Genomic DNA, 72089 nt, shown 5'->3' with positions numbered 1-72089 from the left:
CATGGCGAGGAACTCGGTCGGATAAAACCCTTTTTAAGCAACTCTTGGGTTTGATTTAACAATTCTTGCATTTCCATCGGTGCTAAACGATAAGGAGTTTTAGCAATGGGAGTAGCCCCCGGAACCAACTCAATGCGAAATTCAACTTGTCTTTCCGCCGGAACACCCGGAAAAATGTCTTCAAATTCGTTAACCACCAGAATTTCACGAATGGGTGGCGGCTCATCACGAGTATCAACTACATGGGCAAGAAAAGTCATGCCACCACTAATAAGGAAATGACGTGTCCGTGCATAAATGCATATCGACACAAGTGTTCTTCGCTTATCACCATGAATAATTAACTCTCCCCCACTTGGGGTCTTCACACGAATGAATTTATCATGGCATGCAATATCGGCTCTATAACGATCGAGCCAATCCATACCAACAACAATATCAAAATCACCCAAAGTCATCGGAATGAGATCGATCTTAAACGTTTCGGTACCAAACACAACATTACAATCATTACAAACATCAACCCCTAGCACTGTCTTACCATCCACTATTTTGACTTCTACTGGATGACTTAACTTAGCTAGCGGTTTATTTAACTTAGGCACAAATCTTGGAGACACAAACGACAAGTTAGCACCACTATCAAAAAGTATCCATGCCGGATTAGAGTTAACCATGAAAGTACCTGAGACAACTTTATTGGAATGCTTGGCCTCATCATTGGTCATCAAATAATTTTGACCCTTTGCCGTGCCCGCCGCCTTCTCTAACCTCTTAACATGATCACCCCGTAAATTGGGACACTCCGGCTTCTTATGCCCTTTTTTACCGCAATTAAAACAAGTGAGCTTGGTTGTGGATAATGGTTTCGGGCACTCATGAGCCATGTGCCCCCTTTGCCCACAATTGTAGCAAGCATAAGTAAAATCACCGGAAGCACCTTTCCTCACACTACCAACACTCTCGGAGCCCTTCTTGTGCTTCTTGTTAGAAAAGTTTGAATGACTAGTGGCTTCAAACTTCTTTTTGCCTAAGGTAAAGCCACTCTTTCTCAAGATGAGCGACTCGAAACCTTTGGCCATATCAAAAAACTCATCAAAACTCTTCACCACGTTCACACTAATCTTTTCTTGATAATTGTCATTCAAGATTCGGTAAAAGTCTTCCTTCAACATTTTATCATTCCCGACATACTCCGGGCAAAATTGGGTTTTTGACAAGAAAACGAATTTAAGAGTGTTCAAATCGATCGACCCTTGCCTCAAGGAACGCAACTCGTCCTTAAGTCTAGTAAGATCGGCCGAAGTTCGATACTCTTGGAAAAACTCCGCCTTAAACTCGTCCCAAGTAAAATCCATGCATTGCTCTTCACCATAAACTTGAATTTTCGTATCCCACCATAACTTAGCATCACCTCTTAACATGCTACTACCATACCTCGCCTTTTTATCAAGAGGGCATTCACAAGTTCAAAAAGCCCCCTCCATATCAGAGATCCACCGGGCACTCTTTAACGGGTCTCTTTCGCCCTCAAAAGTAGGAGGTTGAGCATCTTTAAAATTCTTATAGAAAAAGTCTCGTCTCCCGAGATTGTCCCCTTGAAGGACAACTTTAATTTGCTCCTTTACGACGTTGACTAATTGCTCGTCAATCGTATCTAGAAACATTTTCTTAACATCTTCGAGGAAAGACGCATGATGACTTTTCAAAATGGTCTCAACTTTGGCCGTGAATTCGGGGTCCTCGCTCGTGCCCCCATTGTCGGTGTCGTGTCCGTTTCTCATCTTCATTCTATAAAATGGAAGAAATTAAACAACGGACAAAAGACATGACACAAGCATATACATATATACATCATACCGCTCCATCTTGCTCAACAATCGTCGTACATCGCTCGTTTGACACGATTTGCACCCGTAACAATGGTCGCTAGTCGTTGCTACGCGAGCACGTCGCATTAACTCGTTAGTACAACGTCTATCTCGCTTGATGATTTTAACTGCAACACAAAATGATTAGTGCAAGGTTAGATCACATGAACCTAAGCACTAACAATTCCCGATCCGACCCGAAGTCCTACAAGTCCCGCATAAAAGCGCATACACAATAAAGTCTAAGTCTAGGCACCTATCTCAAGTCGCCTAAATCCCTTAGACCATGCTCTGATACCACTTGAAACAACCTAACCCATATTCCATACGATAAAATATATATATTTTTTTATACACATTTACGCGCCAATTAAATATGTAACCATACCACACGTTCCATTAGAACATACTACAAGTTTAATGTTTTACAAAAGGCACAAAGGCCATTAACAAATGTGATACAAGTTTGACCTATCCAAAAATGATAGTTTTAATCCACACAACACATCGAGCATGGTTTGGGGCTAAACTACCCAAAACGCTAGGCCAACTTCAAAAGCTCCAACAAATATCATCAAAGGACACCTAGTGTCCAACAACCCCTTTACCCTTATCCGCACATGCATCTAAAAAGATAAACAACGAGAGGGGTAAGCTAATGCTTAGTGAGTACAACAATTATACGATTACATATACCACCTACTTAATTGCAATCACTTACGCATTTACCGTATACATGCTAGCAATATAATTAATCATACCATCACAAGTATAATACTAAGCCTTCCACCATACGAGCTAGCATAACAATAGCATATAGTATAAACAATATAATATGCTACAATCCACACACAACCATGGTTAACCAATCGAACGAGGGAAACGGTATTTAAAGGACCGTCGGAGTTCATAACAACCATTAGTGCACTTAACACTTCGCACACTAACCCCACGGGTAGCATCTTAACACTTTGATACTTCACCCCGGGTGGTGCCTTAACACTTCGGCACTTCACCCCGAGTGGTGTCTTAGCACATCGACACTTCACTCGTTACATCTCCCGAAGTGGCATCTTAACACATCGATGCTTCACTCCCGAGTGGTGTCTTAACACATCGACACTTCACTCGCCACGTGAGAAGCCGTGTCTTAACACTTCGACACTTCACAACTCATACTACACAAATAAATACGTCATATATGCACGCATATAATTATTCCACTCACCTTAACGCCTCTGGTGATCTAGTGAATCAAGCTCGCAACCTTCAATGAAATGCACCTATCACATTATGCATTTAATTAACATACAACCTAGTGGAATTAACCACTATCATTCAATTCTTGAGCATTTAATGTCCTAACCGCATTAAATGACTCACACCCACCAAACCGCCCATTAATGGCCATGACTCAACTTTAATCACTAAAGCTAGTGAATTAAAGTCTACTAATTCAACTAACACAAACTTGGGGTATTTCATACCCATTTCACCCAATTAGGTCAACTAGTACTCTTTTGACCCATTTTAATACTTAGACTCGCAATCAAGTCAAACTTACCCATTAACAATTCTTTCATCAATTTAAAAGTGTATTAGTGACCAACAACACCATTTAACACTTATAACCTCAAATCGTAAGACCAAACCCTAGGTTATGGCTATTTGGGTTTACTTTTAACAATTTACCCCAAAATCCACCCATTTAGCCCTCAAATGGGTCATACAAGTTCCAAATGAACAAAACCCTAGCATAAACCAATTAAAACTCAAAACATAGAGTTAGAACTTATTAACACTATCCACTTGTAGCTAAGAATGAGGAAAACAACTTTAATTCTTGCTCTAAGGTTTAATTCACAAATCTCCACTCTCAAATCTCACTTGGAATCAAATGGGTTTTTAAGTTTTGTGAGAAATTAGAGAAAGAAAATGGAAAATAAATGGATAATAGAGGATAAGTGGCTGAGACTTAAAGTCTCCATCAGATCTATACGCGAAAAGACGATTATACCCTCGATTTTACCTTTTTAATAATAGAATTCGGAGTCAGCAACCCAGGAAGGTTGCGGCGCGACCCCCATTATCGCGGCGCGACATTACAAGTAAATTTTGATCTAACTATCGGGCCTCCTGACTTTGTTTTGAGTTCAATGTCGCGGCGCGACAAAGGCTTCCGCGGCGCGGCAATGGCCTTCAACTGACCCATTCGACAACTTTACACAACTTAACGATTTATTCAACTTGTACACCTTGTTCACGCTTCATATGCACGTCTAAACTTCATATTTTAGTCTCACAAGACTTAACATCAACAAAGACCCATGCATATACTTATACATGCATATATTCTAAACACATATATATACACATACATATTCGTATATATATATTTACACAATAACTAGCACTTAGGTCTTTTAATCACATAAACGCACAAGTTATAAGTGTACTAATAATTAAGTTTGTACCTTTAAATATGTACGGGAAAAACGGGATGTTACAGAGTTAATATCCATACTGATTTTAAAAATGTCAATACCAATTTGGATAATATTACTCCACACCGAGTTACGAGTAACAGATAAATCAGAGGTACATTGTCCCAACCCCCCGTCCCGCCCGTAGATGCTTTTAATAACATTGACCCATAGTGAGTCGGGTTCCTTACGAAACCGCCACCACCATTTACCCAATAAAGCCTATTTTTTTTTTTGCTTTTAATGACCCAACATTCTAGCCCCCCTCCCCATAAGAGATTAAAATGTCATCCCATTTAACCCATGATACGTATGATTCCTCACCCGACCCTCCCCAAAAGAACTTACGGCGTAATTTTTTGAGAAGGTTGACGACGCAGGAGGGAGCACGAAACAACAAGAAGAAATATAGGGGTAAACTACTAAGAACCGATTTAATGAGTGTTAGCCGTCCCCCGAATGACATCGAGCGTGCCTTCCAATCCGCTAACCATTTATTGAACTTTTCGATTACCGGGTCCCATGCTTTCTTTTTATGAGCTTTCTGACCGATGGGCATTCCTAGATAGGTGAATGGGAATTTACCTACATCGCAACCAATTCTAAGTGCCATGGTTTCCACATCAGCTTGCTGCACCCCGATTCCAAACAATTGACTTTTATTCATATTGATTTTTAACCCGGAAACTTTCTCAAAACATGCAAGAGTATTATGAACATTTGACACATTTAGCTTGCTCCATTCTCCAAAAAAAATTGTGTCGTTCGCAAATTGAAGATGAGACACTCTAATTCTATTATCTCCGATACACACACCTCTTATTAATCCATCTCTAGCTGTAATGTTCGCGAGGATATTTAAGCCCTCGCTGGCGATAATGAAGAGATAAGGAGATAACGGATCCCCCTGGCGTACCCCCTTATGTAATTTAAACTCTTTGGTGGGTGAGCCGTTAACTAGGATAGAGATAGATGCAGATTTGAAGCACGACCCTATCCATTTTCTCCACTTCTCACCAAACCCCATGTTTCCCATGATATCAAGTAAAAACCTCCACCACACACTATCGAACGCCTTCTCAAAATCAGCCTTGAAAATGAAACACTTCGATTTCCTTTTTTTGACGTCATCCACCAGTTCGTTTGCCACCAGAATGGACTGACCTTCCTCTAATAAACGCACTTTGTTCCACACCTATCAGTTTCTCAACAATACCTCGAATTCGATTCGAAAGAATTTTGGCAATTATTTTGTAATAGCTATTGATAAGGCTAATCGGTCGGTAATCACGAAGCGAGGTGGGGTCTTTTATCTTAGGGATAAGAGTAATGAATGAGGCGTTACATCCATGACTGATTTCCCCGTGTTCCCAGAACCAATGCAAAGCTAACATTAAATCATCTTTAATCAACCACCAGAATTTCCTGTAAAATTTAAAATTGAAACCGTCTGGACCCGGTGCTTTAGATGTACCGCAACCCTTAATCGCTTCCCATACCTCTTCTTGACTAAATGGACGTTCGAGTTCAGCAGCTTCCTCAATGGAGATTTTACAGGTTTCGAAACCTCCAAAACAGAATCCTCTATTATCGTGGTCTTCATAAAACGATTTAAAATGTCGAAATATCTCATCTTTTACCTCCACTGGATCCTCGTTCCAATACCCGTTAACAAACAGCCCTCTAATATTGTTTTTGTTGTTTCTACGCTTGATTACCGAGTGAAAGTAGCTTGTGTTTTCATCTCCTTCAATCGACCATTTGATCCTTGACTTTTGTCGTAGCATATTACATTTGATCCTATCCTTTTCAATCCACGTACCCCTAGATGATAACCATTCCTTCCTTTCATTATCGTTAAGAGTTCTCACTTCTGCTTCTCGTTCCCAGCCATTACATATGTTTGCCAATTGTTTAATTTCTTCATCCAATTGTTTAATCTTATTTTTACATACTAGTAGTGATGATAAAACATACGTTCTATTTTCTAACTAATCAGTAAAAAAAATTATCTATTTTTTATGGGAATTAATTTGTACACAACATAGGCGAAGCGATGTTAAGTTTATTGGGGTCAATTGACCCATTCAAATTTTAGCTCATTGGTCAATTGAATGTTGAATTTGCAGTGATATTATCATCCCCCATTCACACATTTAGTGAAATTTTGATAGAAGACCATCAACCTTTAGCCCAATTGGACTTTGTTATGTACATTTTTAACATTTGTTTGCTTAAAAAAATAGTTGTATATAAGTTAAGTATTTAAAAATTAACTGTACCTCATTCAAACGTTTGTTTATTTATCGTCTAATCTAATCTGCAAATGCTTAATACAAATTCTACACAACTTTAAATGTAATTTTCTTTTTATAAACAAATTTTTAGAATCCCAATGATTAAAAAAATATCAAGCTTTTAATCTAATCAAATAAATAAAACTATAAAACTTTATTTACAACATACCGTTGTCAATCACGTGTTTATTTATTTTCAAAAAAATAAGATTCAAAGATAAACGTCTTAAGACACCATTGATTTAAAATCCTAGCTTCGTCACTGGTACACAATATATTTTATATTCATACACAATCAAACATGTATTAAAGTGTTGTACCATATAAATTAATTGTGTACATATATATCATCATTCAATTTTTATTTCAATTATGAAAATTAAAATATTATTTTATTTTTCATTTATTATTATTATTATTATTATTATTATTATTATTATTATTATATTATTATTATTATTATTATTATTATTATTATTATTATTATTATTATTATTATTATTATTATTATAAGTACTAGTTAACACTCTCAGATAGTTATATTAGAGACCTGGTTAGTATATATTCGTGCGTGCTATGCAAAGTCGTCTTCCGGTTAGGCATGAATTTGACAAACGTGGTATTGATCTCCATTCTATACACTGTCTTTTGTGCGATAAAGAAATCGAGACGGTTGAGCATTTTTTATTTAATTGCAATAAAGTGAGGAGTGTTTGGGACTTGCTTCTAAAATGGTGGAATTTTCTTAGCGGTAGCATTCATTCTTTGCAGTCGGTTTTTGATGTAACTCCTGCGGCATCATCAACAAAATTAGGGGAATCAATGTGGGAAGCTTCTAAATGGGTGTGTAGTTATGTAATGTGGAAAGCTAGAAATGATTGTGTATTCCAAAATAAAGTTTGGGAGTCGGCATCCATCCTATCGAGCATTCATACTCTAAGTTTCGGTTGGATTTCAAAACGTCTAAAGAAAGCTTCTTTAGAGTGGCATCAATGGATGATCAATCCGGTTTCCTACTTAACAAATAGGTCCGGAATTGGTTGATCCTCTTATTGTTCATTTCATAGTTCTTTGTTTTTATTTGTCGTTTGTATATTCCTATAGATTTCTTATATAGCCGTTGCTTTATTCCTTCCTCAATTTTCTTCTCGTTCGGGATCATTTGTAAATTGTTTTGCGGTTGATATTATATTTTGCTTGATTAAAAAAAAATAATAAAAAAAATAAACTATTTGGTTGAGAAGCTAGAAAACAAAACAAAGTACAAAAATTTCAATAATGAAATGCTTTAAACTTGGAATAAACTAAATGTACATATAGTTTCACATCTGGAACACCACCGATAGCGATGCATGCATATGTTCTCCAAGCATGCTGCAAATTTGAGGAGCTTATTGCAATTTTGGAATATGTATTATAAAAAACAGACAGTTTCATCAAAGCGATGAATGCAGGGTCGTCTCAACGATTTTTAGGGCCCTGATCGAGACATAAAATTGAGCCCCATTATAGGCATTAAATCTTTTAATCTTTTAAATTCATAAAAAAGTTAATACTATAAAAACTTATCAATACAAAATAAATCTAAAAAAACGTAATAATCTATTTTATTCACAAATAATTGCCATTTTATTATATTTAAACTACTATTTTTCAAAATTTTGGGTCCTAAATTTTTTTTGGCCATGTTCGGTTGCACACTCTGCACATGTACCGAAGACACCCCTGGATGAATGCTACCGATTAGGATTACAAGGAAAGAAAAATACAATTGTAAACAATTGGAGGAATACAACAAAACAATCCTATTGACAAAGTAAATAAGGATTTTGCTCCCATACGTAAGCTTGTAAACCATGAACGAGTTTGAGATTAGACGCCCAAAGAAAAACTTTAAGTTTGATGTTCCGAACCACAATGGACCGACACGTGAATTTGTTATTGAAGATGATGTCGTTTCTTGCCATCCAAATTGTCCAAATAGTAGCGGGCCAAATCATCTTCCAAAAACTAGAAGCCTTAATACCCATACCATAATACCAATCAAAAGAAAAGTCAACAATTGATCTCGGAATAACCCAACGAATGTTCCACCACCGAAATAAATCAGACCATATAGACGAAGGCCACTTGTAATGAAGTAACAAATGATCGATGGTTTCAGTGTCAACCATACACCAAACACATAACGTAGATTGATTAAGTGGTAAAATATGTCTTCTTGCTAAAACGTCTCTCACGGGAATACTCTTTTTGATGGCAAGTCAATGAAAAACCATAATCTTTGAAGGAACATTATTGCCCCCACAGTCTTTGGGCCACACGGGTGGACTACCGTTATAGGATTGAACGATGATGCGAATAGAGTCCGCCACGGAAAAAGAATCAAATGGGCCTGTGGCCCATGTAAGGCGGTCAGCTTCTCTTGCATTTAGACAGTAGCGAGATAACAGGGAGCAAAGTTGTTGCACTTTAATAACAATGAAGGATGACAGAGGAAGCGATAAATGGAAATCCCAACCCACTTGAGGCACATCATCCTCATAAGGAAAGCAAAATTTCCTTATACATTGATACTTTTGATCACATATAAAGAACAAGGAAGGAAAAGCATCTTTTAAGATAAGCCCATCGGCCCACGAATTATACCAAAATAAAATACTCGCTCCATTCCCTAACTTCCACGTCCAATTATTCGGACCAACAATGCCTTGCGCGGATTCAATCTTTTGAAGATTTACCAAATCTTTCTAAATCGGGGAAAGTGAGAAGTATGTAACGAAGACACGTTGTTCATTAATTTACCTCGAAAAGGACCAAAGGAGGTAAAAACGATAGATTTCCATAAACATTGTGTTGGATGGTGGTTGAATACCAACCACAATATATTTGACATGTTTTTTTTTTGTGGCTCAATTCCATAGATTCAATGTCAAAGGTAGCCTACAATTTTGGTGTATGAAACCAAAATATGAAGTTGGAAAAGGAATTGTATGGCTATGTATTGTAGTATTGTTTTCATACATGGTGTTCACATGTACCTAATACATGTGTAAGATGCAATATAAATACATGGCTATGGAGAAAGTGAAGATCATCCACACAAAAAAATCACAAAGGGAAAACACAGTTGATCGATAATATCAACGGAGAGTGTGTATTTGTGAGGTCGAGAGTTTTATTCTTGTAAGGAGTGTAAAAGAGTGTACGGGAAACTTAGATTTTATACTAAAATCTAAGGGGCTTGAGTTTGAGTTTAACTCATAGTGTACTTTTTCTTGTACCGGGTTCTTTTATATTATAAGAATAAAGGAGACTCTTGGGGTGGACGTAGGCAGGGTTTGCCGAACCACGTTAAATCGCCGTGTTATCAGTTACTTTATTTGTTTTCTATTATTTCTCGCACGTTTGTCTCAAACAAATTATATCCTCGCCTCCACTGGTGTGGGTGCGCTAGGCAAATTGTCATAACAAGTGGTATCAGAGCGTATCCAGGTTTATCAGATAGTTTTTTGGTTTGAGATGGCGGGAAATAGCGGTATGCAGTTTAAGGTGGAGCCATTTGATGGAACTGGGAATTTCACCTTGTGGCAAGCAAGGGTGAAGGATGTCCTGGTTCAGCAGGGCTTGGCAAAGCCGTTAAAGGGTAAAAAGGACGGCAAGCCAGAAAAGATGACGGATGACGATTGGAATGACATCGAGGAAAGATGTGTCAGTACCATTCGCCTTTCCATCAGTGATAAGATCATTAATAATGTCAGTAGCGAGACAACCGCGACAGGGTTGTGGGTGGCCCTCGAGAAGTTATATCTCGGAAAGAATATGACCACAAAGCTAAACTTGAAGCGTGATCTTTATCGGTTGAAGATGGAGGATGGCGGGAATATCATTGAACACATGAACGTGTTTAATGGTCTGGTGGATCAACTTGCAAAAGTTGAGGTTAATATTGAGGAAGAAGATAAGGCCCTTATTCTTCTTACCTCTCTTCCCAGTTCGTATGATACTTTGGTTACTACTGTTCTTTACGGAAAGGCTACTGTAAAGATGGAGGAGGTAGTACCGGCACTTTTGTCTCAGGATAAGCGACAAAGATCTGATGGCCGTTATGGGCATGAGTTTGCTATGGTTGGTCATGGAAAGGGAAGGTTTGCCGAAAAGAGATCTGGTAATAAAAGTAGGTTCAGATCAAGAGACGGTGTGAAGGGTGTCCAGTGCTTCAAATGTCAAGAGTGGGGTCATTACAAGAAGGATTGTCCACTCTGGAAGAATGGTGAAGATAAATCTGGGGGTTCATCAGCTGCAGTAGCAGTTAATGAGTCGGTTAATTTAGGAGATGTTCTCACAGTCTACAAAGGTTCTACTTCTGCTCAAGATGAATGGATTTTAGATTCTGGTTGTACGATGCATGTGTGTTCCAAGAAAGCTTATTTTGATAAGTTAATATTAAAGAAAGCGGGGGTGCTGACTTTAGGTGATGGTTCAACATGTGATGTTGAGGGTGTTGGCATTGTGAAAATAAAATTGTTTCACGGAGCTGCTTACACTTTTGGTGATGTGGCGTACGCACCAAAGATGTGCAAGAATCTAATTTCCTTAAGTCAGTTGGATTCTCAAGGATACGGCTATTCGACCGTAGGTGGAGTTATGAAAATCACACGTGGCAGGAAGGTCCTGATGAAGGGAGAGAAGTATGAGGGTTTATATCGTCTGGTGGCGAGTACCAAATGTACTCGTGTCTCGAAGGTTTGGAAAGTGTGCACACGGGAAATTGATCGGGAACATGTGGCGACATGTTTGATCAAGTTAGACGATGGTGAGAAGGGAAATCCCACCGAGGGAGAGGTGATTCGAGACTCCTCTCCGGAGTTAACTATGTAAGTTGACAGGGTTAGCTGCACACGATTATTGGCCGTTTTATTTGAATCAGGGTTCAGGACTGAGGTGATTCAAGGTGTGTGCAGCGGGGATAATGGAGGCCAATGGTGAAAATACTTGGTATTAGTATTTTCGGTGACGAAGAAGATGGAATGTTCGCCAAGGTGGAGATTGTTGGATGGTGGTTGAATACCAACCACAATATATTTGACATGTTTTTTTGGTGGCTCAATTCCATAGATTCAATGTCAAAGGTAGCCTACAATTTTGGTGTATGAAACTAAAATATGAAGTTGGAAAAGGAATTGTATGGCTATGTATTGTAGTATTGTTTTCATACATGGTGTTCACATGTACCTAATACATGTGTAAGATGCAATATAAATACATGGCTATGGAGAAAGTGAAGATCATCCACAAAATAAGATCACAAAGGGAAAACACAGTTGATCGATAATATCAACGGAGAGTATGTATTTGTGAGGTCGAGAGTTTTATTCTTGTAAGGAGTGTAAAAGAGTGTACAGGAAACTTAGATTTTATACTAAAATCTAAGGGGCTTGGGTTTGAGTTTAACTCATAGTGTACTTTTTCTTGTACCGGGTTCTTTTATATTATAAGAATAAAGGAGACTCTTGGGGTGGACGTAGGCAGGGTTTGCCGAACCACGTTAAATCGCCGTGTTATCAGTTACTTTATTTGTTTTCTATTATTTCTCGCACGTTTGTCTCAAACAAATTATATCCTCGCTTCCACTGGTGTGAGTGCGCTAGGCAAATTGTCATAACAAGTGGTATCAGAGCGTATCCAGGTTTATCAGATAGTTTTTTGGTTTGAGATGGCGGGAAATAGCGGTATGCAGTTTAAGGTGGAGCCATTTGATGGAACTGGGAATTTCACCTTGTGGCAAGCAAGGGTGAAGGATGTCCTGGTTCAGCAGGGCTTGGCAAAGCCGTTAAAGGGTAAAAAGGACGGCAAGCCAGAAAAGATGACGGATGACGATTGGAATGACATCGAGGAAAGATGTGTCAGTACCATTCGCCTTTCCATCAGTGATAAGATCATTAATAATGTCAGTAGCGAGACAACCGCGACAGGGTTGTGGGTGGCCCTCGAGAAGTTATATCTCGGAAAGAATATGACCACAAAGCTAAACTTGAAGCGTGATCTTTATCGGTTGAAGATGGAGGATGGCGGGAATATCATTGAACACATGAACGTGTTTAATGGTCTGGTGGATCGACTTGCAAAAGTTGAGGTTAATATTGAGGAAGAAGATAAGGCCCTTATTCTTCTTACCTCTCTTCCCAGTTCGTATGATACTTTGGTTACTACTGTTCTTTACGGAAAGGCTACTGTAAAGATGGAGGAGGTAGTACCGGCACTTTTGTCTCAGGATAAGCGACAAAGATCTGATGGCCGTTATGGGCATGAGTTTGCTATGGTTGGTCATGGAAAGGGAAGGTTTGCCGAAAAGAGATCTGGTAATAAAAGTAGGTTCAGATCAAGAGACGGTGTGAAGGGTGTCCAGTGCTTCAAATGTCAAGAGTGGGTTCATTACAAGAAGGATTGTCCACTCTGGAAGAATGGTGAAGATAAATCTGGGGGTTCATCAGCTGCAGTAGCAGTTAATGAGTCGGTTAATTTAGGAGATGTTCTCACAGTCTACAAAGGTTCTACTTCTGCTCAAGATGAATGGATTTTAGATTCTGGTTGTACGATGCATGTGTGTTCCAAGAAAGCTTATTTTGATAAGTTAATATTAAAGAAAGCGGGGGTGCTGACTTTAGGTGATGGTTCAACATGTGATGTTGAGGGTGTTGGCATTGTGAAAATAAAATTGTTTCACGGAGCTGCTTACACTTTTGGTGATGTGGCATACGCACCAAAGATGTGCAAGAATCTAATTTCCTTAAGTCAGCTGGATTCTCAAGGATACGGCTATTCGACCGTAGGTGGAGTTATGAAAATCACACGTGGCAGGAAGGTCCTGATGAAGGGAGAGAAGTACGAGGGTTTATATCGTCTGGTGGCGAGTACCAAATGTACTCGTGTCTCGAAGGTTTGGAAAGTGTGCACACGGGAAATTGATCGGGAACATGTGGCGACATGTTTGATCAAGTTAGACGATGGTGAGAAGGGAAATCCCACCGAGGGAGAGGTGATTCGAGACTCCTCTCCGGAGTTAACTATGTAAGTTGACAGGGTTAGCTGCACACGATTATTGGCCGTTTTATTTGAATCAGGGTTCAGGACTGAGGTGATTCAAGGTGTGTGCAGCGGGGATAATGGAGGCCAATGGTGAAAATACTTGGTATTAGTATTTTCGGTGACGAAGAAGATGGAATGTTCGCCAAGGTGGAGATTGTTGGATGGTGGTTGAATACCAGCCACAATATATTTGATATGTTTTTTTGGTGGCTCAATTCCATAGATTCAATGTCAAAGGTAGCCTACAATTTTGGTGTATGAAACTAAAATATGAAGTTGGAAAAGGAATTGTATGGCTATGTATTGTAGTATTGTTTTCATACATGGTGTTCACATGTACCTAATACATGTGTAAGATGCAATATAAATACATGGCTATATAGAAAGTGAAGATCATCCACAAAATAAGATCACAAAGGGAAAACACAGTTGATCGATAATATCAACGGAGAGTATGTATTTGTGAGGTCGAGAGTTTTATTCTTGTAAGGAGTGTAAAAGAGTGTACGGGAAACTTAGATTTTATACTAAAATCTAAGGGGCTTGGGTTTGAGTTTAACTCATAGTGTACTTTTTCTTGTACCGGGTTCTTTTATATTATAAGAATAAAGGAGACTCTTGGGGTGGACGTAGGCAGGGTTTGCCGAACCACGTTAAATCGCCGTGTTATCAGTTACTTTATTTGTTTTCTATTATTTCTCGCACGTTTGTCTCAAACAAATTATATCCTCGCTTCTACTGGTGTGGGTGCGCTAGGCAAATTGTCATAACACATTGCTTGTTGGAATTTACACGAACCCCCCACTTAGCAAGCATAGCTAAGTTTTTTAAACGAATAGTTATACCCAAACCACCAAATTCTTTCGGTAAGCAAACCGACTCCCACTTTACAAGACATGTTTTCTTTTTAAGACAATCTCCACCCCAAAGGAAATTTCTTCTAAACCTTTGAGTTGTGCAATGTTGTTCACTTACTACATAAGAAAGTGCTAGTAAATGGTACGAGCTTATTGCACTTGTTTAAGGTTTGAGTTTGGATCGTTTTATAATATAATAATAATAATGATATATAATATATTTGGTGATCGCTTAGAGCATACGATACGAGTTTCAATCAACTAGACAATGAGGACATGAGAGAAATGTACAAAACCAATGATGGAAGTAGATGATCAAATATTTACATTACCATGATCATGTCACAAAAAACATGTAATAATAATTTCTAAAATTCAAATTCTAAAAGTTCATAAACTATGACAGATCGGGCTAATGATATGAGGAAAGGATTGTTAAGAGCTCAACTGTAGCATAAACGTCACCACCGTGAGCTGTCAGTGCTTGAAGATTCTGACGAGTATCCAAAAACCCCATTTCTTCAAGTTGTGCTAATTGGGTTGCATACTTCTCCTCCGGAGGCACTGTTATTCATTTTAAACACAAAAGCATCAATTAGTTTTAGTTATAAGATAATAATACTAAATACTAATAATAATATATTATTACTATATAATATAATATTTGATAAACAAAGGAGCATGCATTATTTGTTATGTTCCTAAGCATATCGAAATTCATGTTACCAGGTCCCCTTGTGAAGTCCGAAAAAACGGTTTCGGTTAATGTCATCAATTGCTGTAACAGGAGCAATAACATGACGTTACACGGTTACAGTTAAGATAATAACAAGTGAATTATAACAATAACAATAACAATAACAATAACAATAACAATAACAATAATATAAAAGTTGAATAGAGTAAGGATTTACCTCAATGGACATGGGATTGGGGAACATACTCTTGAACTCAGGATTATTTATCATCTTGCTGAATTCTGGATTTGAATCATGCATAGCTTGTATTATATGTGCCCTAGGCCCGAGTAACTAAAAAACGCCACATCATCATAATGAACTATTAGAAAAATTAATTCAAACTAACACAAATAATACCTACCGGGCTGGGAGTACGTTGAAACCAACTTAAACCACCTGAACCACGAATCAGGTGAACGGTGTCGTCCGCCTCCAAGCCTATAGCCAAATATAAAAAGACATTTGAGCAGTTAATTAATTAAACTAACAATCAAGTTCATAAATAAACCCCTCAATAAAATACATCTAGTAAAAAATAAGCCCCCCTAATTGTTCATTTTGAGTTACTATGTTTTTTATGAAAAAGAAAAAATATCAACAAACACAAAACAATTTGTCTATATTAACAAAAATTTTAAGCAAATTTATTCAGCATGCTACATCAGAACGTTAACAGCAACACCAAGTATGTCATTAGACCCATTTGACCCAAAATAACATGTTAATCGAAATTGACCAGTTGGCAAAATTAGATAAATGGGTTATCTGGCTTGGATCAGGGTTAACAGGTTTACTTTTAGGTCGAAGTACTCAACCAGATTAGAAAATCAGGTTGAGTTAGGTCAACTAGTTCTGACTGACCAACCCCATAACCAGAGCGCGGGTCAATTCGACCTAACCCGAAATACTACCTTACAATACATACATGATAGTTGTATAACAGTATCAACTGGAGTAATATTATAAGTAAAATACCATAGGTTTTAAGAGTCTCATGATCATCGTCATACAAAACACGTCCTTTGTACACAAGCCTCTGTTCTCCTGCTGGTACATCACACTTCTGTTCAACAACAGATTTGAACGCCTCAACAGACGCGTTGAGACTAGCTCCAATGATGAATTTCTTGCCATTTAAAAGCCGTACATTAACCGTGACTGTCCCAGAGTTGCTGACATCATCGACACCGCCATATGGCGTAGGGTTTGTTGCATTATCTGTACCTGCAAACTCACATCACCTTTATTAACATTATCATATCATCATATCATCATTACATCGCATCATCATATCACTGTATCATCGTACCATCATATCATCATTTCATGATATTATCATGTTATCATTATCATTACTATTTAATTATTAATATTATATTATATATTATATTATATTATTAGTATTAGATTAGATACACAAAGCATATGTAATTAATATATATACGAGTTGCAAAAGAGTGGAAATAATCGATAACTTACCAGAAGCAGCAGCAGCAGCCAAAGGATTAGGAAGGGGGTCGGTACTCGGATCAGGAGAAGCAGTAGTCGTCTCCGGCCGGCCCAGTATTTCAAGCAAGCGCTCAGGGTTTCTTAAAAGCTCCATTCGTTTGTCAATGGGGAGATCGTTAATGTTCTGACGTATTTCTGGAATTCGATCAAAGAGTTCACGCAACTGAGGGTTGCTCATCACCATGTCACGCAAAATGACTGGGTTGTTCAATAGATTCATGGCTTCTCGCATCATGTCAGGATCAGTCTGTGGAAATAATCGATGTTTACCGCCAAAGCTGGTTCCACCCGGTTCAACCGAGCTAACTTGGTCTGTCTCCCCTGTAGCCAAATAAAAGTTAGGGAAATAAATAAATACTTTACTTGTAATACTTAAATCACATTCATGCAGCTATAACCTTAACAGTGATGGCTATTTCAAACCAACCGACTCAGAATAAGAAAGTTCAGGTCAGAATAAGAGCAAACAATAGGTTTGTATTTTTGTAAAATTGCTAAAAAGTTTTTCTGTTGACCATTACAGAAAATAATAGAAAATTGCCATGAAAACTATTAGATGATAATTTACTCACATGAAACACGAGCATGTATGAACCATACATATGTACACATGCATAGGAGCCATGTTAAACATTCAAACAGTTAATCAGATACTCATTAAGATCGAGTTTAGGGCTTTAGGCATGATAATAGTAATATAAAATGTTGTTAAACGAATCATACAGACACTCATAGACAAATACTCATTCATATAAACTGAAAACGAAATTAGGGTTTAGTAATGTACCTTTATTGCTGCTGACATCTTGGAACTTGAAATCTTTCGGTGGTGGATGAGAAATGGTGGTTGATTCTGTGTTAGGGCTTGGTTTTTCGGTGAATGGATTCTGATTTAGAGCTGAGAAAAATCTGAATTTGGATGGGTAACTGAATGAAGGTGAAATTTGAGTGTTTGGAATGGGTGTTGAAGATGAACGAGGAGTGGGGGTAAGGAGGTGATTAATGGAGAATTTGGGGTTGAGTAAAGCACGTCTCATCATGATTTATTTAGGGTTTTAACACAGGTTTCTTGATCGAAATGGTGAGTTCAGTGGAGTGAGGGTTTATCAGTGGATTTATTGAAAGTAAAGAAAATAATAGCCCAAATTCACCCCTTTTTTTTTATATATAAAAGGGTTACAGTTGTCACCTTCAGGTGGATATTTAATCCCACTTTCTTCTTACATCACACCATATAAGACAAAATGTTAAACAACCCCGAAATAATATCCCGGTTTCTCATCGGTCACATGAGTTTTGGCGTAGCCTGGTCATGATCTCACGCAATTATTGATTTAAGTTGTCCCAAGTTTTTTTATTTTTTTAACAAAATTAGTCGGGCCGTGCTTAAACTTTTACCTAAATCATCAGTCATCTTTAAACTTTTTTTTTTTCTCTTTCTAGAAGTTATATTTCAGAGCGCGTGAATGCATGATATTAGCTTTTCTGCTAATTTGTATCTTGTGATGTCTTTGAGAGTTACTTTCGTCTTCAAATTTATTTTATTTTATTTTTACTCACATTAGCACGTCTGTGTCATTATTTTAGGGGATGTCACTAACGAAGATCAATGTGAAAGTAACCAATCGGGGGGAAGCAAATTTTTTTTTCTCGTTTTTTTTGGAATTTTTTTTCAGGCATCAAGATCACACGAAAATGTGAACATTTAGAAAAAACACTTCGTGATGAATGTTATTATTTAGGCGGGAAAACGATCGACAAAAATAACATTCAAGATAATATTGTTCGTGAAGAATGTTAACGTTTTTTTCCTTCATGTTTTGTGAAGTAAAATTTAGCCCGATTTAGAGTTTAGGGTTTAGGGTTACCCAAAACATCAAACCCTAAACCCTAAACTCTAAACCGTTCGTGTTAAAAACTCAATCTAAATCCTAAATCTAAACCCTAAACCCTAAATTTCTAAACCCTAATATCTAAACCCTATAAACCCTAATATCTAAACCCTAATATCTAAACTCTAATATCTAAAACCTCAACATACGCTCGAAAAACACGATAATTGTTATATATTAGTTCTTCGAGCGTTTTTTCGCTAAAATAAAAACATTTATCACAAAGTGTCTTTATTAAATGTTCATATTTTCATCCAATCTATAATGTTCGTGAACAAAGTTTTTTTCAAAAAACGAAAAGAAAAAAAAAAGATTTTGCTTCCCCCCGATTGGTTACTTCCCTCTTGATCCTACCACTATATATATATATATATATATATATATATATATATATATATATATATATATATATATATATATATATATATATATATATATATATATATATATATATATATATATATTGTAAATTAGTAGTCAAATTCCATAAATAGATTAGAATAATAAGGTATTATTTTGTTTTATATTTTTACTTCATAGTACATGCAACACACACAAAATATGGAGTGAGGTAAAAAAATTACGGGTAAAAGTAAATTTAGCAAAAATACAATATAAAAGTAAAATTTGTTATGTCGATCCAAAGCACACCAGGCATCCAATGAGACGATAGTGTGTGAAAGTTTCCTCCTAACGCGTGTGTGGATGACAAATGAAATCATTCCATTGCTGCAGATGTTTCAGGGAAGGAAAAAAAAAAAGAAGGGCTGCAACTAAAGACATAGCTATACGATTCATTTCTGATCTCAAGGTATAACTATTACTTGTTCCATCCCAATTTAATAATCCAATATTCCTTTATGTGTTGTTCCAAATTGGTAGTGAAATTTCATAAATATATTAGAATTATAAGTTATAATTTTGTTTTATATTCTTATTTTATACATGCAACACAAAAGTACAAGTAAAAAGTTATGGGTAGTAAAGTAAAAGATGTAATATAATAATAACATTTCTTAAAATACGATTTCTTGTGTGTGGAGTATATTAAAATGAGACATAGGCAATATTTACATTGCCATGTCTATTCAGGAATTATTAAACGCATTAACTCATCATTTTGAACATTTTCTTTTTTGGTTTTAAATAAGTTGTTGATCTTATTAGTATTGCCATGATGTTATGCTTTGGGTGATAAAATATTACTAAAATGTATGTGATGTGCCGGAAGAGGTAAAATGGCAGAAAGAAGAGGATGATGTGGCGGTTATGGCTGTGGCAAAAAATGATAAGAGAATAGAGAAGTCATTTATATATCATTTATGGATATCAATAGAGCTAAAGTTCTTGAAACCCAATGCTGAACCTTGCCCTTATCATAACACATAGTTAACTAGTCGTCATATTTAGGGTCATCATGCATCTAATCGTGACTACACTGAATCGGTAATTTTGTTATTTTTTTTTTTTTTATAATACTACAAATCTTTGATCTTATTTTTGTATACTAGTGATGATTGAATTTGGCTCTTGCATTCAAAGGTAATAAAAAAATGTACATATAGTCTGACAGTTGGAACACAACCGATAACAATGCATGCATATGTTTTCCATGCTGCAAGCTTATTGCAATGTTATTCACCTGGCCACTACATAAAAAAGTGTTAAATGGTACGAGTTGTTTTACTACTGTGATTCTTGCACTTGTTTAAGTTTGGATAGTTTTATAATATATTTGGTGGTCACTTAAAGCATACGAGTTTCAATCAACTAGACAATGTGGACATGAGAAAAATGTACAAAACCGTGATGATCAAATATTTAGTGTGCCACGATCACGTCACAACAAAACATGCGATAATTCCTAAAATCCACATACCAAAAGCTTATAAACTAAAAAAAAAAAAAAGTCATCCCTGACACGCTGACTGATTATGTACACTAGCTTAATTTCACTAACCAAGATTCCCCAACAATCGCTAACAATAACAACAGAAAATGAGAGATCGAGCTAATGAAATTTAGACAAGATTGTTAAGAGGTCAATTGTACCATAAACATCACCTGAGTGAGCAATCAATGCTTGCAGATTCTCACTCGTATCGGAAAATCCCATTTCTTGAAGCTGTGCTAGTTGCGTTGCATAAAGTTCCTCTGGTGGGACTGTTATTCATTTTTAAACACAAAAACAACTACTATTATTATTTATTAGTTAAAAGATAATGATAATTAATATAATATTTGATAAATAAAGGAGGAGCATGATTTGTAATGTTCTTAATCATATATATCCAAATTCATGTTACCAGGTCCCTTTGTGAGCTCCGAGAAAACAGTTTCGTTTAGTGTCATCCATTGCTGTAACAGGAGCAATAAACATGTTAGTCAAAGAATATAATAAGTAAATTATAAAAGTAGCAACGTAAAAAGTTTGAATAGAGTCAAAGAAAATAATAAGTGAATTATAAACATGTTATGTTACCTCCATGCTCATGGGCTGCTTGAGGAACATACGTTTGAACTCGGGATCTTGCATTATTTGTCTGAATTCAGGATTTGAATCATGCATGGCTTGTATAAAATGCATCCTGGGGCCGAATACCTAAAAAACACAAAATTTTAGTGAGTCCACATAATCATTATAATGAACTATTAGAAAAAAAATTAAACACCACCACGAGTAATGCAAATACAAATACAACCTGGCTGGGAGTGCGTTCAATCCAACTTAAACCACCTGAACCACGAACCAGGTGAACGGTGTGGTCCGACTCCAACCCTGTAGCCAAATTAAAAAGACATTTGACCAATTAATTAAACTATCAATCAAGTGTATAGAAGAAAAAAAAACACCTCGATAAAATACATCTAGTAAAAAATAAGTCCCCCTAGTTGTTTATTTTGATTTACTTTGTATTTTTAAGAAAAGGAAAAAATATCAACAAACACAAACAATTTGTCTATATTAACAAAACTTTGAAGTAAGCAAATTTAGCATATAATAATACTTCCTCATTACGTTAACACCAAGTATATGTCAGTATCTACTTGTAATACTTTAATTAATCACATTCATGCAGCAACTCGTATAACCTAAGGCTGGCAAGTTCCAACACGACAGGAAAACGAATCAAAATAAGAAAGTTTGGGTCAGGGTTTGGGTGAATCAATGAGTTTTTTGGGTTCACACGACAACCAGAAATGATTTTAGAGCTAGTCAACAGTTTAAAATTTTTAATTTAATTTGATGAACTAAAATGCTTAAAGATGTTTTAGTAGTATTAGATTTTGATGAGCATACCATTTTTTATGCTTATTAATAATTAGTAATAGATTTATATATTGACTCATGAGACCCATTTGACCCAAAATGACATGTTAATCGAAATTAACCGGAAAACTTGTTGGCATAATTAGATAAACGGGTTACCTGGGTTGGATCAGGGTTAACAAGTTTACTTTTAGGTCGAAATACTCAACCAGATTATAAAATCAGGTTGGGTTTAGGTCAACTAGTTCCGACTGACCAAACTGATAAGAGCACAGGTCAATTCAACCTAACCCGAAATACTACCCTACAATACATACATACATACATACATACATACATACATACATACATACATACATACATACATACATACATACATACATACATACATACATACATACATACATACATACATACATACATACATACATACATACATACATACATACATACATACATACATACATACATACATACATACATACATACATACATACATACATACATACATACATACATACATACATACATACATACATACATACATACATACATACATACATACATACATACATACATACATACATACATACATACATACATACATACATACATACATACATACATACATACATACATACATACATACATACATACATACATACATACATACATACATACATACATACATACATACATACATACATACATACATACATACATACATACATACATACATACATACATACATACATACATACATACATACATACATATGATAGTTATATAACAGTACCAAACACCTGGAGTAATATTATAAGTAAAATGCCGTAGGTTTTAAGAGTCTCACGATCATCGTCATACAAAACACGTCCTTTGTACACCAGCCTCTGTTCTCCTGCCGGTACATTACACTTATGTTCGAGTAACAGATTTGAACGCCTCAACAGACGCATTTGGATTAGCTTCAATGACGAATTTCTTGCCATTTAAAAGCTGTACATTAATGGTCACTGTCTCAGAGTTGCTGACGTCATCGACACCGCTATCTGGCGTAGGGTTTCTTGCATTAACTGTACCTGCAAACTCAAATCACCTTTATTATCATTATCATTATATCATATCATCATATCATCCTATCATCCTATCATCATTAATAAGAAAGTTCAGGTCAGGGTTTTTGATCTGCAAACCTGTCAACCTGAACCGCACCAACCTCTAGCTAGGGTTTGGGTTACTCAGTGAGTTTTTGGGTTCACCCGACAACCAGAAATAATTTGAAAATAGTCAACAGTTCAGATATTTTATTTTTATTTAATGATGAGCAATAGATAGATTTAGATATTGACTCATGAGAACCAATTGACCCAAAATGACGGGTTATCTGGGTTGGATCAGGGTTAACAGGTTTACTTTTGGGTCGAAATACTCAACCAGATTAGAAAATCATGTTGGGTTTAGGTCAACGACTTTGAGGCTAAATATCGTGAAGTCAACGAAAGTCAGAGCAAGCTTCATTGCAGTTATCAGGATTACAACAGAAGCTTGACTGTACACGCCAGCATGCTAATGAGGCACTAAAAGCAATCGATACCAAGAGACAACAACTTCGAAGAGCAAACAATAGGTTTGTATGTTTATAAAATTACTATAAAGTCTCTCTGTTGACTATTACAGGCAATTATAGAAAATTGCCATGGATACTATTAAAAGGGAAATTACTCACATGAAACACGAGCATGTAATGAACCATACATATATTGATATATATATATATGTACACATGCATAGGATCTACGTTAAACATTCAAACAGTAGATCAGATACTCATTGTTTAGGCATGATAATAGTAATAGTAATTATTAAACGAGTCGCACTCGCATATATGCTTTTCAGCTCTGCCACCCATTAACATACACATTCTAACATACGTACATACAGACACTCATAGACACATACTCATATACACTGAAAACGAAATTAGGGTTTAGTAATGTACTTTTATTGCTGACATCTTGGACCTTGAAATCTTTTGGTGGTGGAGGGTAAATGGTGGTTGATTCAGAATTACTGTTTGGTTTGTCGGTGGATAGATTCTCATTTACAGCTGAGAAAGATCTGAATTTGGATCGGTAACTGAATGAAAGTGAATTTTTTGTGTTTGGAATTGGGGTTGAAGATGAACGAGGAGTGGTAAGGAGGTAGTTAACACAGGTTTTTTGATATGAATTTGGATCGGTAACTGAATAAAGGGAAAAGTTTTGTGTTTGGAATGGGAGTTGAAGATGAACGAGGAGTGGTAAGGAGGTAATTAATGGGAAATAAGCACGTCTCATGATTTAGGGTTTTAAATTTTAACACAGGTTTCTTGAATGAAATGGTGAGTTCCGTGGAATGAGGGTTTATCAGTGGATTTATTAAAAGTAAAGAAAATAGCCCAAATTCACCCTTTTTTACATAAAAGGGTTAAAGTTGTCACCTTCACGTGGATATTCCACGTTTTTCTTACATCACAATTCACACCATATAAGACAAAATGTTAAGCAAACCCACTATATAATATGTCTGTTTCTCAGTTTTGGCATAGCCACTAATAGTCCATGACTATTTGCTCATGATCTCTCGCAGTTATTGATTTAAGTTGTCCCATATTTTTTTTTATTGATTTGAACTCTTTCTAAACTTGTAGGTTAGTTCTCCACGCTGCAAATTTTACGAGCTTATTGCAATGTTGTTCACCTGGCTACTACATAATATATGGTACGAGTTGTTTTACTCCCGTGATCCTTGCACTTGTTTAAGTTTGGATCGTTTTATAATATATTTGGTGATCGCTTAGAGCATACGAATTTCAATCAGCTAGAGAATGAGGACATGAGAAAAATGTACAAAACCGTTGATGGAAGTAGATGATCAAATATTTAGTGTACCACGATCAACCCAAATGCAACAAAAGTTCATAAGCTAAATACTCCGTAATTCCTAAAATTCAAATACCAAAAGCTCATAAGCTAAAAAAGTCATCCCGGACACCGCCGAGTACTATTTACACTAGCTTAATTTCACTTTTCACTGATAGTCTCCAATAAAAATAGAAAATGAGAGATCGAGCTATTGAAATGCAGAAAGGATTCGTAACAGCTCATCCGAAAACCCCATTTCTTCTAGAGACACTGTTATCATTTTAAACACAAAAGCAGTTATCAGTTTTAGTTATTATAAGATAAAAATAATATAGTAATGTATACTATTTGATAAATAAAGGAGCATGATTTGTTATGTTTCTAAGCATATCCAAGTTAATGTTACCAGGTCCCTTTGTGAACACCGAAAAAACAGTTTCGTTTAGTGTCATCGACTGCTGCAACAGGAGCAATAAACATGTTACAAGAAAATAATAAGTGAATTAGTACCAATTAGTACTAATAATAATAATAATAATAATATTAGCAACGTAAAAGTTTGACTAGAGAAAAAAGTCAAATCAGCATTTACCCGAATGGTCATGGGCTCGGGGAACATACTCTTGAACTCGGGATCTTCCATCATCTTGCTGAATTCCGGATTTGAATCATGCATCGCTTGTATTATATGTGCCCTGGGCCCGAGTACCTAAAAATGCAAAATTCGAGTAATAACTCCACATCATCATAATGAATTGTTAGAAAAAAAATTCAAACTACACGATACCTACCTGGCTGGGAGTAGGTTGAATCCAACTTGAACCGCGAATTAGGAGAACGGTGTGGTTTGACTCCAACCCTGTTAGCCAAAAAAAAAAAAAAAAAAAAAAAAAAAAAAAAAAAATATATATATATATATATATATATATATATATATATATATATATATATATATATATATATATATATATATATATATAATATAACAAAACATTTAAGAAATTAATTAAACTGAAATGATTTTAGAAGTAGTCATTTCAGTTTAAATTTTTTATATTAATTTTTTAATAAACAAACTAAACTGCAAAATACCATACCGTGGTTCTTTAGCGTTTCATCACAGTTCTGTTCGATAACAGATTTAAAAGCCTTGTCAGAGGCTTCTTCTAGGGTAGCATGAACCACGAAGTTCGTACCATCTAAAGACCGTACATTAACGGTCACTGTACTTTCAGAGTTGCTGACATCATCGACACCGCCATCTGGCGAAGGGGACCTACCAACTCCGGTAGGGTTTGTTGCATTATCTGTACCTGCAAACTCATATCATCTTTATTATCATTCTATCATATTATCATTAAGATTTATAATTATCATTATCCTTACATTATTAACATATATCAATTATTAATATATATATATATATATATATATATATATATATATATATATATATATATATATATATATAGTGGTAGGATCAAGAGGGAAGTAACCATTCGGGGGGAAGCGGGGGGAAGCAAAAACTTTTTTTTTTTTTTCGTTTTTTGAAAAAATTTTGTTCACCAACATTATAGATGAGATGAAAATATGAACATTTAGTAGAGACACTTTGTGATAAATGTTTTTATTTTGGCGGGAAAACGCTCGAAGAAGTAATATATAACAATTATCGTGTTTTTCGAGCGTATTTTGAGGTTTTAGCTATTGGGGTTTAGATATTAGGGTTTATAGGGTTTAGATATTAGGGTTTAGAAATTTAGGGTTTAGGGTTTAGATTTAGGGTTTAGATTTAGGATTTAGATTGAGTTTTTAACACGAACGGTTTAGAGTTTAGGGTTTAGGGTTTAGGGTTTGGTGTTTTGGGTTTATGGAATAAATCCAAAACACCAAACCCTAAACCCTAAACTCTAAATCGGGCTAAATTTTACTTCACAAAACATGAAAAAAAAAACGTTCATATTCTTCACGAACAATATTATCTTGAATGTTATTTTTGTCGATCGTTTTCCCGCCTAAATAATAATATTCATCACGAAGTGTCTCTTCTAAATGTTCATATTTTCGTGTAATCTTGATGCCGGAAAAAAAAAATTTCAAAAAAAACAAAAAAAAAAAAAAAAAATTTGCTTCCCCCCGTTTCCCCCGATTGGTTACTTCCCCATTGATCCTTATATATATATATATATATAATTAGATACACAGAGCATATGTATGTATATATACATACGAGTTGAAAAGGAGTGGGAATAATCGATGCCTACCACCAGCAGCAACCCCAGAATTGGGAAGCGGGTCGGTATACGGAGCAGGAGAACCAGTAGTCATCTCTGCCCCGCCCAGATCACCACCAGTGGTTGCAGGGTTAGCCTCCTGGCTGTTTTCGTCAATTCGCTTAAGCACTCGGTCTAGGTTATGCGCCATTTCACGCAAGCGTTCAGGGTTTCTTTGAACTTCCATTCTTATAGCCTCTATACTTCGTCTGAGGATGGCGGGATACTTGAGCTTATCATTGATTTTTGGATTCTGACCACCGATTTCACGAACTTTAGGGTGGTTCACCGTTTCAAAAAAAAAGTCTGGGTTGTTCAATAGATGCATGATGTCTCGCATCATGTTCAGGGTTTTTGGATGTTCGAATTCTGCATCATGTTTAACGGTGGAGTCTGTCTTCAAGCCTGTAGCAACATAAAAAGACATTCGAGTAGTTAAACTATCAAGTAATATAGTAGATATGATGTTACTTATTGTTCTGGTATTACATATTGAAAATTAGGGAAATAAATAAATACTTGTAATAGGGCTGGCTATTTCAAACCAAGCAACACAAAAGAAGAAAGTTTGGGTCAGGTTTTTTTTTTATCTGCAAACCTGTCAACCGAAACCCACCAACCTCTAGCTCAGGTTTGGGTTACTCAATGAGCATGTATGAACCATACATATATAAATGTACACATACATAGGAGCCACGACCCACGTTAAGCATTCAAACAGTTAATCAGATGCTCATTAAAATCGAGTTTAGGGCTTTAGGCATGATAATAGTAATAGTAATAGTAATTATTAAACGGGTAGCAGTCAAATATATGCTTTTCAGCTCTGCCGACCATTAACATACATATGCTGACACATACTCATTCATATACACTGAAAACGAAATTAGGGTTTAGTAATGTACCTTTATCGGTGGATGGATTCTCAATTTCAGCTGAGAAAAATCTGAATTTGGATGGGTAACTGAACAAAGGTGAAATTAGTGTGTTTGGAATGGGGGTTGAAGATGAACGAGGAGTGGTAAGGAGGTAATTAGTGATGAATTTGGGGTTGAGTAAAGCACGTCTCATCATGATTTATTTAGGGTTTTTTAACACAGGTTTCTTGATTGAAATGGTGATTTCAGTGGAACGAGGGTTTATCAGCGGATTTATTGAAGGTAAAGAAAATAGCCCAAATTCACCCTTTTTACATAAAAGGTTTTAAGTTGTCACCTGTAAGTGGATATTTCCCACTTTCTCCTTGGACTATTTCTAACGGTGGCCGGTGATATCAAAGTCAAATGATATAATTTTTGGTGATGTGACAAGGTCAATAGATGAAGTTAAATAAAAGGGAGTATCAAATTTGAGGGTTAAATTTGTGAATGGGTGATGTGGTAAAATATTATTGGTAGTTAGGTATATAATTTATTAATTAATAATATATAAAAATATGTGGCAAAACCTGATTGGTTGAAAAAAAATTTGACACAACTTTTGGATCCGTCAGATTTGCAACTGACGCCCGGGGCGTCAAATTTTGACGCCGCGTTAGGGGCGTCAAGGGCGTCAAAACAGCTGCCATGTGGGATGACTGAGAAAAAGTGACGCCTGGTTAAATATAGTCTTACATCACAGCATATAAGACAAATGTTAAACAAACACACTATAAGACCATTCGTAACGGTAGGGGGCGTGAGTTGGGGGCGTATGTTGCTTTTTGATGACTAGGACGTGTGGGTGATTTGAGTGAAGTAGTGGTGGTGTGAGTTTGTGGTGTGGGTTAGTGGTGTGAGTTAGTGGAAAGCTGATGTAGCATTTTATTTTTATTTTTTATTAGTTTGTTTTATGTTATTTATATATATAAAACCTTAAAATTATACTCCACTTTATTTATAGTTTATTTTATAAATCAACGTTTATTAATTTTCTCACTAATCACGATCGATATTAAATTGGATGAAATGATAATCAAATTCTAAAGTGAAAGTCGAGAGGCTAAAATTTGTATTTTAGTGGGCCATGTTGGGTTATCTTCGCCAACCTCTGCAACTCATCTTCAACACCTCAATCCCTTTTTTACTTTCAGAAACCACACCTTCATTATAGATAGATCGAAACTACAAACTTTCTCTCATTTTTTTTTTTTATTAAATCTGATCTTCACTAGAAAGCTTATAGTGAGAAATAGGGACTAAATAACAGATCCAGATTTATTTACATAAAAAAAAAAAAAAAAAAAAAAAAAAAAAAAAAAAAAACTCTAAAAATAGATCCACAATCTAACTCACACGTGGCCCAATCGAAACCTCTCACCCGCGTCTCCCCCTCCGTCGCCATCCCACGCAAACCACCCACGCCACCTCCCCCGCCCCTCTCCCACGCGCCGATACAGCTCCTGCAACCGCGTGGCCGGATGCCACCTCATCCCTCACGGCGTGTTCCCCACTCCGTTACAACCGGTCTAATATCTCCACTTCTTACATCTCACGCAATTATTGATTTAAGTTGTCAGTTTTATTTTTATTGATGGTTTGAACTCTTTCTAAACTTGTAGGTTAGTGCAAAAAAGTTATATGAGATCTAAGCTAAATGTAACACCTTTCATGACTAGTTAGCTTTGTCATACAAATGCAGTTGCAAAAGTGTCGGAACACTCATCAAACTTTCACTAAATCTCCACCAAGTCCAGAAGGTGAGTTACCAGCTGTTGAGCTCTCTCTTCTTTCGTGGTTCTCTTTATCGTAGGAAGTTGAGGATGAACCAAGTTGAAGAATATGACATCACCAATGATTCTTATGATTTTTTTTGTACAATCAAATTTTTTAATAAACAAAAAAAAAAAAACGATAAGAGAAGAAAATATACATACATTAAAAGATAAACATAAAGCGTGATAGAAGCTTGAAGTTTTGTATTATTAATCCTCATTAGATAATGGCGTATAAAGTTTGATGCATTTAGCATGATTTTGCATGTTCGTGACTTATGTTGCTGCTTATTTGGTATAAACCAGGAAAAAAATTGCGTTCTGTTGTCGGGTGGTTTTGGTTAAAGGAGGTGGTTTTGGTCTGTTAGTTGTTGGTTAATTTAACGTAAACAAAATAAATGAATGAAAAAGAAAAGAAGAAATGTTGTAAATAAAAGAACGAAATAAAAAAGTAAAATTAATGGAGACAACGTTATCCACTTATAATCAATTTCCTAGGTTAAGATTTCTTAATTAAACCTGTTATTATCAATTGATTAATTGTGTCACCATACTTATCTGTTGATTCCTACCGTTTAATAACTAGTAATCTAAGAATAATTGTCGTTAACCTAGTCACTAATCAATTCACAATCACACTTACTCAAGTAAATAATTTAACTTAGGTTATTTTGGTGTCTCTTTAGAACCTAACAATTGTTGCAACAAGTATCAAATTGTTAAACGTCTAGTTATATTATCAGTTTCCCTCATATATTTCAACGCTTTCAGAGTTCATTCATCAATAATCTAGTACAAATTATCAATCAATCTAGCCATCGTTAAACAATTTACAAGGGTCGTTTGTTAGTTAGACATAAACTAAGCAATTTAATCAATTGTAATTGTAATAACTATAAAATAGCAATTCATCGATTAGGTTCAACAATTTAGGTAAATACAATAAATTTAGCTACTTGTGAAAATTAAACTAGAAACAAAAACAACTAAAAACAAATAATTAATCATTGTAATAAAACAAATAATTAAAATAAAAGTATCGATCGTATTGTAGTAGAATAAAGATCCCAAGTTATAGCTAAAAGAATTAGAAGCTTGAAGAACCAAAGTTCCAGCCGTTTGCCTCCTTTGACCAAAGAATAAACCAATAAATAAATAAATAATACTGATTGATGGAAGACTAATTCGTAAACGTCATGAGTTAAATTACATCTTTTGTTCTTGTCGTGGCCTCCAGGGAACAAAACAAAAGAATATAAATAAATAGGAATATTCAAATGAGACCAACTTTTAAGTTGAGAATCAAGGGACCAATCATAGTGTGACACGTGGCGCGATAATCACATGTGATTGAAAAAATATAAAAAAAAAATTTCAAAAAAAAAAATTCGATTTTTTTTTTTCTGAATTTTTTTTTCGAACTTTTTTTTTCGAATTTTTTTTTCAATCACATGTGATTGTAAAACCCAATCACGTGTGATTCTGCATTTAAATCTAATCACATGTGATTGAAAAAAGAAATTTTTAGTAAAATGACGGATTTCAATAAGTTTGTTCTAAAACCTTTAAACACCAAGTTTTTGATCAAAACATAATCAAATCACCGAATTAAAGTCTGAAATTTTAAAGATATGATCACGAAACGCCAACAAACTTGATCAAATCAACGAATTGAAGTCTGTTTCCGGTTGAAATTTTCTTTTTTGAAAAAAAAAAATTTGAAATATTTTGTTTCAATCACATGTGATTAGATTTGACATGCAGAATCACATGTGATTGAGTTTTACAATCACATGTGATTGAGTTTGAAATGCTAAATTTAAAAAAAAAAAATTCAAAAAAAAAATAATAAAAAAGATTTTCAATTTTTTTTATTAAAATTAAATTTTTTTTGAAAAAAATAAATTTTTTTTTTCAATCACAAGTGATTGTAGCGCCACATATCGCGCTCTGATTGGTCCGTTAAATCTCAAGCAAATTATTGTATTCAAGTGATTACAACTCAAAAATAAAACCTAATCTAAATAAAATAAATAAGGTTTGCTAGTGTCTTTTTTTTAGCAAAAATAAATGTTGGTGCTGGGCCCAAACTCAATAAAAAGCCACCGGCCTCTTTCCCTGTTCTAATTCACCATCCGGCCCACTAATCGCTATCCTCGCGTTTCACTATATTAGTCAAACTCGAGATTACTACATATATTAAATGGTGTAACTGATCTACCAATACCATTGCTCCACATAGCAATTATTTTACCCATTCTAGTTGTGAAATTAAATAAAAATAACATTTTTAATTTCAAATATACTTTGTCTTTTCCTTTAAAGTTTCTTCCTATCTTTTTTTTTCCCAATTTTTTAATTCATATAACAAATTTAGGTAATGACAAATGTTAATTTTATGACGATCATCGATATATGTATTGTAATAATATATTCGCGGCAACGCGCGAGCTGCCCACCTACCTCGTTATACTGTAATCTCCATCGCGAAAAATTCAACAGGGAATTGATCTTCAGAATTTAATAAATCTCACGTTTCAAATGCTCACGTCAAGAATGAAAATTCTCACATTTAGCCAAATGGTCAGGACTCGAGATTAGTAACTTAAACTCGAGATTTTAATTGCACTCAACTCTTCACTCGATCGAAATCCATGTTCTTCCTTCCGAATTTCATCCAAATCATCATATTATATCATATAACCTGAATTACATTACTTCACTCATTAAGTACCGAAAATCCTTGCTTGGATCTAACCAAAATACTAATAAACTGAACCAATATCGTCTCCGAAAACTTATATAAGATATGTATAAACTAGACGATATCAATTATGGAAGAACACACGGGTTCTATACATGAAAACTAGACGATATCAATTATGTATAAACTTATATAAGATACCAATATCGTCCAAACACACGGGTTCTATACATTTGTAACTGCATTTTCACATTTATGTACTTAAGTTGGAATTATGTGAAAGGTCCTACATTTTCACCTATATGTACTACAGTTTCTTGCCTACTACAGTTATGGATCAACTTAGCATGTACAAGGTTAAAGAGTCATAAGTTAATTGGATAGATGTGTCTGTTTCTTATTTCTAACGGGTCAAAAGTATAAAATGGAAATAATGGTTGTAAAGAAATAGAAGTCAAATGAGTCAAACAAACTTAGTAAGTCTTCCAGAGCCCCCCAGATTTACATTATAAAGTCATATAATCTCCTTATATTATTTAAAAAAAAAAAATTAGATTACAATGAGAAACTTAATAGTTTTCATGAGCACATTTTGCACGCCATTTTTTATAAAAAAATTGACACGTCTTCTGCTTAGAATCAACCCGATCCAATTTTTAATAAATGTCTGTTTTGACCCGTTATCAAACTCGACTAACTATTCCATTTGTCATAAACAATGAAAACTAACAATGTTATTCCGTAAATGCAGACCAGAAAGCTTGGATGGACCTGGCGTTTCAATATCATCTCCATCACTACCACTAAACGCAGACAAGGAAGCATGGATTGACCTGATTTGTTGTAGACTCCAAACAATTATTTAATTTGCAGCTGGAAATTGATACTAAAGGCTTCAAATTGTCTGGAGCCTTAAGTTTTGTCCAATTAGGAGATATTTGGTTTTGCTCTCATGGAGGTACTTTCATGTTAGTTTCTTGCTAATGTTATTCATGTATATAGTGATGTGATTAATTGGAGCCATTATCAATTTGGCTGAATAAATGAATACTTTTCAACAAGTTAAATATCTCATTCGTTTTCAATGTTTAACATTTCACAGTTGCTCATACTGTAACTCCTAACCCCTTATTATATGTACTAAAAGTGAGATTTGAGGTACCATAACTCCCATAATTATTACTGATTGTCTTGCTGGATGGACCTTAGACCGGAATGAATAAGCATGTGATCGAGGATTAAGGATTAACAAATATTGTATTTACTAAGGTTTTTTAGATTGGTATTGGTACTTGCGTTGATTAATTTATCAACATTGTTTTATTAGATAATCACGACTTACATTTTTGCACAATTTTTTACCAACTTGTGCAACGGACGGTGTTTTTCTCATGTATTTTCTCAAAATACAGATGCTTATGGTCGCTTCTTGCAGGGCTTAATTTTGTTACTTCTTACTCTTTTTATTGGTTCTACTTTGTAGGTATGACTGTAACACACGATTTTGCTGATTTACAAATAACATTTATGTAGTGGCTCTATTATTTTTATTATATTTCTCAGTTCGCCCAAATTGCCACCCTTAGGATTTTTTTTAACAACGAAAGTAAATATTCATTTACGAGTTATATAGCATTATTATAGTTCTATTACTTCTGTATATTCTATTACACGCATTCCATTTAAATATTTTAAGACTTCATATTTATTTAAATGGGTCACACGGTTCGTTGGGAATGATTAAATGGGTCAGAGGCTAATCACATCATTTGTTTTTCATGGATATCAACGTACAATTTGGTGTTCTAATAAAAATGGCATACTTGTGATACTCTCTTTATCATACCGTTAATTGAAATATCGTATATGTTTTCAGATTGTTTGATTAAGAGTCGCCGTGCAACGCACGGGCTCTTAAAGGCTAGTCATATTATATCATATAACCTGAATTACATTACTTCACTTGTGACGCCCCGTACAAAACCATCGTGTATGGATCATCAACAACAGGATCATCACAAGGTCAAACACTATATGCTGTTTGAAAACCGATTTGCATTCATTAAAAAGATAACGTTTTACAAAGATAACATGTCATAAGACTTATTACAAACCATTGTTCCAAAATAACATAAGTTTACGAATGCAAAACATAGGTTTCATAATTTGAGACATCTCTAGTAATGCAGCGGATAACTAATACAGCAGGTCCTTAACAGCAATTCAATAACAGCATGACATCAAGTCTAACAGCGGAAGCAATAAACCTCTAGGCACCTGAGAAATACACGCTTAAAAAGTCAACACGAATGTTGGTGAGCTATAGTTTAAGTTGTAATAGTAACGTAAGATAGGCCACGAGATTTCAGTGCTGCAACAGCGTATCAAAACAGTATGAAAAGTATATGCATAACCGTGGGCACCCGGTAACTAGACTTAACGTTTATAACCCCCTGAAAGTACACTTGGCGAGTGCGTATGTTCACGAAGTATTAAACACCCATTAAATGCTAGCGCGACTAGCCCGAGTGGGGATGTCAAACCCTATGGATCCATATCTAAGATTCACGTTCACTGGTTCAAAAACTAATGACTAAACGTTACCGTGCTAAGGGGAATATTTATGCCGTTGTATAACCCACACATATATAATGTAGCGACCCCGATAAATCGTCAAGTGACGGCGTCGTCTACGTAGGTCCCATTGCATGGTCATAAGTCTTTAAGACAAAGTTTGACCAAAATATGTCGCCTTCATTTCAAAATAAAGATTGTTTCCAAAGTTTACAAGAATTGTTCAACCAAAAGTTAAGTTACAAGGTTATAAGTACATTTGAAATCTAGGCGACACGGTTTAAAGTAAAGTCAAAAGACGCTCCAAGTAATGCATGTATACTCGACATCCAATGCAAGTATCAAATAGTGAGCGGAAGCATGTATCACATATCGTGCAAGACCTGAGAAAAACATAGAAATCTGTCAACGAAAATGTTGGTGAAATCATAGGTTTAAGTAAGTATGTGAGTAAAAGTAAAGTAAGCCGAACCACAAGATTTGTAAAGTTGAAATAATAGTAATACATTCTAAAGTTAATATTCACGAGCACCCAATTATCAAAGCTTAACATTCCGTCCGTTGAATACCCCAGTAATTAGTGCTAGAACAAACACTGTTTCCCGAAAATATATTTCACCCGTAGACGGTAGCGAACCGTCAAAGATGAGGGTTGTCAAACCCATATGGCCATATAACATAAGTTCTCGCTTACACCATCTGATGTAACTAATGATAATCGGATTGAGGATTTTCGTTCTAAACTCGTATGTAGAATGTTTGTTTTCCCGTTCTTGTGTTCACTTAGTTCAAAAGAATCGTTTATGTTTTCTCATCCCAAAAGTAAGTTCAAAAGAGTAAAAAGTGGGACTATGATCTCACCTTGAGTGCAAGAGTTAATAAAGTACTTCGACAAGTACACGCGTGCAAAGACAAAGCTAGTCTTGACCTAAACATATAGGTTATATCAATAACGGTAAACACAAACGGTCAAAGATGTTCAATTAGTCCTATGGCTCGTTACGACTCGATTAATATAGCATGTGAATCAATTTGTCAAGTTTCATGCACGATACAAGTAGTTAAGTATGTTAGAACGATTGTATAATCGTTTGATTAAGTTTGACTAAAAGTCAAACTTGGTCAAAGTCAAAGTCAACGGGGTCGGGTCGGGTATCCGACAATTTTCCCAAGACGAGAAGTCATATAAGAGCCTAATAGTCAAGTTTCATGTTAAACGGAGTTTGAGTTAAGCGGAAACATTTTTGTGACATTTAAAAACAAAAGAGAGTGGCCTGGGGCTTTTGCGCGGCGCGCACTGGGTTGCGCGGCGCGCACCCAAGTGCAATTTCTGGTCAGAACTCAACCAAGAAGGCAAACATCTGGGATCTCTGATTCTGCGCGGCGCGCGGGTAAATGCGCGGCGCGCAATACCTGGGAATCATGCAGTTTGCAGAAAAAAAAAACCAAGTCACGAACCAAAACTCAAATTAACATATTTTATGAACCGAAAACATCCAAAATGCATACTATATATCGTTGGAAAGGTAATTTGACAAGGAAGACAACTAAACACGTTTCATCAAACAAAAACATCAATTTCAATAACCGATTTTCCGTCAAGTGATCATTAAGAATCCATTTTCAAAGTTTCAAGTTCATCAAATGCATTTTAAGTTTCGGGAATCCAATTCACACATTTGATATGCCGTTTTGAAGGTAATCAAACACACATTGCAACAAAACACTTAACAACAATATCTCATAGCATTTGACGCATCAAAAGTTCATGTAAAGCTCATCAAACCCTAATCCAAGTTCACAAAATCATTAATCATGTTCTTGGAGTTTCCTTAATCAACCTATACATCAAAACGAAGCTAATGATACTAGTAACACTTTTAAAACATGCACTTTAACAATCTAACAACATTTGATCATCCAAAATCAAGGATTTAGCAAGTAATTTTCATATTGAACTAGTTACACCAAAAACAACGAATCGAGCATACAAATTACATACACGACATCACAATGAGCCATAGACACTAATTAACAACTTTATAACTCAAAAATCTCAAGAACACATAAAATTAGTGATTTTAGAAAGTTACCCAAATGAGATGAAGTTGGTATCAAATTGAAGAGGATGAAGAGAGGATTCCAAATATGTATTTTGTTTTGGTTGAAGCTTCCAAATCCGAATTTAGATGATGATTCTTTGTAGTGGTGTTTGAGAGAAAATTGGAAAGTATAGAAAGAAAATGGAAATGAAAATGAAAAGGAAAATGGGGAGGTGGGTGTTGACTAGTCAAGCTAGTCACATCTTTGCTCCAATGGCGAAACTAGTCCCTCGCGTTCGGTTGCGGGTGCGTGAATTGACCAAACGAATTATTTTAAATTACACGGAAGTACGGGAGATATTAAAAATCCGATAACGAGAATATTTAAAATGTTACTTAACAAAGGATACGAATCTAGATATGAAGGGTATTATTTAAAAAGAAAAAGACGGGCGTTAAAATAATTTAACGGAAAAATGCGGGATGTTACATATAAAGTTTAAGTACTCATGCCTAGTATGCAAAACGTAAAAAGCGCATGTATTCTCAGTCCCAAAATAATTAAAGTAAAAAGGGATGCTATAACTCACAGCGATAAAAGCGGTAAAGTCAGTAATGAAAGTACGCAAGTAGTAAGTCGGTCCGAAAGGTCGTCAACCTAAATCAAATGTTACTAGTTCAGTAGGTTGTCTTTATAAATTCTAATAGTGCATAAGATAAGTTTAAGTGTCATCATCATCATTGAAAGGATCCGAAACTAATCATCCGGACGTTGTCCATATTGATTACAAATGAATTACAATAGTTGATAACATTGCGAGGTACTTGCCCTCTATATGATACATCTTACAAACGTTGCATTTATTCTTAAAAGGCAATCTATAGTTACATCCATAATTGACATATTCGCCTGACATTTCATAATATTCAAATGACCTAAACCGCCATTTACTTAATAATAGTCTCTATGAACTTCAATGACTCGAATGCAACGCCTTATGATATAAGTCCTTAATGGCCTCAAGTAGTATCCTTAGTACGAGATAATGCACAGCGGAAGACTTAATTCATACCTGAGAATAACATGCTTTAAAATGTCAACATAAAGTTGGTGAGATATAGGTTTAATGTCGACAGCGATATAAATATAGACCACAAGATTTCATATATAAACATTTTAATAAAAATATTCTAAGTGGTTGAGCACTTGGTAACCATACTTAACAATTAATCACGTCGCATATTCCCTTTAATATGAAATCTTACTATACTGTACCAAGTGTAGTCACGAAACGAAGTACTGTGCAACCGTTGAATACTGGTCGTCCAGTCCGGTTGGGGTTGTCAGGCCCGATAGATCTATCAACAGGATTCGCGTTTACAATACCGCTGTAAATAACAGTTACCAAGCTACAGGGAAGTATGCCAGTGGTACAACTCAACGTAGAATATATTTTTCAGTTACTTGTGTCCATAACGTAAAACATAAAATACATGTATTCTCATCCCGAAATATTTAGAGTTTAAAAGTGGGACTATATACTCACTTTCGTCTTGAAGATATATATAATTTGACTTGGTCTCCGGTTGATATCACGAACCTATCCATATATAATATATCAATACCTTTTCTTTTTAAACAAACGTCACATATATATACTTGTTATACTTTTAATACTTTGAATAATTCCTTAGTCCGTAGTTAGCAGCTCGTTGTTAGTAATTCAATTTTAATGGTTCATTTTTAGAAGTTTAATATACCCGCAATGAAATAAATAAAACCCCCAACGAAATAAATAAAACCCCATCGTATATGTATTGGTCAAGATTAATCTTGACCCACGGTACCGGTGTTGTCAAATGACGTGTTGCGTACATAAAGTACCGGTGTTGTCAAATGACGTGTTGCGTACAAACATGGGATCTTATGATTAATCTTCTCGTGTTGTTTACGGGTGATCCTGAACCATATAAAATTGAATTATAAGTACATATATATAAAATATCATGTTATCTTAGAAATATGTGATTTATTTAATTTTTCCCAATTAATCCCGAAGTTAAACAAGTCTAGGATAACCAATTTTGTTTCGTTCATAGTTTCTTCGTTACAAATCCGTTTTCGTTGATTCAACTTGCCATCTCCTTGGATCGAGTCCCTCTTAAAGACTATGAACTGAAAATACCTTGGTTTGTATTCAAAATCACACAGCATAGGTGAAACTTTAGTAAAACTTATGAAGTTAAACATTTTTGTTACAAAAAAATAACACTTAATGACCATTTTTCTAAAAATACTTATACTTTGAATTAAATCATGAAATTTTTATGTGTTAACATATTTATAGTAAAAATCATTTTTCCAGAACATAAACCTCCAATTCAAAGTTTAAGATAGTTTTTAATTATCCAACCCAAAACAGTCCCCGGTTACACTCCGACGTCGTAAAAACAGTTTTTAAGATATTCTTTGAAAAACCAAGTTATACCTTGTTAAGTTAGCATATATTTAAGTTATATTACAGGTCTTGAAGTATTTTAAAAGTTAAGTTAGAAGGATCTATTTAGTTTGCAAACAAGTTTGAAAACTTTCAAACTATGTTCTTGTTGTTAAAATTGTATACCACAAAATATGATAGCTATATATATATATGAATCGAATAAGGTTATGAACATAGATACTACCTCAAGTTCCTTGGACAAGGTTGCTGTAAAAGAGGAGTAAAAAGCTAGAACCAAAAGGGTGATGGAATTGGATGAAAGATTGGAAGTAAGTTTGTGTTCTTGGAAGGATTTCTTGAAGTGTTTTTGTATGGTTTTCTTATGGTGTTTAAGTAAGGTTTTTGAAGCTAAATGATGGGGAAAATGCTTGGAGATGATCAAGTATGAAGTTAAGAGTATTTTGAGAGAGAAATGGAAGTGTAAGTATGAGAAAATGGGGTGAAGAAATGGTGTGCATGCATAAAAACGTTTTTAGGTTATAAAGGAAAAAAAAAGATACCTAACTTTGTTTTCTTGCTAAATAATTCATGCTACTTGACAAATGGTTGGTTCCACATGTTTCTTAATCATTTAAGGCTGCTAAGGAGCAGATTTTTATTGGTATATACCAATAGTAAATACATCTAGAAGCTGCGTATGATACGGGTACATATACCCTAGGTATACGTATAGAAATCTTTGAGAAAACGGAACGAGGATTCAAATATAGCTATCTTTTGTAAATATACTTATATTGTTTTATGTATTTAAGTCTTTAAAAGTGATTAAATACATTACTTATACGATATATGTATAAACATTATAGGTCATAAGTATTTAAGTCAAATAACGTTACGTATGGTTATCGTTTTGAAAACTTAAGTTAGTAGTTTCAAAATATACTTATAACTTATTGTTATTAATACAAAATGAGATATTAAAACATTCTTAGATCATGTTAAATATGTATATATACATATATATACACAAACGTATAATTATCATATATTGTATAGTTCGTGATATCATCGGTCAAACTAGACGGTCAAACGTTGTGTAAAACTCTTTTCGAAAACATAAGTCTCAACAATTTGGATTGCTTATCATGTTGGTAAGGTTTAATTTATGTAAATATTAATCTTATAAGTATAGAACGATCGAAAAAGTGCGGGTCAACTTTAGGGTTTTTGCTTATCGTGTCGGAACCATATAGAGATTAGAGTTTAAATTTGGTCGGAAATTTCCGGGTCGTTACAATCATCATCGTTCATCATCATAAAAGCTAAGTAAGTTTGATGAGAATGGAGATCGAAACAATAGGCTGACTTTGGTCAGCTGCTACGACCTCTAGGTAAATCGAAAAGATGAATGGTCAGTGGCTATGGCTCCGTATATGAGTCCCCTAACAGCTGACCAATTTTCAGAACCTAACTCGTCTTCGTTTGACCGTGGCGATGGTTTAAGTGCGAGTAGGTCAGAAATTTCAGCACAACGTTAATAGGGTGTAGTGACTATCGGAGGGCCATAAATCCTAAACCGTAACTCGGATTAAGACGAGGCCTAAATGGAAAATCATCTACTCGAACCGAACTAACTGAAAATAAACTTTACAGTAGCCCAGGTGGTCTGATAAGATCAAAAATCAGTGTACAAGTGCTCCGGTGGGGTTCTTGGTGCTTGATGCTCATCACGGTTCTCATCCTTGATGCTTGTAGCTTCAAGTGTACAACTCGTTGATGGTTTAGCATCACTTTTGACCAAGATTCACCATCAATACACAATATGTTAAGACCAAGTAAGAACACAACTCATTCATGAGTCTTAGATGGATGATGAACCAAGGTTACATTATATCCTTAGTCTTAACACAATTTCAATTCACAATAACAACTAAAGTTACATACTTTACATTAATTCAACAAGTAATAGCACAATCTAAGTCAAATGAGGTGATGGAACCCTAAGCTATAGATCTTGGATCCATTTCACACAAGTTACAAGGTTGCAAAGCTAGAAAGCTTGAACCTTTAAGTGTTCTTGAAGATCTTGAAGCATAAAGCTTGGATCTTTAAGATATATGAAGATAACAAACACAAGTTTGAATCTTTTTCACAAAACAACATGATCAAAGCAAAAAGAACTTAGATCTAACAAAAATATATGAAGATCCAGGCTAGAAAGCTTGCATCTTGTTTGTTCTTGAAGATCTTGAAGCATAAAGCTTGGATCTTGAAGATGCATGAAGATTACAAACAAAAGTTTGAATCTTTATCATAAAATAGAAAGATTAAAGTATAAAAGAAGTAGATCTACAAAAGATATGAAGATTCAAGCTAAAAAGCTTGAATCTTCCATGTTCTTGAAAGATTCATGCTTGAATCAACAAGATATAAGTAAGATCAAAGCTAGAAGGAACTTGATCTTCCACATAATGATGATGATGTACACGAATTTAAGAAGGAAAGAGGAAGGAAAAGAAAAACTTACAAGCTAGGAAAGAAAGAAAGAATAAGTGTGTGAAAAGCCAAAATGATCAAGTGTTGGAATGAGGGATTAAAGGCTAGTATTTATAGGCAAATGAAGATCACATGGATTGATGAGGTGGCCAAGACCATGGTGGTGGTGGTGGTGGACGGCATTAGAGGGGGGAGGGGGAGACAAAAACTTGCTTTTTGGCTAATGGTGTCTAAAGTGTGTCCTTTTGCTAGAATCTTATGTAACATTTAGATAAACCTTATCCATTATACTAGTATGACTCATTAATTAATTTATTTATTATTTATTTATTATTATGGGCCACTAGTAATAATACCTGGGCTAATTAATTGGGTCACTAGCTAGAGTAGGGTGGGCTTGAGCCCAACAAGGTAGAAAGTCCAACAAGACTAACTATTGGGCTTTAGCAATTAAATAAATAAAATTAAGCATCCAAAGGCCCAAGTAATTATTATTATAAAATAATAATTAATATTTCGCAGTCCAAAAGTTTCGGTTCTGACAAAAGTCAAACGTGCGCGCAGTTCGCGGTTTATTCGTAATGGCAAGTAACACTAACGGTTATAAAGCATCCAATGGACAAGTTAAGCATTCCACAAACACCAAGGCATGTTTTAGGGTAAATATGAATATAAAACACGTGTGCCAAGATTCCGGAGTAACAGAGTAACACAGTACGCACAAAAACGCAGTTTCGCTAAAATACAAGGCATAAAAGCAAATCGAAAAAAGTCGGGTCGTTACATTACCCACCTGTTATTGGAAATTTCGTTCCGAAATTTAAGCTGATGGTGATGGAGTAGGAAAAAGGTGAGGATACTTCTGCTTCATTTGATCCTCTCGCTCCCAGGTAAACTCAGGTCCACGCTTGGCATTCCATCGAACTCGGACAATTGGAATCTTATTGCGTTTCAAGGTTTTGACCTCACGGTCCATAATTTCGACAGGTTCTTCCATGAAGTGGAGTTGGTCATCAATGGTAAGTTCTTCCAATGGTATGATAAGTTTCGGTGGAGCAAGACATTTCTTTAAATTTGATACATGAAAGGTAGGATGAACGGCACTCAACTGAGTAGGAAGATCCAAACGGTAAGCAACGGGTCCAACACGTTCCAAAATTTCAAAAGGACCAATATATCGCGGGTTTAACTTTCCGCGCTTTCCAAAACGGATTACACCCTTCCAAGGTGCGACCTTCAACATTACTCGGTCACCCACGTTGAATTCGAAGTCTTTACATTTAAGATCAGCACAACTCTTTTGGCGATCGCGGGCCGTCTTAAGTCTTGCCTGAATCTGAGAAATCTTCTCCGTCGTTTCATGGACTATCTCGGGTCCGGTGATTTGCACTTCGCCTAACTCAGCCCAACAAATGGGATAACGGCACTTGCGGCCATACAACGCTTCAAAAGGCGCGGCTTTAATACTCGAATGATAACTGTTGTTGTAAGAGAATTCGGCTAGCGGCAGATACCTTTCCCAAGACTTTCCGAAGTCAATAACACAGGCACGTAACATGTCCTCTAGTGTCTGAATCGTTCGTTCGCTCTGACCGTCGGTCTGGGGGTGATACGCAGTGCTCATGTCGAGACGAGTTCTCAAGGCTTCTTGCAATGAACGCCAGAATCTAGAAGCAAAACGGGGATCGCGATCTAAGATAATTGATAGAGGCACACCATGACGAGATACAACTTCTTTGATGTACAGTTGAGCAAGTTTCTCCATTGTGTCTGTTTCTTTCATCGCTAGAAAATGAGCAGATTTGGTAAGACGGTCAACGATAACCCAGATTGTATCGTATCTGCCCACCGTCTTTGGTAGCTTCATGATGAAATCCATTGTAATTGCTTCCCATTTCCATTGTGGGATTTCTGGTTGCTGAAGTAATCCAGATGGCCTCTGATGTTCAGCCTTAACCTTCGAACAAGTTAAACACCTTCCAACATAAGTTGCAACATCCTTCTTAAGATTTGGCCACCAATACTGTTCCTTAAGATCGTGGTACATTTTTCCAGCTCCTGGATGAATCGAATATCTCGACTTGTGGGCTTCATCAAGTATAAGGTTCCGTAGATCTCCATAACGAGGTACCCAAATTCTTCCGGCATAACATCGGAGTCCAGACTCCTTAACCTCGAATTTAGAGACGAGAATGTTCAGGTATTCGCGAGATATGTTCTCCTCCTTGAGAGCCTCTTCTTGGGCTACTCGGATCTGGCTATGGAGGTTCGAATGGATGGTGATGTTCAGAGCCAGAACACGAAGATGTACCATTCTCTCCTTTCGACTTAAGGCGTCAACTACAACATTGGCCTTGCCCGGATGGTAGCGAAGTTCACAATTGTAGTCGTTTAGCGTTTCAATCCATCGATGCTGTCTCATGTTCAGTTGCTTCTGATCGAAGATGTGTTGGAGGCTTTTATGATCGGTGTATATGGTACTCTTTGTCCCATAAAGATAGTGTCTCCACAACTTCAAAGCGAAGACAACGGCTCCAAGTTCGAGATCGTGAGTAGTGTAGTTTCGCTCGTGGACCTTCAGTTGACGAGATGCATAGGCAATGACCTTCGTTCTTTGCATCAATACACAACCAAAACCATTCTTCGAAGCATCGCAGTACACAACAAAGTCGTCACTGCCTTCAGGAAGAGATAAGATAGGTGCGGTGGTTAACTTCTGCTTCAGGGTTTGAAATGCTGCTTTTTGTTCTTTTTCCCAAACAAACTTCTTCCCTTTATGAGTTAACGCAGAAACCTTCAATGAACCTTCGGTAATAACCGGCAAGACCTAGAAATTGGCGGATGTGAGTCGAAGTAGTGGGGGTTTCCCACATGCTGATAGCCTTGATCTTGGCAGGATCAACTTTGATACTGATGTTATGCGAGGCGTATATCAAATAGCTTATATTTTACTAGGAAATACTATTAAATATGATACAATTTTACACAAGATATTTATTTATTTATAGAATGGAATATACCTAAACCTTGCTACAACACTATAGGCAGTGTACCTAATCGTAGAGTAGTATAGTTTTTAGTAAGTCCGGTTCGTTCCACATGGAGATGGCTTATTTTACACTATATTTTTAACAACTATATTTGTACAAAATATATATAATTATATATAATAATATATAAAAGGGGGTTTACCGTTTAATGACCGGTTTGTCAGTTTTATATCTTAAGTCACAATTAAAACCTAATGCAAAAATATAAATGACGATAATTAAAGTGCGTAAAATAAAAGTACGATGAAAAATACAATAAAACAATTATGCTTATTTAAACTTTCGTAACCATGATGTATGACGTTTTGATTTTAATTTAATACCCTGGGTTAATTGTCCTTTGTCCTGGATGTATTTGAAACCTATCTGGTTTTTGTCCATAATAGTTCATCGGTCATAATTATAAACTGCTCGGCAAATTTAACCTTATACCCGAAGTCAAATATTCCAACTAATTGGGGATTCGAACTGTAACAAGGTCTTAATACTTTGTTTAATGAATACACCAGGTTATCGACTGTGTGTAATCCAAGGTTTTAATACTTTGTTAACAATTACACCAATTACCCTTGAATGTAATCCACCCCTGTTTTAATGAGTCCATTGACTATTAATCCATCCCCGTGTCCGGTCAAATGAACAATAATTCGTACTTATAAATATCCCGCCCATCGTGTCCGATTAAGCGTATGTGGTTATATATAGATACGTCAAATCATAACCTTTATATTAAATTAACGAGGTATCGTTAATTAAATATAAAGCCCATTAATAGCCCATAATCTAATTTTCACAAGTGTCATTCTTTTGTCCAAACCCCAATTATGGTACAAAGCCCAATAACCCCATCTTTAATATTTAGCCCAACATCATGATTACTTTGGCTCAAATAAGCATAATAATAACTTAAGTACGAGACATTAATTTAAAAAGGAGAACATAGCTTACATTGATTATTTATCGCGTAGTGTTACACGGACAGAACTTCGACTTCAAAACCCGTAAAATAACTTTTACATAACCCAAACTAACTAATATAAAACTAACTATACTATATATATATATTATATATATTATTATTATTACAGAGGGAGTATTATTTATTTTTGGTGTGTAGAACTCGGCAGAAGCTCGTTGCATTTATAGGACATTTCTGATTTTGGCTGCTCTGCGAGTGCGGAGGTTTAAGCCTTCACAACTCTGCGAGTGCGGAGGTCAGGAATCCAGCTCACCAATTTTTGGCCATTTGCTTGTCGACGTTATATTTAAATATATATATATAATATATAAATAATTTATATAATTATTTAAATATTATATTATATTCTTGTGCATAGTTGACTTGTAATTTTTGGTCCGTTGAGTCGGGCGTTGATAGTTGGCTCAGGTCCCGGTTCCGGATTTTCGAACGTCCTTTCGTATAATTTAATATCTTGTACTTTGCGTTTCGCAACTTGTACCCTTGTCATTTTTAGACGTTTCTTATCAATAAATTGAATCACTTGGATTGTATCTTGTACATTTGAGCTTTTTGAAAGGTTTTGTCTTCGAATCTTCGTTTTCGCCTTTTGTCTTCGCACTTATTTAATTAAACGAATATTACTTGAAAATAGAACAATTGCAACTGAAAACTTTACATATTGGAAGGATACTGCTACTAAATATATGTTCATTTGGAGCACTATCAAATATCCCCACACTTGAACTTTGCTTGTCCTCAAGCAATACAGAACTTGAAATAAACATACTAGAATCACTTCTTTATTCTTCACACTTTGTACATCAGTGATTTTGATACGGTGGTATAAACAATGATAGTAACGATGTGGTTTACAGTCTCACATGACTATGAAAATTTAGATCCTTTAAGAAATTGGATCTTTATGAAAACATTTGATCTTTTGAAAATTCAATCTAGCTTTTACCCTAGATAAGTTTTCCGGAATAACCCTTCACCGGTGTTGCAAAATATTTTTGTGGGTTTTGTGGGTTTCAGATTTGAAAATTTTAGCTCAACACTTGCGGTTTTGTGTTACCCACTTGCTAACCTTGTATTTAGGAAAACAACACGTCCAGTTTACTTGTCCCGTATATTACCTTTCGGCAAACTACTGTCCGGTTGTAAAGGAAAGCGATGAACAAGCAACTGTTAAGGCAATGTCTAATGACATGCATTTGATTATGGTCCAAAAACGTGTCGGATGCTATTACTATCCTTTGTAGGAGCAATAGTAAAGATCATCCTATGATTTTTCGGTCTGGCACAAGGTCCTGTCTTCGACCATGCTATGCAACCACCGTTCTTACGGTTGACACCCGATTTGGTTCAGGTGACCTAATGAATTCCAGATGAATTCTCAGGATTTTACGTTCAATGGTAATGAACGCATTGAAAATAGGTTTTCAGAAAACAAATCGGTTTTAATTTGATCAAAATATTTTCTCGTTCAAGCTCGAGTTTAGATATCATTGAATTCCATGAGTTTGTAATTCTCAATCTTTAAGGTCAATCTCAAGGATTGAGTAATATCAGGCTTAAAAGCTGATTTTTAATCTTTAAGGAGATTATCCTTTCTGAGGGTCTGATTCATTAGTCTTATCAAGCTAATTTGCACGGCGCCCTCTCCATTTTACGAGACAGATCCTCTCATGGTTAGGATAAGTCTGACCACATGGCGACCCTGTTTGATGCTGAGGTCCGTGGATTTTCTGCTGATTTTAGAGATGACTTTTCTAGATTTTTCATCAACCTACAGCTGGTCTGGACGACAACTTCTTAACCTAAATCAAGAAGCGCGTGTCTTTTTCGAAAGACTTTACTTCCTTTTAATGATGGAATTGATTCATCGTGTAGATCCATCTATTCTTTCAAAAGTATTACAATAAATCGGGTAAAACGGTTAATTTAGTCCAAAACAAAAGCACCTGCAATAACTTTACAAAAACATGTGATAAATAGTTTTTAATTGAATAACTTGGTACATTCTCCCCACACTTGGCTTTTTCATGCGTCTTTTTATATCTTAATAAATAAATTCAAGCATTTTAGTTGTTTCTCAATTTATGTCCTTTTCGAGGTAACAATAATTTCGGTATTAACACCTAGTTTTATCGTTCATAAATATGTATAAATATGATTTTGAATTCATTTAGTTAAAAAAATTTAAAATTTTCACAAAATTTAGAAAATAAGCCAAGTATAAACCCGAGAGAATTTATAACCCTTCCCCACACTTGAGATCATGCAATGCCCTCATTTGCATGAAATCAGACTATAATTATAAATTCATGAGGGTGATTAGTGTAGAAAAGTGATTAAAAATACCCAGTTTGTAATTACAAAGCTCGTCGAATGATAGATGGCGCGCCTCATCGTTTATTCCTTCTTGTTTTATCACACATGTTTTTCTTCAAAAACGGTTGCTTTTCTGAACTGTTTGCTAATTTTGAAAATGCGTCTTTTACCCTTACTCATCATGCATGTTTATTAACGAGTTATGCACTAACCCGAACCCCTAATTTAACTTTAAGTGGGGTTAGACTTCCCCACACTTAGCTGACGACATGTGAAGTCGGTAGAATAAGTTCCATGAATTAGAATAGTGAGCCAGTTATTTACATCTCGAGTGGTGTATAATATATCAATGGGTTTAAAGTTTAGACTCACCCGATCGTCACTACTTAATTCTTTTTTAAGTGTAGCTTTTAGTAAATGGATATGTCTCTTTTCTGGTTTTTGGTCAAATGGATCGATATACACCGACATACATATTATAGGGTGAACAATTCCTAACATTTCCTTCCGTTTATTCTCGGGATCAAAGTTTTCACCTCTATTACCCAATTGGGTGAAATTCGAGGTGTCATTATCTATTACAGCTCATAGTTCATCTTCGATAGATGACTCATCTATTGAGAATATTGGGTTGGAAGGTTGTGGAATGGTGAATTTCGGGATCGAAGTTGATTCTTCTTCATTAACGGTACTTATCGGTCCCACCACTTTGGTCTCGGGGGTAAAATTTTCAACGTTATCGTTTTCCCAAGAGTACAAATTTGTCTCCCTTACTTCTTCTTCATCCATAGATGGATCGATGATTTCGTCGGTTGAGGCTAATGTGTCGATATGTTGTGAAATTGGTAAAGCTGAATAAAAAGTATCATCGGGATAGTTGGTGATTTCGGAGCTCTCGAATTCATCAAAATTTGATGATATGAGATTTTCTTGCACAATACTCCTCAGATTAACAGGTGTGTAATTTGATAGAGTTTCAGCTTGCCTATTTACAAACTCTCTCATTTGTTCATTTTGAGCATCGAGTTCTTCGAGTTTGATTTTCATATAATCTAAAGAATTTTCAGACACGTAATTTTCCTCGTCCTCTGGTTGTTGAGTTTGGAAATATTCTTGGGAATAATCCCAATTTGAATTGTATTCTTCATAATCGTTCCATTCAGGTTCCATGGGTTCATAATTTTCCATAGGAACGTAATAATAACATTCCCATGTTGAGTGATAATCTCCACAGATGTGTTGGAGGCTTTTATGATCTCATGTTCAGTTGCTTCTGATCGAAGATGTGTTGGAGGCTTTTATGATCGGTGTATATGGTACTCTTTGTCCCATAAAGATAGTGTCTCCACAACTTCAAAGCGAAGACAACGACTCCAAGTTCGAGATCGTGAGTAGTGTAGTTTCGCTCGTGGACCTTCAGTTGACGAGATGCATAGGCAATGTGTGACGATCGCTCCAAATCCATATGGACGAACACGTCATTCATCGATTTCATTGCGAGGTATTTGACCTCTATATGATACGTTTTGTAAACATTGCATTCTTTTGAAAAGGCACACCATAAATGAATATTTAAATCAAAGGTTTTCGACATCTGATGATTTCTACATATAGACAATCACCGTAAATAATAGTTTACAATAGTAATTCCGTTGACAATGCAGTCAAAATAAGATACATGGTGATGATTTGGTGAATGCAACGTTTCCTTGATAAATATGCCATGTAAGACTCCATGCACATAGCTTGTCTAACATATAAGCAAACAGCGGAAGACTTCTAGGGAACCTGAGAATAAACATGCTAACAAGTGTCAACACAAAGGTTGGTGAGTTCATAGTTTTAGTATTTCGCATAATCTGTATATAAAGGTGGATCACAAGATTTCAGTTGTTTCATCCGAAACGTTTATCAAAATATTCTACGAAATTGAGCACCCTGGCAACTAAACTTAACGTATATATAATTTATACTCTTTGTATAATCATCTTAATAATACACGCAAACCAACGTGTACGCTTCTCAAATAGCATACGTCCGTTAAAAGGCTAGCGCTCTAGCTCAGACGGGGATATCAAGCCCTATGGATCCATATACTACTACTCGCGCCCACCAGTTCTTATAACCGGCAGTTACTAGTTACCAAAGCTAAGGAATTTTCGGTTCAAACTCAGTGTAGAATTTAGTATGTACTTGTATCCATTGTGTTTAAAATAAAGTGCATGTATTCTCAGCCCAAAAATATAGATTGCAAAAGCAATTAAAAAGTGAGCAATGAAACTCACCTTAGCAGCACATAAGGTCATTCATCAAAAAGTGACCGTAACTCGGAATGCAAGATTAACCGTAGATCTCAACCTAGAGAACATATGTTGGTTAATACATATCTAATAAACTAGGTTGGGTTATAGTGTATCACAATCCTAATGCTCGAGATCGACATACAAAAGTTATCAAAAGTCAATTCAAAAAGTCAATTTTGACAATTGTTCAACAAAACGAGACGTGCCTTATATAAGGATTCATTTACTTGGCTAGTAGTATTTTATCAATCTCATAAACAGGTTGTTTAAATATTAATTGCAGATTTAAAAGCAATTCCAATTGACGTCAATTATAATTCAGTTGACCATATCTTTTGATTCGTTCATCGAAATTACGCGATTTCTAAATGAAAAGTTATTGATTTTTCACCAGCTTTCCGAAAACATGTATATCATATACCTTTTACCAGTAATATATGTATTTAATTCGTGATTCATTATAAACTGTTTAACGACGAAATTTAGCATACAGGCATGTATAAATATATACTCGAGCACTAGACATGTATACACTATTAATATATAAAAGATAAGATATGAATGCTCACGTATCAATATTGAGATTCAATATTGCAGGAAAGTACGTAGACGCAACAGAGATGATAAATACTAGGTTTGACTTGCGAACAATACCCATGAACATTACCCATAACCTCCATAGCTATAACCCATAATTTCCTTAGTTCTATCCCGTTTGAAAACCCATTTTGAAAGTAACATGCTCATGACCTCGTCGTAGTATTTTACGTATAATACTAATTAATAATAATACTACTAATAATATTAAGATTAATAATAATATTAATCTTAATAATAATAATAATAATAATAATAATAATTATAATAATAATTAAATAACATAAATACGGAGTAATATATGATCAGAAGAGGAAATGTGCCACAAATGAACCAAAACGTCGAAATTTATAGACTTTGGCCTGCCCCCCTTAGCCATGCGATCGCATGGAAGTTGTGAGGGGAAACCATGCGATCGCATGGTCCCTTTTTACAGGTCACATTCGTTTGTTTTTATCTTCGTCGACATATTTAAATATTACGTAATTCAAATATTAAAATTTTAAAAAGTCGTATTTATTAAATACTTCAGGGGTATTCTATGTAACTTATAATTAATAATTTCTATCATGTCGTTTTCATGTGAATAGTAAATGAATTAATTTAAATTCAACTATTTAAGCTACACGTTGTACGTTGTGCTTTACAAATTGTACATTATTAATTTAACTTCGTTTCTTAAAAAAAATTACAAAAATTATATCATAAAAATAAAATGACTTAATACGTAAAATTTTTAATTTGAAATAGCATCGTTTAATAGTAAATTTTTAATCATTTCGTATATAAATATTATTCGCATGATTCCGTATATATCGAAAACTCTTATATTTATTAAAATATGTATATAATACATGTTATGACGTTCGTGAATCGTTGGACAAACAGGGTGGTCAACCGTTATATATAAAAAAAATCATTTTTAAAAGTTTTCAAACTTGTCGAAATTCATTGCTTATCATGTCGAAAATATTAAACCATATAGAGAATTGGTTTAAATAAGTCGAAATTTTCCGGGTCATCACAGTACCTCCCCGTTAAAGAAATTTCGTCCCGAAATTTGAGTGAGACCGTCATGGTTAACAATAAAAATGTTTTTATGACGAATATGAGTTGATAAATAGAATTTCTATCACCGTTGAATAATATGGATAAAACAATCCAATTACTCGAAGCGTATGAGTGAAGTTATCGTAAAATAGTGAAATGGAGAATAGAGATGCGTCTTATCTCTTGACGTAGTAACGATTGATTTCCGAAATTTAAAGAATAGAAAATCTTCATAATCTTAATAAGATTTGATTCTTCGGTAATTGCGAAAATTAAGATTTCCTTTGATTAAATGCGTAATCTGCCTCGATTGCTATGTCTGATATTTCGCTATAAATTAACCACTTCCGTTTCATTATTTTCACCACTCCTACATCTTCTTACTTATTTCATACTTCCAAAAGATTGTGAAATGCTTAATCCAGTTCTGATTCTTGATATACTCCTAACTTTTATATCTGTCATTCTTCTTTTTCATCTACCACCAGAGGAAGTTATTTTCTTCTACCATTACCTTGGGGTTATAGTGTTTTTCATTCTCCCGTGTCTTTATATTGCTATACGCATTGATATACACGGTTTGTAATTTCGGGGTTGTTATCGGGCTTTATATTCTCCATTATATTTCGGAGCTTCATGCTTTCGTTTTCTCTTCCCGACCTTAAGTCAAGCGAATAATGGTCCAGAATTCGTAGGTATGGAGTTTTGGATGAACATAGTTAATGTTCTGAGAAGGTAATCGTAATGGCACGATCTTGATTTGTCAAATTACCAGAATATCCGGAAAAGACCAAATCATCAAGAAATATATTTTCTTGATATATTTAGAGATTATATAGAATGAAAGAGTTATGTAACATGGTTCATGATGAGGGTGGGATCTGTGAACCTTTATCACGTTTAATTAGAAACTCAGCATGACTTACTGTAATATAATCATGTTGATCAAGTGTCATTATATTTTACTAACTCATGCTTCAGTTCCCAACACCACTTCAAAAATATTCATATTTTAAACTCGAAGGTTTCAGAATTTAGAAACTAAAATAGTTTCTTTTATGATGTTACACAGATATCGCAAGGAGAAAATTGATTTTCGATGAGAATGATTATGGAATTATCTCCAGAAATATGGAGGATATTTATAATGAAAGATACGATGATATCTTAGAATTTCTAATATCAGAGGATGATGAAGAATATTGTCCGCAAGGGTTTAGATTCGGAAGCAAGGTATTCGTTAATGGCTTCAGCAGATACTGAATAATTTGGATTCTTTGAAGGCAGGTTTAGTGTTTGTGATTTATCCACAGCCTCCTTCATACCTTTCTTAATCCGTTTTCCATTTCCAAACCTTCTCTTTTTCTGAGCTTTGCCAACACACTATTCTTTATCATCAAACTTTTGGCTGTTAAGGTCGTTTACAGTTTTTGCTGCTTCATCAGCATTCAAAGTTATCATAACCGAATCGTTGGTTATCAATCCGAGGTGTTTTCAAAAGTTTGAAGGGTTTGCATGAAGATTGTAATTGTCAAGATACATATGATGTTCTAGAATTTTGAACAATACAATTTTTTTTCTTTTTTTTTCTGGGTTTATGAATAGAAGTGATGTTCTAGCATAGTTTTGAAGTCAAAGTATAGCATTTGAAAGATGTAAGAATCTAAGAGTGATGTTTTCTGTTAAATCTTGGCTTGGATTCTGGTTTTTCAAAATCAGAATATGTAATTGAATTTGTATGAAAACGATTGTATATCGCTGTGAGCATAGTTAATAATTTTTGAATCAAAGTTGAAGAATGTACAGTATAACATATTAATTGTGAACTTATATATTTCCCGAGTATTACCTACCCGTTAAAGATTTCACAATTAATACTTTGTACAAAAGAATTTTTTTTATTACCGTCTTTATGAAAATATATGTATGTATATCTTCTTCAGATGTAATACAGATTTGATGAGTTAATATCATATTAAGCTCATTTGATTTTTGAATTGAATGAATAATCTCTAAAACATTAAGGATTACATAATCTTCGTGGAGTATTTCACTAATGAAATCAATACTTCATTATTTATTCTTATTCCTCGGTGAAGGATGTTGATGCTCGTGGAAATCTTATGAACTTCATAAGATATAAATGATGTTTTCTAGAAAGTTTCGAGTACATCGAAGATAAAAGTGTAAAATCAAACATGTAATTGATTAATACACTAAGTTCATTATGAAATGGAATTCATTGAGTTGAAACAGATATTTGTAGTTAACGATGGTTAAGTTGTTAACGAAGGATGTACATCATAACATATTAGTAATATGAATTAACCGAGTAGTATCTACCCCTTAAAATTCACATGTAATAGCTTAGTACGAAAAGATTCATGATGGTTTTAAAATTTATATATATAAGATATACATATAAATTCTTTAGATGATTGAGTTATTACTTCATAACTCATTGATACAATATACTCGTTGTTGACTCGTAATGATGTCCACGGTGCTTTCTTGAACTGACGGAGCTTGTGATGTTAGAGGTGCTGCTGATTCTGACGATGTTGACAGCACTGACTGTGCTGGTGAGGCTAAGGGTACTGTTGATGATGTTGGTAAAACAAGTCTAGCTTGTATCTTACACCATTCGAATAAGGGTTTCTACTCTATTTGATTAAGGGTTAAGGCTAGAATAGATAATCTCTAAACTTTAGAAATTACATAATCGCCGTAGAATGTTTCTTCGATGAAGTTATGAATCCATACTTCATCGTTTGTCGTTGCTGGTACTTCTTGGTGCCTATGGTGCGTATGATGTTGATATCCGAGTTACAGATTGTGATGTTGAGGCGTGTGATGCGGATGTGGTTGTTGGTGGTGGTAATGATCCTATTGGTGTGGATGATGGTGGTACCGGTGCTGCTGCTGGTGCTGATGCTGGTGTTCGTAACCCTTGCACCATATTCTCCAAAGCCACTACCCGAGTACGAAGCTCGTTGACTTCTTCTATTATACCGGGATGATCGGTGGTTTGGACGATCGGATAAATAAGATTTATAATATGGGATAGTATATAATCATGATGAGATACTCTGGAAATGAGAGAGAAAATAGTATTACGAATAGGTTCGCCGGTAAGTGCTTCAAGTTCTTCGCCAAGAGGTGAATGTGGTGGATGGAAGGGATCACCTTCTTCTTGTCTCCAATGATTAAGTAGGCTACGAACCCATCCCCAATTCATCCAGAATAGGTGATGGCTGATTGGTTGATCCATTCTGGTTACACTTTCTTCAGAGTTCAGGTGAATATCCATATCGGAATAGCTGTCGGAATTTAAGGAATTTGAACTAGATACGTGATCCATCTTATATAATTAGAGGGATGATTTTTGATATGAAATAGATTATAGAATTTGATTGGTACTCTTCAATACATAATTTACATATGTATATATAATACCAAAATCCCGTAAATTACGGAGAAATTTTCGGAAGATGGCAGTCAAAGTTTACTGTAATAGATATGTCAAGATATGAATTTTGTCTATACACTATCTATGCAATCAATACAATAAGATGCGTTTAGACTTAAGATGATTGACAGGTAATTTCTGACAAGAAATGATAAGCAAAACTGTTGACATGCAGACACAGTCGAAGTCCAGACTTACTAATGCATCCTAACAACTATCAGTTAGACACACTTATGCAAGACCTGGTTCACTAGGACCAACGCTCTGATACCAACTGTGACGATCGCTCCAAATCCATATGGACGAACACATCATTCATCGATTTCATTGCGAGGTATTTGACCTCTATATGATACGTTTTGTAAACATTGCATTCTTTTGAAAAGGCACACCATAAATGAATATTTAAATCAAAGGTTTTCGACATCTGATGATTTCTACATATAGACAATCACCGTAAATAATAGTTTACAATAGTAATTCCGTTGACAATGCAGTCAAAATAAGATACATGGTGATGATTTGGTGAATGCAACGTTTCCTTGATAAATATGCCATGTAAGACTCCATGCACATAGCTTGTCTAACATATAAGCAAACAGCGGAAGACTTCTAGGGAACCTGAGAATAAACATGCTAACAAGTGTCAACACAAAGGTTGGTGAGTTCATAGTTTTAGTATTTCGCATAATCTGTATATAAAGGTGGATCACAAGATTTCAGTTGTTTCATCCGAAACGTTTATCAAAATATTCTACGAAATTGAGCACCCTGGCAACTAAACTTAACGTATATATAATTTATACTCTTTGTATAATCATCTTAATAATACACGCAAACCAACGTGTACGCTTCTCAAATAGCATACGTCCGTTAAAAGGCTAGCGCTCTAGCTCAGACGGGGATATCAAGCCCTATGGATCCATATACTACTACTCGCGCCCACCAGTTCTTATAACCGGCAGTTACTAGTTACCAAAGCTAAGGAATTTTCGGTTCAAACTCAGTGTAGAATTTAGTATGTACTTGTATCCATTGTGTTTAAAATAAAGTGCATGTATTCTCAGCCCAAAAATATAGATTGCAAAAGCAATTAAAAAGTGAGCAATGAAACTCACCTTAGCAGCACATAAGGTCATTCATCAAAAAGTGACCGTAACTCGGAATGCAAGATTAACCGTAGATCTCAACCTAGAGAACATATGTTGGTTAATACATATCTAATAAACTAGGTTGGGTTATAGTGTATCACAATCCTAATGCTCGAGATCGACATACAAAAGTTATCAAAAGTCAATTCAAAAAGTCAATTTTGACAATTGTTCAACAAAACGAGACGTGCCTTATATAAGGATTCATTTACTTGGCTAGTAGTATTTTATCAATCTCATAAACAGGTTGTTTAAATATTAATTGCAGATTTAAAAGCAATTCCAATTGACGTCAATTATAATTCAGTTGACCATATCTTTTGATTCGTTCATCGAAATTACGCGATTTCTAAATGAAAAGTTATTGATTTTTCACCAGCTTTCCGAAAACATGTATATCATATACCTTTTACCAGTAATATATGTATTTAATTCGTGATTCATTATAAACTGTTTAACGACGAAATTTAGCATACAGGCATGTATAAATATATACTCGAGCACTAGACATGTATACACTATTAATATATAAAAGATAAGATATGAATGCTCACGTATCAATATTGAGATTCAATATTGCAGGAAAGTACGTAGACGCAACAGAGATGATAAATACTAGGTTTGACTTGCGAACAATATCCATGAACATTACCCATAACCTCCATAGCTATAACCCATAATTTCCTTAGTTCTATCCCGTTTGAAAACCCATTTTGAAAGTAACATGCTCATGACCTCGTCGTAGTATTTTACGTATAATACTAATTAATAATAATACTACTAATAATATTAAGATTAATAATAATATTAATCTTAATAATAATAATAATAATAATAATAATAATAATAATAATAATAATTATAATAATAATTAAATAACATAAATACGGAGTAATATATGATCAGAAGAGGAAATGTGCCACAAATGAACCAAAACGTCGAAATTTATAGACTTTGGCCTGTCCCCCTTAGCCATGCGATCGCATGGAAGTTGTGAGGGGAAACCATGCGATCGCATGGTCCCTTTTTACAGGTCACATTCGTTTGTTTTTATCTTCGTCGACATATTTAAATATTACATAATTCAAATATTAAAATTTTAAAAAGTCGTATTTATTAAATACTTCAGGGGTATTCTATGTAACTTATAATTAATAATTTCTATCATGTCGTTTTCATGTGAATAGTAAATGAATTAATTTAAATTCAACTATTTAAGCTACACGTTGTACGTTGTGCTTTACAAATTGTACATTATTAATTTAACTTCGTTTCTTAAAAAAAATTACAAAAATTATATCATAAAAACAAAATGACTTAATACGTAAAATTTTTAATTTGAAATAGCATCGTTTAATAGTAAATTTTTAATCATTTCGTATATAAATATTATTCGCATGATTCCGTATATATCGAAAACTCTTATATTTATTAAAATATGTATATAATACATGTTATGACGTTCGTGAATCGTTGGACAAACAGGGTGGTCAACCGTTATATATAAAAAAATCATTTTTAAAAGTTTTAAAACTTGTCGAAATTCATTGCTTATCATGTCGAAAATATTAAATCATATAGAGAATTGGTTTAAATAAGTCGAAATTTTCCGGGTCATCACACAATGACCTTCGTTCTTTGCATCAATACACAACCAAAACCATTCTTCGAAGCATCGCAGTACACAACAAAGTCGTCACTGCCTTCAGGAAGAGATAAGATAGGTGCGGTGGTTAACTTCTGCTTCAGGGTTTGAAATGCTGCTTCTTGTTCTTTTTCCCAAACAAACTTCTTCCCTTTATGAGTTAACGCAGTCAAAGGACGTGAAATCAAAGAGAAACCTTCAATGAACCTTCGGTAATAACCGGCAAGACCTAGAAATTGGCGGATGTGAGTCGAAGTAGTGGGGGTTTCCCACATGCTGATAGCCTTGATCTTGGCAGGATCAACTTTGATACTGATGTTATGCGAGGCGTATATCAAATAGCTTATATTTTACTAGGAAATACTATTAAATATGATACAATTTTACACAAGATATTTATTTATTTATAGAATGGAATATACCTAAACCTTGCTACAATACTATAGGCAGTGTACCTAATCGTAGAGTAGTATAGTTTTTAGTAAGTCCGGTTCGTTCCATAGGGAGATGACTTATTTTACACTATATTTTTGACAACTATATTTGTACAAAATATATATAATTATATATAATAATATATAAAAGGGGGTTTATCGTTTAATGACCGGTTTGTCGGTTTTATATCTTAAGTCACAATTAAAACCTAATGCAAAAATATAAATGACGATAATTAAAGTGCGTAAAATAAAAGTACGATGAAAAATACAATAAAACAATTATGCTTATTTAAACTTCCGTAACCATGATGTTTGACGTTTTGATTTTAATTTATTACCCTGGGTTAATTGTCCTTTGTCCTGGATGTATTTGAAACCTATCTGGTTTTTGTCCATAATAGTTCATCAGTCATAATTATAAACTGCTCGGCAAATTTAACCTTATACCCGAAGTCAAATATTCCAAATAACTGGGGATTCGAACTGTAACAAGGTCTTAATACTTTGTTTAATGAATACACCAGGTTATTGACTGTGTGTAATCCAAGGTTTTAATACTTTGTTAACAATTACACCAATTACCCTTGAATGTAATCCACCCCTGTTTTAATGAGTCCATTGACTATTAATCCATCCCCGTGTCCGGTCAAATGAACAATAATTCATACTTATAAATATTCCGCCCATCGTGTCCGATTAAGCGTATGTGGTTATATATAGATACATCAAATCATAACTTTTATATTAAATTAACGAGGTATCGTTAATTAAATATAAAGACCATTAATAGCCCATAGTCTAATTTCCACAAGTGTCGTTCTTTTGTCCAAACCGCAATTATGGTACAAAGCCCAATAACCCCATCTTTAATATTTAGCCCAACATCATGATTACTTTGGCTCAAATAAGCATAATAATAACTTAAGTACGAGACATTAATTTAAAAAGGAGAACATAGCGTACATTGATTATTTATCGCGTAGTGTTACACGGACAGAACTTCGACTTCAAAACCAGTAAAATAACTTTTACATAACCCAAACTAACTAATATAAAACTAACCTATACTATATATATATATATATATATATATATATATATATATATATATATATATATATATATACAGAGGGAGTATTATTTATTTTTGGTGTGTAGAACTCGGCAGAAGCTCGTTGCATTTATAGTACATTTCTGATTTTGACTGCTCCGCGAGTACGGAGGTTTAAGCCTTCACAACTCCGCGAGTGCGGAGGTCAGGAATCCAGCTCACAAATTTTTGGCCATTTACTTGTCGACGTTATATTTAAATATATATAATATATAAATAATTTATATAATTATTTAAATATTATATTATATTCTTGTACATAGTTGACTTGTAATTTTTGGTCCATTGAGTCGGGCGTTGATAGTTGGCTCAGGTCCCGGTCCCGGATTTTCGAACGTCCTTTCGTATAATTTAATATCTTGTACTTTGCGTTTCGCAACTTGTACTCTTGTCATTTTTAGACGTTTCTTATCAATAAATTGAACCACTTGTATTGTATCTTGTACATTTGAGCTTTTTGGAAGGTTTTGTCTTCGAATCTTCGTTTTCGCCTTTTGTCTTCGCACTTATTTAATTAAACGAATATTACTTGAAAATAGAATAATTGCAACTGAAAACTTTACATATTGGAAGGATATTGCTACTAAATATATGTTCATTTGGAGCACTATCAGATACCTTGATCACTCACAATATGACCCAGAAATTGGACTTCCTTCAGCCAAAATTCACACTTGGAGAATTTGGCATAAAGCTGCTCTTGTCTCAAGAGTTTGAGCACTAACCGAAGATGTTGCTCATGTTCTTCTTCGCTCTTGGAGTAGATGAGGATATCATCTATGAAGACGATAACGAATTTATCCAGGTATGGCTTGCAGACACGATTCATGAGGTCCATGAATACAGCGGGTGCATTGGTTAAACCGAATGGCATCACGAGAAACTCATAATGACCATAGCGGATTCTAAACGCAGTCTTCATCACATCACTCTCCTTCACCCTCAATTGGTGATAACCTGATAGCAAATCGATCTTAGAATAAACGCTTGATCCTTGCAGCTGATCAAAAAGATCGTCAATTCGGGGAAGAGGATATCGATTCTTGATCGTCAATTTGTTGAGTTCGCGGTAGTCGATACACATGCGGAAAGATCCGTCCTTCTTCTTCACGAATAAAATAGGTGCGCCCCAAGGAGACGAGCTCGGTTGGATAAACCCTCGGTCGAACAATTCCTGCAGTTGACTCTGCAACTCTTGCAGTTCTGAAGGTGCCAGACGATACGGCGCACGAGCTACGGGTGCAGCTCCCGGCACTAGATCGATTTGGAACTCCACTGCTCTGGGTGGCGGTAATCCAGGAAACTCTTCCGGAAAGACGTCAGGGAATTCATTCATGATTCGCACGTCATTCACACTCTTCTCCTCTGATTCTAAAGCCTTCACGTGTGTTAAAACGGCAAGTCGTCCTTTCTTCATGATCTTCTGCGCTTTCATACAACTAATGAGGTTCAGTTTCGAACTACATCTCTCTCCATATATAACCAGTGGATCACCATCTCCTTGTGGTATACGAAGAGCTTTATCTCCACAGATAACATCGGCCCTTACTTACTTTAGTCAACCAGTCCATGCCGACAATCACATCAAAGCTTCCCAATTTGATGGGTATCAAGTCAATTTCGGAATCCACGCCAGCTATGTTAATAATAGCTCCTCGGCCAATTTGGTCAACCTTTTCAAGTTTACCGTTGGCTACCTCGACAAGCATACTTTCTTTTAAAGGAACTAATGACCAATTTATCTTATCACAAAAGTGTCTACATACATAACTTCTATCGGCACCAGTATCAAATAGGACAGAAGCTAAAAGTTTGTTGATAGTGAATATACCTATCACCAAGTCGGGGTTCTCGCGTACATCCCTTGCATTAACATTAAAAGCTCTACCTCGCGGTGGTCCGCCGTCCTTCTTCTTATTGGGGCAATCATTCCTAAAGTGGCCCTGATGTCCACACTCATAGCATTTTCTTGGCCCATTTGGGTTTGTCCTTGCAGCTGGGACGGGAATCTTGCAGTTCTTACCAACATGTCCGATCCTGTTGCACTTTTCACAGACCGCATTACAGTACCCAGTGTGGTGTTTGTAACACCTCTTGCACTGCGGTAAAGTGCCCTTGTAGTTCGGGTTTGAACTTGTGCCGGGGTTGGGGTTTCCACCGTTGTTGTGCCTTTTGGCAGGGGTTTGATCGTAGATTCTTCCCTTGTTATTATCCCAATTGCGCTTGTCACTACTACCCGCTTCAGACTTGGACTTCTCCGGTTCATCGATGAGAATCTGATTCATGAGTGTATGCACCATGCGCGTTGCTTCGGGAACATTCGGTGGCTTGGACGAGGTGACATTACCCTTGATGGACTTAGGGAGTCCCCAAAAGTATCTCTCCATATGCTTGAATTCCGGGGTGACCATGGTAGGACACATAAGAGCTAACTCAAGAAACCTCCGATTGTAACCATCGAGATCGTTGCCAACAGCTTTCAATTGCATAAACTCTATTTCCATCTTTTGTATCTCGGTTCTCGAACAATACTCATCAATCATAGCCGCTTTTAACTCCTCCCATGCATAGCATACGCCTCATCAATACCTTGTGCCTGAGCCATGGTGTTCCACCACGTGAGGGCACCATCAGATAGCGTGCAGGAAGCAAATTTGGTTTTGTTAGACTCGAAACAGTTGCTGACTCGGAATACTGATTCAAGCTTTTCAAACCATCTTGTGAGACCAACAGGCCCCTCAGTTCCGCTGAAGTTATGTGGTTTACAGCTCTGGAATTCCTTGTAGGTGCACCCATTTCGATTGGGTTGGATAACCGGCGGTGGTTCAGGTTGAGGGTTCATTTCCACCAAGGCTGCGGCGACTCGTTCATTAATCATCTCTTCGATTTGAGCTGCCGTGGGCGTTGTTCGTGTGTTTGCCATTGCCCTTCGAAACAAAAGTTTTGACTTAAGTCAAAATCCAGCATACAACATACAATAATACCGTATATAGTAAACAGGGAAACAACACAATGCATGCCAATATAGTAACGCAACCAGGTATAAATACCGCAAAATCAACATACAGTAATGTAGGTAGAACACTTGTGCAAGAATTAAACAACGCAAAGTTCCATTAATAAAGAGTTGCATACATAAGTTCGTACATTACATAAGGAAAACATGGAACTACAATGAGATTACAAAATGAAACCTTCTACAAAGCTCTATGGTGACGGTGGGTAAAGGATGTCCAGCACATGGGACATCTGCTCCTCGAGCTCAGTCACCCAAGCACGGAGGATCTCCACCTCCCTCGCCAGTTCCTCGACAGAGGGAGGGGCTGGCAGAGCAGGCGGTGCTGCTGGTGCAGGAGGTGCTGGTGGTGCAGATGGTCAGGCTCCAGAGGTAGATGCTGCATGGCGGTAAGGCTTACGCACGAACGGATCAGTCGGGTAAGGCACGACCTGCTTACGGGCGGTAACCCTACGACGCTGACCATGTGCGTTAGTGAACGCTCGACCTCCATTGATCCCCGGAATAACGGTGCCATCGAAACGGTACCGCTTCTTCGGCGGGGTGGAGGGTGGCTGCACAGGTGTATCGTCAAGGTTCTCCTCGTCGGAGTCATCATCACTAGTGTCGTCTGTGGATGAGTCGTCGGGTGATGAATCAGCTGGGGGTGGCAGCGATCGGCGACCGGTAGTCATGATCCGGTATCTGAAAGGTGGGATCGGTATGACACGTCCATCAGGAAGGCGTCGGCACCAATGGTTATGCTCATTACGGAACGGAACGTCCCCGTATTCCCCGGGAATCACAACACCACCGGGGCGGGGCTGTGGCTCCTGAGGTACCGGGGCAACTGGAGCTGGAATCTCCGGAGGGTCCTGGGCTCCGACTGCGGTAACCACTGGTACAGGTGTATGGCTGCTGGTTCTGGAGGATGAAGCGCCGGGGTCACTGGTTAACGGGATATGTGTGTCAGTAGCAGCAGTAGGTGAGGTGGCTGACGAGTCTGAATCGCTGTCCAAAATGATGACAGGTGGAATATCCGACATCTGAACAAGGAAAATAACTTTTCCATATCAGTAAATCATAAGCAAGCAAGTATTAGGCACTATAGCAACCTAGCATGGCAATCAGTACTAATCAGAGATAACATGTGAAAGCAAATAGTAATCATGCAAAGGCAGAAATAGGCATACAGCAAGTTCGCATGGCAGTAAAGATAAGCAATAGCATGCAGTAAGATCATACAGCAGAAAGTAGGCAAAGCATGCAGTAAGTCTCGCAGAAACAAGTAAACAAGCTAGTTGTAGATTAGTCCTATTAGTGAATCCTACTTAGGTCCGGTCTAGACTCACTAATGCAACCTAATTCCCTACAACCAATGCTCTGATACCAACTGTGACGCCCCGTACAAAACCATCGTGTATGGATCATCAACAACAGGATCATCACAAGGTCAAACACTATATGCTGTTTGAAAACCGATTTGCATTCATTAAAAAGATAACGTTTTACAAAGATAACATGTCATAAGACTTATTACAAACCATTGTTCCAAAATAACATAAGTTTACGAATGCAAAACATAGGTTTCATAATTTGAGACATCTCTAGTAATGCAGCGGATAACTAATACAACAGGTCCTTAACAGCAATTCAATAACAGCATCACATCAAGTCTAACAGCGGAAGCAATAAACCTCTAGTCACCTGAGAAATACATGCTTAAAAAGTCAACACGAATATTGGTGAGCTATAGTTTAAGTTGTAATAGTAACGTAAGATAGGCCACGAGATTTCAGTGCTGCAACAGCGTATCAAAATAGTATGAAAAGTATATGCATAACCGTGGGCACCCGGTAACTAGACTTAACGTTTATAACCCCCTGAAAGTACACTTGGCGAGTGCGTATGTTCACGAAGTATTAAAAACCCGTTAAATGCTAGCACGACTAGCCCTAGTGGGGATGTCAAACCCTATGGATCCATATCTAAGATTCGCGTTCACCGGTTCAAAAACCAATGACTAAACGTTACCGTGCTAAGGGGAATGTTTATGCCGTTATATAACCCACACACATATAAAGTTTAAGTACTCGTGCCTTGTATGTAAAACGTAAAAAGCGCATGTATTCTCAGTCCCAAAATAATTAAAGTAAAAAGGGATGCTATAACTCACAGTGATAAAAGCGGTAAAGTCGGTAATGAAAGTACGCAAGTAGTAAGTCGGTCCGAAAGGTCGTCAACCTAAATCAAATGTTACTAGGTCAGTAGGTTGTCTTTATAAATTCTAATAGTGCATAAAATAAGTTTAAGTGTCATCATCATCATCATCATTCATCATCATAAAAGCTAAGTAAGTTTGACGAGAATAGAGATCGAAACAATAGGCTGACTTCGGTCAGCTGCTACGACCTCTACGTAAATCAAAAAGATGCATGGTCAGTGGCTATGGATCCGTATATGAGTGCCCTAACAGCTGACCAGTTTGCAGAACCTAACTCATCTTCGTTTGACCGTGGCGTCGGTTTAAGTGCGAGTAGGTCAGAAATTTCAGCACAACGTTAATAGGGTGTAGTGACTATCGGAGGGCCATAAATCCTAAACCGTAACTCGGATTAAGACGAGGCCTAAATGGAAAATCATCTACTGGAACCGAACTAACTGAAAATCAACTTTACAGTAGCCCAGGTGGTCTGATAAGATACAAAAATCAGTGGACAAGTGCTCCGGTGGGGTTCTTGGTGCTTGATGCTCATCACGGTTCTCATCCTTGATGCTTGTAGCTTCAAGTGTACAACTCGTTGATGGTTTAGCATCACTTTTGACCAAGATTCACCATCAATACACAATATGTTAAGACCAAGTAAGAACACAACTCATTCATGAGTCTTAGATGGATGATGAACCAAGGTTACATCATATCCTTAGTCTTAACACAATTTCAATTCACAATAACAACTAAAGTTACAAACTTTACATTAATTCAACAAGTAATAGCACAATCTAAGTCAAATGAGGTGATGGAACCCTAAGCTAGAGAGCTTGGATCCATTTCACACAAGTTACAAGGTTGCAAAGCTAGAAAGCTTGAACCTTTAAGTGTTCTTGAAGATCTTGAAGCGTAAAGCTTGGATCTTTAATATATATGAAGATAACAAACACAAGTTTGAATCTTTTTCACAAAACAACATGATCAAAGCAAAAAGAACTTAGATCTAACAAAAAGATATGAAGATCCAGGCTAGAAAGCTTGCATCTTGTTTGTTCTTGAAGATCTTGAAGCATAAAGCTTGGATCTTGAAGATGCATGAAGATTACAAACAAAAGTTTGAATCTTTATCATAAAATAGAAAGATTAAAGTATAAAAGAAGTAGATCTACAAAAGATATGAAGATTCAAGTTAAAAAGCTTGAATCTTCCATGTTCTTGAAAGATTCATGCTTGAATCAACAAGATATAAGTAATATCAAAGCTAGAAGGAACTTGATCTTCCACATAATGATGATGATGTACACGAATTTAAGAAGGAAAGAGGAAGGAAAAGAAAAACTTACAAGCTAGGAAAGAAAGAAAGAATAAGTGTGTGAAAAGCCAAAATGATCAAGTGTTGGAATGAGGGACTAAAGGCTAGTATTTATAGGCAAATGAAGATCACATGGATTGATGAGGTGGCCAAGACCATGGTGGTGGTGGTGGACGGCATTAGAGGGGGGAGGGGGAGACAAAAACTTGCTTTTTGGCTAATGGTGTCTAAAGTGTGTCCTTTTGCTAGAATCTTATGTAACATTTAGATAAACCTTATCCATTATGCTAGTATGACTCATTAATTAATTAATTTATTATTTATTTATTATTATGGGCCACTAGTAATAATACTTGGGCTAATTAATTGGGTCACTAGCTAGAGTAGGGTGGGCTTGAGCCCAACAAGGTAGAAAGTCCAACAAGACTAACTATTGGGCTTTAGCAATTAAATAAATAAAATTAAGCATCCAAAGGCCCAAGTAATTATTATTATAAAATAATAATTAATATTTCGCTGTCCAAAAGTTCCGGTTCCGACAAAAGTCAAACGTGAGCGCAGTTCGCGGTTTATTCGTAACGGCAAGTAACACTAACGGTTATAAAGCATCCAATGGACAAGTTAAGCATTCCACAAACACCAAGGCATGTTTTAGGGTAAATATGAATATAAAACACGTGTGCCAAGGTTCCGGAGTAACAGAGTAACACAGTACGCAAAAAACGCAGTTTCGCTAAAATACAAGGCATAAAAGCAAGTCGAAAAAAGTCGGGTCGTTACATCACTCATTAAGTACCGAAAATCCTTGCTTGGATCTAACCAAAATACTAATAAACTGAACCAATATCGTCTCCGAAAACTTATATAAGATATGTATAAACTAGACGATATCAATTATGGAGTAACAAACAATGTATTTCATCCGCGCAAAAAAATTGTTCAGCTTACTATTTTTTGTTTATTAAAAAAATATGTCCATTACTTTAAATAACAACAAAAAATCATCAAAATTCCAGTAGTGCCGTTTTTATTTTGCATATGTGATATGTGATATATACGGTAAAAAAAAAAAAAAAAAAAAAGTAAACTTGGTGTATTTGGACGATGTTATAACTTAGAATACTCGACTTTAGAGTGCAATGTTTCTTTTGAAGGAAATGGCAGGTGTATGTGCTCATATTGTGTTGATTATGCTTGCGATTTTAGGTGATAACCAAATTCTGTTCAGAGCGTATTGCAAGTATGCGCACAGGAAAATTGTGACAGCTAATCACAAGGCAAATATTATGAAGCTTGCGGATGGTCTTTTCTTGGAATCTTGTAGAGTTGTAGGGAGATTGCAAAACTATAATGAGATTATCGTGGATAACTGCTGTATGCAACTTCTTTCAAAACCTGAGTAATTTGATGTCATGGTAGGTTAATGTTTAAATTGTATTTGTATTATTATATTATAAATAGTTACTATAACCATTTCACCTTTTTCATACTGATTGTTGCTTCTTGTGTTGTGTCAAATTGTAATTTTATGCCATCGTATGACTCAGTTGTGTAAAATCCTACCTTTAGTTTTGCAAATGCCATTTACATAGTGTATATCAGTATATGTAAAACTTGAGCCGAAGTTTGATAAAAATGATGATGAATGCTGTAATTAGACCATAGATAATGGTGACTGTGACGTGGAGTGATAGAGTTGCACTTTTTGGGGAAAAACTGTGACTGGGCCATGACATTTTGGGGGGAGTTGTAATGGGGGGCTTTTGTAAGGGCGTTTGTGGGTGATGTGTCAAAATATGATTGGAGGTTGGGTTAAAAAGTGGTGAAAAAGGTAGAAAAAAATTAAAAAAAAAAAATCACAAACGCACAGAAATCTGCCCGTGCTTCAAAGACAAACGCCCCAACACAAACGCCCACAAACGCCCCATTCCGGGCGTTTGTGGGGCGTTTGTGGGCGGATTCAAGGCAACAAACGCTGCAATATCTATGGTCTTAATGATGTATATCTGAGAGATATGTTAACTTTCCTTGATGACAGTCAACCATTGAGATGGAAACCAAACCACAAAATTAAGCTCACTCATTCAATTCTAATTAACAATGATAATGAGCACAATAGTCTACGTACAAGATGATTCCAAAATAGCATCTGCATATATACATATAGCTACTAATGATCAAATCTTGTCCTAACATCCTTCAGATACATACAGTATCTTTTAATTAGAAAGTGCTAACCACTCTTAAGTCTTAATTATATATTATATTATATATTGTTTTAAAACATAAGACACTTACTCCACACTACCACCAGTGGTTGCAGGGTTAGCCTCCTGGTTTTGAGCCGGCCCGCCCAGATCAACACCACCCAAAACAGCTGCAAACGGATTCAAGTTAGCCACGTGGGCGGTTTCGTCAGTTCGCCTAAGCACTCGGTCTACATTACGCATAATTAAACGCATGCATTCAGGGTTTGTTAGAGCCTCGATTCTTAGATCCTCCAGTCTTTCTTTGAGGGTGGCGGGATCGAACTCGTGACCGATTTCTGGATTCTGATCAACGAATTCAAGAAACTGAGGATTGTTGGTCACCGTGTTGAGCAAAATGTCTGGGTTGTTCAATACATACATGGCGTCATGCATCACGCTCAGGGTGTCTGGATGCATTTGTTCCAATTCTGGAAACATGCCACAGTAACCACCTCCCAAACCACCACTTAAACTGTCTCCGGGAAATGGTGAACAACCAAAGCCGGTTCCACCCGGTTCAACCCACCTAACTTGGGCTGCACCACCTGTAATAATAAAAAGACATTTGAACAATTAATTAATTAAACTATCAATCAAGTTTATAAATAAATACAAGTTATTATATATATGCAAGTTGCAGTTACATGTAATGATCCATATATAATATATAATATTAATATTAATATGGTTATAGCTTACTAGCTTAGTTATTATTGTTATAGCTTAGTTATTATTGTCATAAAATACAGACAGAGCATATATATATAATTATAATTTATAATTATATAATATATAATAGTATTATATTAATATTAATATATATTAAATTAAATTACTAATACATAATAGAAGTCGACAAAGAGTGAGAATAATTGATGCTTACCGCCAGCAGCAGACCAAGGATCGGGAAGCGGGTCGGTAGTCGGAGCAGGAGAACCAGTAGTCGTCTCCGCCCCGCCCAGATCACCACCAGTGGTTGCAGGGTTAGCCGCCCCGTCCAGATAACCAAGACCCAAAACAGCTGCAAACGGATTCGAGATAGCCTTTTGGTCGTTTTCGTCAATTCGCCTAAGCACTCGGTCTGCGAAATGCATAATTGTACGCAAGTGTTCAGGGTTTGTTAGAACCTTAATTCTTAGATCCTCCAAAACTTGTCTGAGGGTGGGATCGTCAAGCTTCTGACCGATTTTCTCATCAAAGCTTTCACGAAATTCGGGGTCGCTCGTCACCGTGTCAAACAAAACGTGTGGTTTGTTCAATCTATTCATGACGTCTAGGGTGAAGTTCAGGGTCTTTGGATGCATCTGTTCCAATTCTGGATACATGCCACCGTTATCTCCCAAACCACTTAAACCGAGTACCGGAAATGGTGAACCACCAAGACCGGTTCCATCCGGTTCAACCGAGCTAACTTGGTCTGCAGCCGGTGGAGTGGTATTTGCTTCGGTGGGTGCACCACCTGCTGGAGTAGATGTAGCATCCAGGTGGTCTACCTCCAAGCCTGTATTAAAAGAAAAAAAGACATTTGAGCAATAAAGTATCAATCAAGTTTATGAATGATGAGTGATAGATTTAGAGACTTGAGTCATGAGACCCATTTGACCCAAAATGACATGTTAATCAATTTTGAACTGAAAACCTGTTGATTCACATATATGCTTTTCAGCTATGCCACCCATTAACATACATACGCTGACATACAGACATTCATAGACACATACTCATATACACTGAAAACGAAATTAGAGTTTAGTAATGTACCTTTATTATTGCTGACATCTTGGACCTCAAAATCTTTTGCTGGTGGAGACGAAATGGTGGTTGATTCTGAATTAGGGTTTGGTTTGTTGGTGAATGGATTTTCATTTTCAGCTGAGAAAAACCTGAATTTGGATGGGTAACTGAACAAAGGTGAAATTGGTGTGTTTGGAATGGGGGTTGAAGATGAACGAGGAGTTGGGGTAAGGAGGTGATTAGTGACGTATTTGGCGTTGAGTAAAGCACGTCTCATCATGATTGATTTAGGGTTTTAACACAGGGTTTCTTAACCTGAAAGGTGAGTTTCGTGTAGGAATGGCAAATGGTCGCAGGTGATGGCATATCTATGTATATTTACTTTTTTAAATTCTTGTCTACATATCTATTTATTTATTTAATATTAAAATTCTAATTATTAGTCTAATTTCTTTGTTAAGAAAAAATTAAAAAGAAAAAGAAAAAAATCTAAGCATGGTGGGTGATGTCATTAATCTAAATAATTTTAGATTCAAATTAAATCTTATTAATTCATTATTATTATTAAATCTTATTAGTAATTATTTTAATTATTAAAATTAAATAATTTTGAATTATTTAAATTAATTATTTTGAATTGAGTACGAAAAGGTATAAAAGCTAGACAGAAGGAAATCAATTCTAAATTTATATTTTAATTTACATTTTTAAAATAAAATGACAATCAATATTATCTCTTATGATTGAGTATGGATTGTTTAATATGCATTTTAGGTGTTTGATAACGAGTTTCTTATTCGGACTTTGTGGTTCCACGGGTCATTAAACTAAATAACTTTAGCATTTACGTTCACTTAATACCTAAAACATATTATTAAACTATTGTTTAAACAGACCCGTGGTTCCATGGGTCATTTCACTAGTTTAAGTATTTAAAAACATATCTAAATTTATATACGTATAATTAATAGATGTTATAGTCCATATCTGTATAAATTAACCCTTTATCTATGTTGCTGCTTATTTGGTATCTCTGTGATTTAAAGTCCCTCAAATTTCCATGATTCAGTTTACATATCAAAATCACATACTTTGTTATGTTGTTTCACACTTTGATTTTACATCACAGATGTAATAAAAGTGGAAATTGATATTTTCAACATTTATTTGATATATTCACAACAACTAATACAATCACACTAAGAATGTAAGAGCCAGAGTTTCACACCAATCAAGTTGGCATATTAAGGATGACAGACTCCCAAAGAACTCACGAGTATGACACAGATTCAAGAAAGAAGATGAAAAGAGACTGAGTGAGTGTGTTATTTTAAAGAAAAGAATT

At 35.6% G+C, this 72089-nt stretch overlaps 1 protein-coding gene across 1 annotated transcript; it reads right to left on the bottom strand.

Annotated features, from left to right (window-relative positions):
- Nucleotides 1-20548: 20548 nt before the first annotated feature.
- Nucleotides 20549-70810, bottom strand: LOC139896589 (uncharacterized). Its single transcript, XM_071879230.1, has 6 exons — nt 70772-70810; nt 22839-23088; nt 21441-21517; nt 21221-21340; nt 21045-21096; nt 20549-20901 (listed from the first exon to the last, which is right to left on the bottom strand). The coding sequence occupies exons 2-6, from the start codon at nt 22996-22998 to the stop codon at nt 20750-20752; spliced, it is 561 nt and encodes a 186-aa protein (XP_071735331.1). The 5' UTR covers nt 22999-23088; nt 70772-70810; the 3' UTR covers nt 20549-20749.
- Between the last annotated feature and the right edge of the window lie 1279 nt (nt 70811-72089).

This window comes from Rutidosis leptorrhynchoides, chromosome 3 (genome assembly GCF_046630445.1).
Source record: "Rutidosis leptorrhynchoides isolate AG116_Rl617_1_P2 chromosome 3, CSIRO_AGI_Rlap_v1, whole genome shotgun sequence".
Taxonomy (NCBI): Eukaryota; Viridiplantae; Streptophyta; class Magnoliopsida; order Asterales; family Asteraceae; genus Rutidosis; species Rutidosis leptorrhynchoides.
The sequence above is the reverse complement of the archived record's forward strand: the minus strand, read 5'-3'. Positions and strand labels throughout refer to the sequence as shown.

Bases quoted from the DNA above. Each gene is read 5' to 3' on its own strand.
- LOC139896589 (XM_071879230.1), bottom strand. From the start codon at position 22,998: ATGGCAAGAAATTCGTCATTGAAGCTAATCCAAATGCGTCTGTTGAGG. The intron at 21,518-22,838 runs GCATTTTACTTA...ATTTGGCTACAG, and splicing joins TGAGACTCTTAAAACCTACG to GGTTGGAGTCGGACCACACC. The intron at 20,902-21,044 runs GTAACATGAATT...AATGAATAACAG, and splicing joins GGAGCTCACAAAGGGACCTG to TCCCACCAGAGGAACTTTAT.